Here is a 72,089-nt window from a genome sequence, read left to right on the forward strand (position 1 = left end):
CATTACAAAAGCCATCAAAGTCTTGGCTTTAAATGGAGGTTTAATGAAACAAACTGATCTATATTATCTCTAACACTCATATCTACTCATATCCACCTATCTAAGTCGAACTCATCTAATTCATCCCAAGAAATATGGTCAATCCCATAAAATCTCAAAACTACCCTATTTCCTAGGGATTTTCTGGTGACTAGTCATGTTTGACCAGCCTTGACCGGGCCTAATAAAGCTTGTTCTGGCCGAACCAAGTGGAGTTAGCTTAGTCCTAGTTCCCAAGCTATCCATCCATGCATCAAAATCGAGCCCAAGTGTCCTGTAAACATGTCATCCACGTAGCTATTACAGGAATTTCTGGTTCAGTCCAAAATTGCACTTGAAACTCAATTTTAATAAAAACTTCTAGAAATTGCAAAATTAAAATTAAACACCTGAATATGCATAAAATACATCAAAATGAGATGGATGTGATGGAAAATGGATGGAAAATATAAGAATTAGGTAGGTTTCCCTAAGCAAAAATAGACCAAAACTGAGGGCCAACAGTGACCTAGTGGAGTTGCCAGCTGGAAGGAAACCTATTGGCAGTAAATGGGTGTTCAAGAAGAAGACAAATGCAGAAGGAAAGATGGAGAAATACAAAGCTCAATTGGTAGCAAAAGGTTATTCCTAGGTGCCGGGAATTGATTTTGGTGATATTTTTTCTCCTGTTGCCAAGGTAACTTCTATTAGATTAATTTTATCTGTTGCTGCTGTAACAGTCCAAAAATAAATATCTAATTAACTTTTTTAATTAACATTAAATTTTAATCAGAATGGCACTTACTTAGCAAAATAAACATGTAATTAATAAACTAAATTCAACTATGAATAGTGCTTACCTGTGGTAGAAGTAGGCTTACCGCAACAAGGTTTTGGGGACGACTCTCCACCCAACCGTAGGCTCAATTGTGCAAGGATTTGCTACAACTGGCCACCCCCGAGCCCTCAATCAACGTACTATTGCCAGTGACTCCTAAGTCTTGGAACACCATTCTCCCAAGAGAATGAAAGATAGAATCTTGGAAAGATGGAATGCAGGAATGCCTCTCACCTTCCTCACCATCTATTAAATAGAACAACATTGGAAGGGGAACTACATGCACACACACCATGTGTCTACATGCAACTTTCTTTTTATTTTTAGCTTTCTTGTTTTATTTCTTTACTTTTCTTTTGATTTTTAGCTTTCTTGTTTTATTTTTTTCTTTTTGATAGTTTTCTTGTTTTATTTCTATTTATTCTTATTTAGAGCTTTAGTATGATTATTACTATTTTTTATTTTTATTATTTTTATTTATTTTCTGGTATATATTTTTAATATCATTTATTATTTAACATTTATGATTTATGATTTTTATTATTTATTATTAAGTGATTTATTATTATTATTTATTATTTATATTATTAATTATTATTTTTGTATTATTTATTATTTATTATTTTTATTATTTATTATTTATTATTAAGGGGAGGGATATTACATACTCTCCCACTTTAAGGAACTTCGTCTCGAAGTTAAGTTGAATTATTTATTATTTATTATTTTATTTACTTCATGTTGCCAACACCCTGTGCTGAACTAGTATAACCAGAAGGCATCGAAAGCCCCCGACACCCCGGGAAATCTCAAGGAATCTGTGTCCTTTTTCCCACTTTCGGCACCAGGCATAAGCCTGACCCGGTCTATATCCTAGTCCAAGGCTGGCCCCAAGGCTCGTGCCTGACTCAGACCTCATCTGCCCCAAGGCAGGCATCCGGTCCGGTACTCAATGACCCCGGGCATCTCGCAAGGCTGGCCCACTCCCTCCACAACTACTAAGGCGCACAGCCCAAGGCATCGAAGTCCTTTACATCCCTTCCAGACTTCGGCATCCCAATCCAATACTAGGCACCTAGCCTAGAACATCAGGCACGTGGCCTCCTCAAGATGGTCTCATAGTTCTTCTAGAGCTATCCATCAAGAGCTATACACAAGACAAAGGAACCACTGGCATATGTAGTGTTGATTGAGTTTTGTCCCCAGCCCATATGGTGTTACTTATTCTCCCTCATGCATATGGGCTCGCACGAGATCATCAAATAAACCAGCCCTCTCGACCCATTTGTGGAGTCGTGTCAATCCTCACACCTTAACATGCAACCAATGCATTAGCTATACCATCATAGTACCATAGTAATAATCCACATGCTAAGTTTTGCATGTCATTATGAGAACATTCATCATTTTAATCGCAACATTATGAATGATAACAAACTGCATGCTCATGCATGTCATAAATTGGTACGCAACTATCACATGAATTTCATCATAAGTCAGAACATCAACATATTTGCATCAATACATATCATGACTTCATATAATAACTGAACCACATGTCAATAACCTCATATTATAGCATCATAATTCCTATTCCACGTTATGCATATCATATCCATCATGAGTATTCAACATTAATTATCTATAATCACGTATTAAATGAATATAACATCATAATACCTATGCATATCACTATCATCACAAGGATACATCATCACTATAAGAACCACATGTACATCATTATCCTCTTACCATTATATCAGGAAACATCGTCAATATGAGAAACATCTCAATACTTATCAAATATAGAATAATACTCGATAAGAATTCTTATCATGATTCATCAAAAAAAATCAATTTCTTTTACTTTACAAACATTCAACTATGAACTAAGATTATTCAACATCCATCTAGGCTCTATGTTATCTCATCAGTGTTATTAGTGTTATGTTTTCATCAAGATACCAATTAGTTTTTCAATAATCATTTCCATTTCTTCAACTAGGAAGTTGACCATTTACACCATAGGTATAATCATCTAAGTACATCGTTAAATTTCACATGAGCCTCATCATCTTGAGTCTTAATCTCTTCCCTAAGGAAAATTCTGGTGAATTTCATTTAAGATATTACTAGTGATACCATCATTATTTAAATCATCTATCTCAGAATTAAAATCCATTGATTTTACATCCATTTACCCTTTGGCTTACTGATTCCAATACTGCTATATGCAATTGCATATAATTACTAGGTCATCATGATTTAATTTTATATCATGCGTAATTTACTTGCATGAGGGTTTGTTGATCCATGTTGACTTATACCTACATCATTTAACAATTATCATTTTCATCTAAAAATATTTCCTTATCTCGTCAAGTTCCTATCTCAATACCACTTGATTGCTTTATCGTAAATTCACTCTTCATCAAGTTGGACAAGAGATTCTTGCTCATTAAATAGTATATTTAATTTAGATTTTGAAACAATTGGAAATACTACTACTATCATTGTCCATGGAAAATTTAAATGTGTGGTGTTATGTGGAAACAATCCTCCTTTAACGCTTTGGGAACAAAAGTTCTTCACATTTTGAACAATGTGGATCATCACTGTGACCATTACCAATCATGTTTCTCACTATCCCTTCAATATTAAATGGATACTATTTTAAGGGCTATAATTATTTCTTCCAATTTGACTTCATTTGATGTGTACTCCTTAGGGGAGTGTACTTCTATTCTCATAGTTGTGTAAGTAATCAAGTATGGTTCTCATCCTTGCACATTTTCTGAATTCAAGTATTACTAATGTGAAAAATACCTTCATAGTTTAAGATGTATTTCCATGAATTCATCACTTGATCTTAATTTCATGGAAACGTCATCAATCTATTTCCTTTATTCTATGTTTATATCTTTGTTTTAAACCCTCATAAAAATATTAAAATCCAACTTTTACCAATTTCCAAAGTTCACAAGAATTTGAATAAGTAAGATGATTTGATTTATAGTAATTATGCTATTCTTGGAAAAATATAATTCTAATAATTTATCAATTATAAAAGTAAAATAAAAATTACATAAATATATGTGATTTGTACCTGATCCTCTCAATATTGTCCTAAACTTACTTGTTGAGATATTAAACAATATATAAACTTAGCATATAACACATCATAAATTTTATATACATTGAAAAGTCATAGTATATAATTACTCATTAAAATAATAATTATCTAATTATCAAAAATGAATTTTTAGTTTAGATATTATTTTTGTTAGTTTAATCAATATGAAATTCAGAGAGAAATGATTGAGGTCATCTTCTCTCGCTCTCTCTCTCTCACATACATATGCACACACATTTATTCATTATCCTTGCTCAGATGACTGCTGCAGCCACATTATCACGTAGATATATTAAGCTAAAGAAAACTAGACCACTGCAAAAGCAAGTCAAGATCGTAGCATCACTAATTCATGGAATCTACAATGCTAAGTTTCCAGATTCCCTCAGCTAGATTATATGTTTCTTGCTTTAAGTTGTTTATTTAAATGTTTCTTCATCTTATTGTATGTAAAGCATATTCTACATTTTGCTTTACCAAAGTTTATGATTCAATGTTCATCAGAAAAGTTGGAACTATTGCAAAATCCACATTAATGATTCAACTAGTGGACTATTTTATAAAATCACCAATTCAGATCAATGTTGAAAATAAATGGGGCTCTTAAATATTGCAGCTGGGGTCAGAAAATCAAGAAAAATCAGAACAGCTTAGTTAAAAATCAGTATGCAGGATGAACAGATTGCTGCAGCACTGCAAAGACAATGTAGGAATTAATAAAGTAAACTAAATTCAGAGTAATTCCTTCAAAATTTTCTTTCAATCTTCTGTGTTGGTGAAATGTTATTCTATTTTTCAGGCATCCCGGTGCAGAATTTGAAAAGAAATAAGGAAAGAAATAATAATTTATTCAAAAGATAGAGAGAAAGTATTACCATACCTGAAATGACATTTGAACAGCGCAGAGTCTATTTCAACGATAAAAGGAAGAGATGATCATTAATTGGGAAAAGAGATCCATGAATTCAAAAGTCAACAGAGAGTTTATTGCCCTGACATTTGTATGGAGCAAATCGTACTTCAAACTCACAACGCATAGTGCTTCACGGAACAGATTCATAATTTTATTTAAACATGTCAATCGTATTTGTCTCACAGATTCATAATTTTATTTGAACCTGGCAATCATATTTTCATTTTCAAAAAATAAAAAAAATAAACAGTGAGCTGGTAAGTCTACGTATTTAGAACACGGAACTTGAAAAAAATGTGAGGGATTCTCGTTGTCATCATTAATCCATGCTCAATTTAGCAGTGAAAAACAGAAGAAAAGTCCAAAACAAAAAACTTCTGAAAGTGCCTTGCTATTAAAACCCTTGTCTTTTTTCAATAAGTCTGTAAGTTTCCACCAGCGTTAGGACGCTAATTTGGATGCTAAGTTAATTTCAGTGCTATTATTTAGTTTTCCCGAATAGTTTGTTCAACTTGTTATTACCGTGGATAAACATGAGTGCCCCGAAAGCAAACAACCAAAAAAAAAATTATTTAACTTATAACCAATCAACCATACTGACTCTGTATCCCAACAGACCAATTGAACAAACTAGAAAACTGACCCACAATCCATTAATAAATAAATGTTTCAATTATTCCATCACCCAGAAAGTATACTCACAAAACAACTGGTCAACAAATCAGCATATTTGACCCCAGCCATCAACTAAAGACCCACCAGGTATAAATAAATTAAAATTGCAGTGATCAACTAAGAGATATATGCATTATGAGCATGCAGACCTTGAGAGCCCATCTACAAGCTACAGTCAGAACACGAGTTAGTATTATTAATTTTAATTATTATTTGTTGAATTGCTAACTGTGGTGAAACTTTGTTAAAAAAAATGATGTGCAAGTGCTTTTAATCTTTATTAATTCATATAATTAATCCCTATAACAGTAAAGAATAGATATAGCATATCAAGAAGGTGCTGCAGTGCGTGTCCACTGAACTAACTAATATGCATCTGGAGATCAAGAGAAGGATAGATACTGCTGTTGTGGATAGACATTCTTCCGATTCCGCTCCTTATACGGATTTCCCTCCCTCGGAAATTCATGCCTAATCTGCTTTCCAATATCATATGGTGAATGGTCGAAGCATAAAACATATTTTTCTATTAATTCCAGTTCCTTCTCTTTTTTATTTATCGTTTGATCGTATGAATGGGATGACATGAATGGAATGCATTCAATATAAGTGAGACTTGCGTTGCCTTTCAAGCAAAGTTTCCCGAGATTTATAGATAGGTAAATCACCGAATAGCAAAATTTCCCGATTATTCACAGATAGAGAAATCACCAAACCAAGAAACATGGACAATTCCCACGCACAACTACTCGAATGCAGCGATTACGATTATAAAAAGAAAAAAACTATGCACAGCGACTCGAATCCAAGGATTGCATTTTCTATATTAAGTTTAAAAGAAGTGGAAAGAGTAGGAGTATGTCGTTGCATAGATTTAGGCGAGTATTTAAATGAGATTCCAGTTGGCGTTAAAGAGTTCGTGAACATGACCCCTTGCATTACGGAAAAGAAATTCTGATCTCCGAGTTTCTTAAGATTATGCTCCCCACTGAACACTATGACAAGCCTTAAAGACAGCATCTAATTTTTCTGTTTATAAACCCTTTTTATAATGTTTCATGGTATTTGTTATCTTTCTGTCCATGGAAACTTCGTATACTCTTTCATGACTTTAGTTTAGTTGTTGATATTCGAGACCCGTGTGACGTGGTCATCAATTTCAAAGAGAACTTCTAAAATCGTTGCGAACGAGATCTCAAGACTGAAGAATATTGAAAAACTATGAAGTGTCTGAGAAATATTATTATAATCTAAGAGACAGCTTGTGCTGCGGAGTCGGTTGGGTTCAACGTTCTTTAATTCTGGCTTTATATTAACTTTCAGCAACTATAACTTCCAATGCACATGAAATCATCTCATATACAATGGATTTCTTCAATCCAATTTCAAGTAACAGGATTTCCCAGTAAGAGATAAACACGATTCCAAGCACAATTATTTGATTCATGCAAGTTTTAAGTGGGAAAGAAACTCGATTGCGGATCTATCCACTCTTCAACTACAAATTAAAACAAGCGAACAGAAACCATCAACCTTGTAACTTTTTGAATTAGAAGTCTAAGCATTGAATCCCTTAGACTCTCAATACATTTATAAATTTACCTACGAAAACAATGAAGCATGAGAAAGTTTCTCTGTAACCCTTGCTCATGCAGGCCTAGGAGTTTCCATTGGTAGGCACCTGGAACTAGAAGGCATTTTCAACATATATTTATTTAAGCTAAGGACTCAGTAAGCTACAGGACTGTCTGTTTGTTGTATTGTTTTTGGTTGCAATGGCGAGTGGTGGCAAACTTTCACGTTCTAACGATGCCAATCAAAATAGTGAAAGAAAGCGATGGAATCCTGGTGGTCAAAGAGAGACGATGCCAGGTTTAGATGACACAGTCTACCGCTTGCTATGCCTCGGAGACAAAATTGGAGGTGTCATAGGAAAGGGCGATGGTATTATCAAGTCCCTGAGGCAAAACTCACGAGCCAAGATTAAGGTTGTGGATGGCATTTCAGGGGTCGATGAGAGAGTTATCATCATTTTTAGTTCACCAAAAGAACGGAAGGCGGACCGGGATGATGAAGATGATGATGCTATATTAGTGGATGGTAAGAGTCCACTCTGTGCTGCTCAAGATGCGCTGTTTAGGGTGTTTAGAGCTGCATAAGGGTTTTTGGAAGAATTTTTGAGGAGGGAAGAGGATTTGATGATGAAGATGATGCATCTGCTAAACAAGCAACTGTTCGCTTACTAGTTCCGAACAATCAAATTGGTTGTCTGCTTGGAAGAGGCGGAAAGGCTATTGAGAAAATGAGGACTGATACTGGTTCACAGATTAAAATTATACCAAAGGAATAGTTGCCCTCTTGCGCCATGGTTATTGATGAGCTTGTTCTTTTTAAGTGGAGACTAGATATTACACAGGCCGGAATATCAAAGCCAAGCAGATGGGGAAAGTTGCATGTCGATTACCAAAATTAAATAAACAAACCAAAAAAAAAAAAATTGGACAAAAATGATCGCAGAAACAAATTATCTTTCAGAACCACAATATAAATAAATTTATGATAAACGAGCTTTATCTGATGCCTATCATAAAAACACACACCACTCGGTTTATGTTGTGGTAGAGCCTGCAAACAATTGTCAAAAATGGCTAACAAATTAATGAAAACAAATCAAAATTGCAAAAATCTAGAAACCTGATTCCAAAGTTCAGTTGCCGTGGAAATTACTCGTAGGAAAGTAAGCATCCTGTAACTTTCAAAAACAAGTCAAGTTAAATATCCTAAATTTTTTTATGCCCATAGATCCTAAGGGTTGAGCCCTGCTCTGATACCATATGTAATAGTCCAAAAAAAAATATCTAATTAACTTTTTTAATTAACATTAAATTTTAATCAGAGTGGCACTTACCTAGCAAAATAAACATGTAATTAATAAACTAAATTCAACTATGAATAGTGTTTACCTATGGTAGAAGTATACTTACCGCAACAAGTTTTTGGGGACGACTCTCCACCCAACCGTAGGCTCAATTGTGCAAGGATTTGCTACAATTGGCCACCCCCGAGCCCTCAATCAACGTACTACTGCCAGTGACTCCTAAGTCTTGGAACACCATTCTCCCAAGAGAATGAAAGATAGAATCTCGGCAAGATGGAATGCAAGAATGCCTCTCACCTTCCTCACCATCTATTAAATAGAACAACATTGGAAGGGGAACCACATGCACACACTCCATGTGTCTACATGCAACTTTCTTTTGATTTTTAGCTTTCTTGTTTTATTTTCTTCTTTTTGATAGTTTTCCTGTTTTATTTCTCTTTATTCTTATTTAGAACTTTAGTATGATTATTACTATTTTTATTTTTATTATTTTTATTTATTTTCTGGTATATATTTTTAATATCATTTATTATTTATGATTTATGATTTATTATGATTTATGATTTTTATTATTTATTATTAAGTGATTTATTTATTATTATTTATTATTTATATTATTAATTATTATTTTTGTATTATTTATTATTTATATTATTTATTATTATATTATTATTTTTATTATTTATTATTTATTATTTATTATTAAGGGGAGGGATATTACAGCTGCTACTTTTGATTTTGAGGTAGAACAGATGGATGTGAAGACAACATTTCTTCACGGGGATCTGGAAGAGGAAATCTACATGAAACAACCTAAAGGCTTTGCGGTGAAGGGTAAAAAAGAACTGGTATGCAAGTTAAAGAAGTCTTTGTATGGATTAAAACAGTGACCAAGGATGTGGTATCAGAAATTTGATACATTTATACGGGGACTTGGCTTCACCAGAAGCAAAGCAGATCACTGTGTGTATTTTAAATTAATTGGTGACCATGTTATTTATTTGGTCTTGTATGTCGATGATATGTTGCTGGTTGGAAATGACAAAGAAATTATCCAAGATTTGAAGACCCAATTTTCCTCCAAATTTGACATGAAATATCTTGGTGTTGTAAACTATATTTTGGGCATGGAAATTAAAAGAGATTGGGAAAAGAGGAAACTCTGGTTAAACCAGAGGAAGTATGTCGAGACAATATTGCAGAGATTTAATATGCAGGATAGTAAATCAGTGAAGGTTCCTATAGTGCCCCGCTCTAGTTGAGTGATAGTGATATGAGATTAACATTTATTTATCCCTAAGGCCCACACTTTATTATTTGAGGACCTCAGGTTGAGGATCTGGACACATGACTCTATTATTATTGGTTGTGATATTAGTGGTTGTGATGTTTATGTATGATCTCCATTGATATTATGATGAAGATAGCATTAATGGTTATGCATGTTCTCCATTGATATTATGATGATTGTGGCATAAATGGTTATGTTTGTTATCTATTTGATGTTATGATGTTGATAGCTTTGATGAATATGTATGCTTCCATTGATGTTATGATGATGATAGCCATGATGGATGTGTCCCCTATGTTACCTACTTGCATTAGTTCTGGTTCACAATGAACAATGATGTGAATGATCAGGTGATGGTAATAATGCTATTATGACAATGACTAACACTGAGAAACCTTATTACTGATTATTATTATGGCAGGAAACCACCAGAGGCACTCGCACATGACGAGTTGACAACACCTGGCACAGATTAGTTGCTTGGCCGAATGACTCACATATGGGTGATGGGGTTGTACAATTGGATGGAACTGCATGGGAGGGGTGGGACAGTGTCCCTAATCTCACCCACTAGCACTCCCACCGTGACTTGGGCTAGAAAGGTTGAAACACCTTTGCCTTGAAGATCACGATGTCATGAGGGCAGGTCCCCAAATTGGTTCGCTCATGAGGATTTTACTGGGGAACGTGCATCAAGGCGGATTCCTTGATTCCCGACACTATTAGTCTCACTATAGCAGGTAACATAAGAGATTATAGTGGTCTCCATTGTTGCACCTATACTTTCCTCCCGTAGCCACTGAATGCTTGAAGGGAAACTGGTGTAGCACGCTTGGAACTTCAAGGGAAGTTCTTGAAGGGCACGACCAAACTTGGCACCCTTGGCATCACAAATAAATTGTTAGGCATGGCACCCTTGGAACTTCAAGGGATGTTCTTGAAGGGCACGACCAAACTTCGCACCCTTGACATCACAAATAAATTGTTAGGTGTGGCACCCTTGGAACTTCAAGGGAAGTTATTGAAGGGCATGACCAAACTTGGCACCCTTGGAATCATTAAAAATAAATAAATTAATAAATATAATCAAGAAATGAAAACTAAGTAATTTACATCAAGGGTAAATGATGTTAGAAACCAAGGTAATTAAATCAAGAATAAAACTTGGGTTAAGAGGATCATAGGAAGAAATAAAATATTTTATCTTAAAAACTCTACCCTCCCCATGTTGGAAAATATTAAGTAGATTATGTAGTTTAATTAGGAAAAAGGGGAAAGAGGGACATAAATGTAAGGATAAAGATTAATCTTAAAATAGTTAAACCTAATTAAGAGAAGAGGATGGTGAATTAAAATAAGATTAATAAATTAAATTTTAGAGAAAGGTAGAGAACCTCCATGTGGCGACAACCAACATAAGAATATACATCTAAGAGATAACTTGAGTTAAATTAGGGAGTAGATAGGGGATCAAATCTTGACTCATTAATTGAATTTAGTAATGAACACAAATTAAGGAGTAAAAAGGAGGATCAAGAGGCAACTAGGAGAAGAAATAGGAATATTGTTGAGGTGAAGAGAATATTAGTTTACAATTAAAATTTAAGTAAATAATTTTGGAAACCCTTGATGAGAGAGTGACACATGGGTGGATGAATAATCAAACTGATGAATTATAAAAAAATAATTAATTATGTATGACATGTCAAGTGTCACCTATGAGGACTCCTATAAAAGAAGGGGCAAGCCATGGGAGAAGGGACCTTTTTGGGGGGACCCTATTGTTGGATGGATGAGACTATGTCAGAGTAGTGACTGCGAACTATAGTGAGTTTGGTTAGGTAGAGGACTTTAGAGAGGGGAATCCTGAGCCAAGGAGTACTCTCCTCTACCAGCTATTACATTCCTCCATTGGATAACCCCATTGCAGCTCGGGGCTCCGCGGGGAAGAAGAGTGCCCAAGGAGTAGGCTGGGAGGTTAACCGGTGGGTCATTGCATTCGAATCAAGTACATCGTCATTCACACTCGGAGGTGACCGACAACAAGGGAAGATAAGTAATGGAAAATCAAGTGGAATCTCGTTTTCTAGTGAATGGTACATATGTGTTACAATATTCTTTTGTATGATTTCTTTATAGCTTTAGTTAAATATATGTAAATTTTATGATATGCTCAGTGAAATGAAATTCAGGGATGTGTTAGATAGTGTTGAATAAATTTGAATTCCCAACATTTTTCTCTCTGGTTGTATTTTATTGTGATAAAAAAAAGGAAAAATATATATAGGATTGGTCCCTACACTTGGTATCAGAGCTAAGTTGAACCCTTGAGACCTATAGGCCCATGCATGCATGACTAGTTTTGTTAAACATGATTGTTGATTTTTCCGCTAGTTTTGTTAAACATGATTGTTGATTTTTTTTTTGCTATGAAGAATGCGTACTGATTTCCTGTTGTTTTCTTTTGGTTGGCACTAGAGTCTGAGATTTATATGTGAAGGACTTCACCTGTTCATTTGTAAGTAAGTTCTAAATAAATTAAATGTCATGGAGAAATGATTAGTAGATATTTGTGTGTTACCAGCCAGACAATACGCTGCATCCACTATTAGTATCTAAGCTAGCAACGATAGGACTTATTGTTGATTATACTATACGCTGCGTATCTAAGCATTTCTACATTTGATGGTACCACGGAATAATGTTGTACGCAAACCAAACAGTGCTTTGCATTGTAAAAAGAGCTTTCGACGAATATACAACAATTAGTAACGTTAAATATCCACAAATATTAGAATGAAAATCGACTACGTGCAGAAACTTTAACTACTCCTAAAATAAAGTGAAGTAGATTACAGGATGAAGAAAATTGAATTAACAAAAAGGATTGCAAAATAATGTCAAAACAAATACAAATATAACCAGAAGACGACATTGACCAGATCAAAATCATTGTGATAAACATAATTATATGACAGATAAACAATTAATCTTACCATCTTATCATAAATATATCTAGTAAAAAGATAACAATGGTAATGCTTCATCTACTGTTAGGTGAAGATGATCCACAGAGAATATGTGAATGTTGATCCTTAACTAAAACTGGAGACCAGTAAGTATCCATATCTTCATAAGGATATATGGATCTATCTTTCACCAGAACATCAGATCCGGGTCAGTAGCTTTTTAAAACACGTAGCTAAGACTTGAGTCAACAAAGTATCCACGTCATTAGTTAATTACACCAACTCTAGCATATCCTCATACGGCAAAGTGGATACGTCACACGTCATCTATCACACCTCATCGATTATCTGTATGAACTAAGCATCTGGTTGTTTTTCGCCCGGCCTACTATATTATGTGATATTTCGGGGTTGTTATTTCTGCCTGAATTGTATTATTCTGTGTTGGGTAGTTGTTAAATATCTATGAAAACATTTCCCATAAAAGCATTGGATTCAAACCCACTTCTGTGTATCTCTTCGTGGATTTCCATCCCCTGTTGCAGAGCTGCCATGTTGGCTCAAGCAGTAAGAACATAGCAAATGCCTAGATGTCCGGTTTCACACCTGCACGCTGCATTGCTTGAAAATTCTTCAGGGCTTCCTCATTGTGCCCATTCTGTGTGTATCTTGAGATCATGGCAGTCCAAGAAACAACATTTGGTTTTGGTATTTTTCGAAAAATCTTTAGGGCTTCGTCTACACGCCCATTCTACACATAGCCTGTAATTGTAGCATTCCATGAAACCTAATCTCTCTTGGAAATTTCCTGGAAAAGATTGAAAGCTTTATCAACAAGTCCCTTCTTTCCATACGCAGCTATCATGATGTTCCACAAGACTGTCTCATTTAGACATTCTGTCAAACAATTCTCGAGCCTTGTCTATTCTCCCACACTTTGCATACAAATCCACTAGGGCACTCTCTACAAAACCATCAATCTGGCACTGGCTTCTAACTATTTCTTGATGAATCTCGATGCCTGTTCTAGAGCTCCTAGGTTGGCACAAACTGAGAGAATGTTGGCATAAGTAAAGCGATCAAGCCAGAAAATCGATCTCTGCATCTGGTGAAAGAGTTTCAACACTTCTTCTGTAGTTCCATGGCGAGAATATGATGTGATTAGCGTATTCCTAGTGTAGACATCTCGATGAAGCATTTCGTTGAACAATTTATATGCGTCTGCCAAGCTCCCAAACTTCGCATACATGTTCATAAGGATGTTGGTCATAAATTTGATTGGCACAATTCCATTTTTATTCACATGGGCATGGATTGATTTACCTTAAAATCGTAGAGCCTCTCCCTGATTACACAGTTTTTCATGATCTCGAAAATGTCGTTAGAAGCAACGGCTCCTCTGGTCACAATGCAATTGTTTTGGTTAGCAGCTCCTCCTTGAAGCTGAAGTGATGGCAATAGCCTCGCTTTGCTCTTGCTTGCATCTTCTGATCAAATATAGAGTGAAGTGAATGGAAATGGTTGCGTTATAGCCATCGCCAGGGCCATTACAATGAGAATTGTATATATCTCATCTTTTTTTTTTTTGTAGCCACCATCAAGGGTTTGAAAGTTCGTTTTGGTTTCTACTACCCTCCATAATCTTTGTATCTACGCATTAATGAAACTTTAGTTGGAATTGAACGAGGGGCATGTCCATGTCTTCAATTACAGATCCAACTAAGAATCATTTCTTCATTTTTCAACGTGTTAACACAAGTCACAAGACAGCAAGCCTCTCCACGTGTGTCCATTTGTTATAAAAAAAATAATAAAATAAAATAAAAAATAAAAAATAAAACATAACCAATTTCACATTTAAAGGATAGAATAGAGAAAAAGAAAAATGGAGAGGAAGAATTAAGAAAATAAAATGAGAAGGGACGGGGTGAGAGAGCAATTTAGAAAAAGGTTGTGGGGAAGGTTTTTCAAATAGCAATTTAATTTGATACAAATAGATAGAAATTATGGTCACTAATTTATTGAGTAGGTATTAAGGATTTTGTATGTGGTCTTTTATTGTAAATTCTCTACCTTGTGTACCATTGGATTGTTTTGTTATTATAATTTGCTAGCCAGTAAATGTGCCATTTGGTATAGCATTTGCATTGAGACCAACTACCTTAGTTATAGACAATGAGGGGAATTGAAGACTTCAAAATCAAAGGAAAATAAACATAATTAGTAATATGTGACCTAAAACAAAATGAGGGAACAATGGAAGAAGATTTAATACCTTAATGAACTCTCAAACCTTTTTCTTCTAAAAGACACTTTAATATAGGGATTTTTAGCTACAACAGAAGATAGAGATTTGAGAATCTATTTGATTGTATTATTAAAATGGAAATGCCTTTTAGTATGAGAAATTAAAAGGCCCTTAAAGGTGAAATTTGTTTAAAATACATGTATTTTGTCAAAGTATATGTAAAAGAGAGTTAGAAATGACCACAAGGAGATCCAAATGCAGTGTAAGCTTATTACCAAACTCAAAAGATAAATTGCCCATTCGAGTTGTTCATGAAGACAAGGATGAGCAAATTTTTGATATGTAAATAATTTGAAATTGATATTTAAGATGAACAAAAATTGCATATGAATAATTCAATAGAGAAAATATATCTTTTATTTTTAAAGGTTGGAAAATTATTATGCAAAGGAATGGACATAAAAGGTACGGTGTGCAAATAGGTGTTACCTAATAAAGGTAGAGGAATCACCTTTTCCACAAGAGGGGGATGTTAGATGGAGGTTATAAATTTCAAAAAATAGTCATTTTTAATCAATGAAGAGAAAGAGGCAGAGAATGTTACCCAAAGGAAGAAAATAAATTGGCAGAGTTGGCATAAGGAGGTCAATCATTTTCTTAGAGTATACCATAGGTGTTTGAATGCTCAAGTGAAGATAACATATTTAGTATAAAGGTGAAGTCCAAATGAAAGTAGTAATGGTGGTTAATTTATTTTTCCTATGAAAAATCTTGCATGACAACCAAAAAGACCAAGACAACTTGAAATAGTTTGGTATATTATGTATCATGATGAAAGCTTTCCTTTATAAGATTATAAACAAGTCAAGTCAATCCACTAAATGAATGTGGGATAGTTTAAGAAATACAGTAAAGTGAAATAAAGTATAAAAGATAAAATAACTATGCCTAAGTCTAATATCTAATTGACCATTTTAAGCTAATATCGTAGAGTTGTCGAAGGGTTTTCAAATATAGCAAGCCCCATTACAGAGCTCCAAAGAAAGAAAAAGAAATTCATTTGGACTGAGAATATATATATATATATATATATATATATATATATATATATATATATATATATATATAAAATAAAATAAAATAATTAATTAAAAATTAAAAATTAAAATTAAAATTAAAAAATATAAATATAAATATAAATAAATAAATAAATAAAATAAAAATAAAAATAAATAAATAATAAAAACTAAAATGAAATAAAAAATAAAAAATAAAAATAAAAATGTGAAGAGCCATTCCAAAGGTTAAAGGTGTTATTAACGACAGCACCAATTTTGAAGGTGCCAAATATGGAACAAGAAATTTTTGGTTTGCATTGATGCCTCCAAGGAAGGGTTTGGTTGTGTGTCGGTGCAAGAAGGAAGAAATAGCTTGTGCATTAAGGAAACTTAAAACCCACGAAGAAAACTATGCAACCCATGATCTAGAAATGGTAGCAATTGTTTATGCACTAAAGATTTGGAGACCCTACCTTGAAGGAAGGAAGTTTGATCTTAGGACTGAGCATTGTGGGGTACAACACATATTCACTCAAGACCACTTAAATGCAAGACAAAGATGATGGTATGAGCTAATTAGTGAATATGATTTTGATATCACTTACATAAAAGGAACAGTAAATAGGGTGGTTGATGCTTCAAGTAGGAGGCCTTGGATATTTTCAGTGATTCCCTTAAAGACAAATTGAGGGAGAAATTGCTTGATTTACAATTTAAAGACCCTGGTATCAAGAGGTTAGCAAAAGTTTGAGGGGGGATGAAATGAGGGTCCCAAAATATGAAGAATACTCCCTGGATAATGATGGGCTACTACGATTTTGGGGAAGGATATATGTACCACCGAATGAAGATATACACCAGTTATTCTTGAATGAAACACATCGCACAGTATACATGGCACACCCTGGTGTTAAGAAGATGAGTGTGGACCTGAATCCACTCTTCTTTCGGGAAGGGATGAAGAAGGACATCGTAAAATTAGTAGCAAGATACTTAGAATGTCAACGATGTAAAAGTTGAACACAGACATCTAGCAGGATTATTGCAACCCCATGAGATACAAAAATCTAAATGGGAATTTATAACAATGGACTTCATTGTGGGACTACTGTTAAAATTGGCAACCAGGGTAAAACTTCATGTGGGTCATCTTATTCATGGCTGATAATATTTTTATTAGATTCCTCTCATCGAGAGGTGTAGGATTGATATAAAGATCATCCGATTCCGATAAGTATTCATGGAGATATGAATTTATTTTGATTATGGAATTATTATCAAGCCGACCTACAACTCATGTAGGCTCAGAAGCCCAACAGTCGCATCTATTCACCCACCAACGTTGTGTATAAATATAAGAGGACTTTTCCTCATTTGGACTCACTCATCTCATCACATCTCTCTCTCTCTACTGCGCAGATATGAGTCTCTTCTCTACTGCGCTGAAATGGGTCTCTCTCTCTCACACATGTGAAGCCGGAAGCTGTTGAATTTGAAGCTACAACTGTAGAAGTAAAGATTGACTTGCGTGGCCTAGAAGATCTCCTCTTTGGAACTGCACTGTAGGTTCATTTGAACCTCCTTTGAAATCCGCAACTTTTGGTGGTGGAATGAAGTCAATCCGACGAACGGTTTGCAAGATATCGACTGCCCTAGTTTGAAGCCGGAAACTGCTAAAACTGAAGCTGCAACTGCAGAAGTAAAGATTGACTTGCGTGACCTAGAAGATATCCTCTTTGGAACTGCGCTGTAGGTTCATCTGAACCTCCTTTGAAAGCCACAACTTTTGGTGGTGGAATGAAGTCAATTTGATGAACGGTTTGCAAGATATCGACTGCCCTAGTTTGAAGCCGGAAACTGCTGAAACTGAAGCTGCAACTGCAGAAGTAAAGATTGACTTGCGTGGCTTAGAAGATCTCCTCATCTAAACTGCGCTGTAGGTTCATATGAACCTCCTCTAGAAGCTGAAACTTTTGGTGGTGGAATGAAGTCAATCCGACTGTCGGTTTGTGAGATATGGTCTGGCCTAGTTTGATAATGAAGCCGCTAATGCTGATGCTACTGATCTAGGGTTTGCTACTATTGATATGAATCAGATTTATTGTACTATTTCTCTTTGCTGAATTATTGAAGATAAAAGAAGATTTGATCAAAGGGTTTCCCCACACATTGTGGGGTTTGTCCCTGGCTAGCCGCCACATCTTGTATCTCTTGTCTTGGCTTGTTTTATGTCGATCGTTTAATGTTCTATCTGCACTTTACTTTATGTACATGTGATTGCTAATCGGTGGAATATAATAAGAAAAAGAAGTAAACTGTTATAAGCATAGAACATACCATAACTTAACATGGTATCAAAGCTGAGGTGAAGACAAAGCCCGAGCAAGAGCAAGAGCAATCATTGAAGAGAAGATTGGCAAGGCTATCCTAAAAGAACTATGGGGTCCTCAACACTCTTTCCTGCCGAAGACAAGCTCCGTGAGAAAGCTGACTATCACGGATGAAAGATGTCTATCGATCTAACCCTTGAAGATCAAGGAGTGCTGGACCATGTAAGAGGCAATATTGTTGAGTCTTCATCAAATGCATCTGTTGTTGCCTGGAACAAATGGAAAAATGGAGAAGTCAAAACAAAGAAGATCATCCGGGACTCTATCGACAAGCGCTTGGTGGCCTACATCTCTGATCTAGACACCTCCAAGGAAATCTACAATAGACTGGTGAGTTTATTTAAAGTTAATGATGCAAATCAAGTTTTCTTTCTTAGAAATAAGTTAAGGGAAATCAAGAAGGGTAAAGATGAAAGTATGCAAGCATACTTCTTAAGAATCACCGAGATCAAGAACGATCTCCTATCTATTGGGGAAACTATTACTGACAGAGAAATGGCACTCACAATGGGAAAACTATGGATGAGATCATGGACATAAAGGGAAACATGAGATCATGGACATATAGGATAGCATGATGATGATGCACACTAGTTTGAGCAGCATTATGATGGATAAAATCATGGACATGGGCAGCATGATGATAATCATGATTAGAGAAGCATGGTATAGTATGTAGTGGTGCAACTCGAAATCCCTCTAATGACAATCAAAGGAATGACAAATTCAACAGCAAAGGTAAGAGGAGAGCTGGGAATCAAGGAAGAGAACAAGCATTCAAGAAGGCTAGAAATTCTAGGATGTATTAAATGCACCTGACCTCAAAAGGAACATAGTGTCCATCTTGGCAATGGAAGACAGAGGCTACAAGGTAACCTTCAGCAATGGCAAGGTATGTATATGGAAAAATAATGTTAAAGATGCCTTTACTCTTGGGTTTAGTGTTGATTCATTATATTAAGTCGATGGAAGTCCGCTAGGTGTCATGTCTTGTGACACAACTCTTCAGTCCGAACTTTGGCATTGGAGGTTTGCCCACCTTCATTATAAAGCTATACTCGATGTAAGACAAATGGTAACAGGGATGCCCGAATTCCAAGTAGAGAAAGAAGGTGTATGTTCGGGATGTGCTGAAGGAAAGCTCAAAAGGGGACCATTCCCCTCAAGCCAAAGCAAGACCTCTGATATATTACAGTTGGTTCACTTAGGCACATCTGAGGCTAGCATTAAGAGGGAGACTACTACACCACATACTCCTGAGCAGAATGGTGTGGTGGGAAAGGAAGAACCGCACAATTATGGAAGCTGTCCGGGCCATGCTACATGATCAAAGACTTCCAAAGTTTCTATGGGCTGAAGCTACAAACACTGCCGTATATGTACAAAATCGATGCCCTCATCAAGCATTGGGTTCCAAGACTCCTGAAGAAAAATTCACCGGTAAGAAACCTGTTGTTTCTCATTTTAAAATTTTTGGAAGCCCTGTATACTTTCATGTGCCAAAAGAGAAAAGAAATAAATTGGGAGCATCTGGAAAGAAGGGAATTTTCATGGGCTATGGTGAAAATACTAAAGGCTATAGAATCTATGTAGCCAGTCAAAGGAAAGTCATAATTAGTCATGATGTCACCTTTGACGAAGATATGGCTCTCAGCAAGGTGTTCAATCTTCCAACTTTGAGGAGCTCTCAAGAAGCCGACACCAGGGAACCGAAAGAAAAGGATGATGAATCAATGCCTGATGTAGAAGAACCCATGGATCCGATTGATCCTCCTCCATATGAGCCTTCCTCTTCTAGGAAGAGGCCTTCATGGCTTAAGGGGTTACTTGATGATGCTGAAGGACATGTTGCACCCTGAGGAACCTTCCATCAAAGTAAGAAACTTAATAGGTATCAAGGATACCTGACCATCATGAGCACGATCATACAAAATGAGCCTTCATCATTCTCAGATGTCGTCAAGCATCAAGTATGGAAGGATGCTATGACCGAAGAATATGAGTCTATCATAAAGAATGATGTTTGGGAAGTAGTTCCCAGACCCCAGGACAAGACTGTTGTTACTTCCAAATGGCTTTACAAGATAAAGCATGCAGCAGATGGAAGCACAGAAAAGTATAAGGCTCGTTTTGTTGCTCGAGGTTTCTCCCAAAATGAAGGTATAGACTATGATGAGATATTTGCACCTGTTGCCAGATATACGACCATCCGCTCGATCATAGCCCTTGCCACTTCACAAGGATGGAACCTACATCAGATGGATTTCAAGACTGCGTTCTTGCATGGCTCGATCAAAGACGAGGTCTACGTGGAGCAACCCGAAGGATTTGAGATTTATGATCGAAAATCTCATGTATGCAGGTTGAAGAAAGCTCTCTATGGGCTGAAGCAAGCACCCCGAGCATGGTATGAGAGGATCGATAGCTACTTGATGAAGCTGGGATTCACTAGGAGTGAAGCCGATCCTAACCTTTACTTTAAGGTTGAAGATGACAAGTCTCTCATACCGGTATTGTATGTGGATGACCTCTTTCTAACAGGTGCAAACCCTCTCATTCACAAATGTAAGAGGGAGATGGCTTTTGAATTTGAAATGAAGGACCAAGGACTTGAAGTGTGGCAGAAGCCAAGGGAAATTTTCCTATCTCAAGGAAAATATGTGGTAAATATATTGGAAAGATTCGGTATGATGGACTGCAAGCCTGTGACTACCTCGAGGATCTTAACTTTTAGAAGTTATATGCTAGTGATGTTGGACCAGACTTGGGAAATGCCTCTGAGTTTCAAAAACTCATTCGCATTGATGTTCTTGGTGAACCTCCGTCCGAACATATGTTTTGCAGTTAACATTGTGAGCTCATATTTGGTTGAGCCTCACTGGATTGATGCCAGGAATCTTCTGAGATGTCTCCAGGACACAATCTCTCATGGATTAAGATACACTGCCAGAGATGTGAGACTACTTGGATATATTGATGTTGATTGGGCAGGCAGTGTGGTGGACCGTAAGAGCACTTCCAGGTGTTGTTTCACCTTGGGATCTGCTTCGATATCCTGGATAAGCAGGAAGAAGAAGTCGGTGACTTTGAGCACCGCCGAAGCAGGATATATTGTTGCTAGCATAACCTCGTGTGAGGTAGTCTGGTTGCGAAAGCTCTTCAGTAAGCTGTTTGGATTTACATTGGATACCACTGTGATTCTCTATAACAACCAGAGGTGGGATTCGATTATTGAGGAATCCCGTATTTGTCGATTACTCCAGCAGATAGACATCATCTTGGATATGGTAAGTTGATGAGCAAGGAGGCTCCATCGCATTAAGATGATGTACAGGTTGATACACCTTGTCAAAGCCCCGAGGAAAGATCTAATCTGTGATTTTCCCAAACGACTTGGAGTCGGTAAGAAACCCTTGTACAAGGGTCCTGCATGTTGCATACTTTGAGCTCTGGGAGCTCTGAGGGCTTGCGGTTATTACTAGAGCAACATACGACCACAGGGTGACTCACCCTCCCCTGGTGGTGCACACTGGAACAAGATGATTCGCTCTCTTGTGGGACAAGATGATTCGCTCTCTTGTGGAACAGGATGATTCGCTCTCCTGTGTAGCAGGATGATTAGTTCTCCTGTGAGGCCTGGATTGATGTGTTCTCCATGGCGAATGTAGCAGGATTGGTGTGTTATCCTGTGAGGCCTGGATTGATGTGTTCTCCATGGCGGCCTGGATTGATGTGTTCTCCATGGCAATTGTAGCAGGATTGATGTGTTCTCCTGTGAGGCCTGGATTGATGTGTTCTCCATGGCAATTGTAGCAGGATTGATGTGTTCTCCTGTGAGGACAGGATTGATTAGTTCTCCTGTCGAGGCATCCTACCCATGCAGTCTGGGACTCATTGGAAGTACCTCTCATCTGATCAATGAGCAGGGAAATGAAGTTCGGGACCATAGTAGTACCGATGGACGCATCGGTGTAACTACCGTACTCCCTACGCTAGGATGACCTCCATTGATCTGGGATCAATGATACTGGTCTGGGACCAGTGGTAGGAGTTGTACCATACTATGACGCTGACTTCGGGTCGATTGAGACTAGTCTGGGATCAGTGGTACATACTCTGAGACTGACTTTGAGTCAGTGGAGGATGATATTGGTATGGGACCATTGGAGTTGTACTCACTATGATGCTGACTTTGGGTTGGTTGAGACTGGTCTGGGACCAGTGGTACATACTCTGAGACTGACTTTGAGTCAGTATGATACATCCTCGATCATTTCTTCTTCTTCATAATTCGGACAAAAGCAGAGTAGAACAGAACAATGCAAGAGCAAAGCAGAACAGAACAAAACAGTACAGATCAGTGCAGGGTAGAATAAGACAAAGTAGAATAGGCAGAGCAGAGCAGGGCAAGGGTCAGGCTGTACAGGGTAGTGCATTTGATGGATGAATAGTAACGACCGATAGACAGATTGCAGATGAAGTTCTCCATGGTTGAGAGGGAGTGTTAAAATTGGAAACCAGGGAAAAACTTCATGTGGGTCATCTTATTCATGGCTGATAATATTTTTATTAGATTCCTCTCGTCGAGAGGTGTAGGATTGATATAAAGATCATCCGATTCCGATAAGTATTCATGGAGATATGAATTTATTTTGATTATGGAATTATTATCAAGCCGACCTACAACACATGTAGGCTCAGAAGCCCAACAGTCGCACCTATTCACCCACCAACGTTGTGTATAAATATAAGAGGACTTTTCCTCATTTGGACTCGCTCATCTCATCACATCTCTCTCTCTCTACAGCGTAGATATGAGTCTCTTCTCTACTGCGCTAAAATGGGTCTCTCTCTCTCACACATGTGAAGTCGGAAGCTGTTGAATTTGAAGCTGCAACTGCAGAAGTAAAGATTGACTTGCATGGCTTAGAAGATCTCCTTTTTGGAACTGCACTGTAGGTTCATCTGAACCTCCTTTGAAAGACACAACTTTTGGTGGTGGAATGAAGTCAATCCGACGAACGGTTTGCAAGATATCGACTGCCCTAGTTTGAAGCCGGAAACTGCTGAAACTGCAGCTGCAACTGCAGAAGTAAAGATTGACTTGCGTGGCCTAGAAGATCTCCTCTTTGGAACTACGCTGTAGGCTCATCTGAACCTCCTTTGAAATACGCAACTTTTGGTGGTGGAATGAAGTCAATCCGATGAACGGTTTGCAAGATATCGACTGCCCTAGTTTGAAGCCGGAAACTGCTGAAACTGAAGCTGCAACTGCAGAAGTAAAGATTGACTTGCGTGGCCTAGAAGATCTCCTCATCTGAACTGCGCTGTAGGTTCATCTGAACCTCCTCTGGAAGCCGAAAATTTTGGTGGTGGAATGAAGTCAATCCGACTGTCGGTTTGTGAGATATGGTCTGCCCTAGTTTGATAATGAAGCCGCTAATGCTGATGCTACTGATCTAGGGTTTGCTACTGCTGATATGAATCAGATTTATTGTACTATTTCTCTCTGCTGAATTATTGAAGATAAAAGAAGATTTGATCAAAGGGTTTCCCCACACATTGTGGGGTTTGTCCCTGGCTAGCTGCCACATCTTGTGTCTCTTGTCTTGGCTTGTTTTCTGTCGTTCGTTTAATGTTCTATCTGCACTTTACTTTATGTACATGTGATTGCTAATCGGTGGAATATAATAAGAAAAAGAAGTAAACTGTTATAAGCATAGAACATACCATAACTTAACAACTACCAAGAGCGCCCATTTCATACTATTTAAGACTACATATAAGGCACTAGAAATAGGCAGAGTTTTTATTGATGAGATTATGAGACTGCATGGAGTGCCTAGGAAGATCATATTTGATAGGGGAGCAGTGTTTATAGGAAGGTTTTGGACCAGTTTCCAAGAAGCCTTGGGAACCCAGTTGAACTTCAGTACTGCTTATCACCCTGAGACAGATGGGAAAACAAAAAGGACTAATCAAATCCTCAAAGACATGCTTCGAATGTATGTGACGAACCAACAAAAGAGATGGGAGGAGTTCTTACCCCTCATGGAATTTGCTTACAATAATAGTTATCAGAGTTCCATCAAGATGGCGCCAATTGAGTTCTTATACAGAAGACCTTGCGCAACACATCCCAGTTGGGATCGACTAGAGGACCAAGTATTAATAGGACAAGAAGTAGTGCAAGATATGGAAGAACAAATGACTATGATTAGGGAGAGGCTAAAGGAAGTGCAAGATTGAAAAAAGAGCTATGTTGATGCTCATCGGGTAGAACGAAGTTATGAATTTGGAGATAGGGTGTTCTTGAGAGTAAGGCCCCAAAATAAGCTCTATAAGAATTTGGAATGGGAGAAAAATTGTCTCCGCAGTTTGTGGGACCTTTTGAAATCTTAGAAAGGAGAGGGTTGGTGGCATATAGGCTTGCCTTACCTCCATCTTTAGCACGTATGCATGATGTGTTTCATATTTATGTTTTGCGTCATTATATTTCAGATCCTTCGCATGTTATTGACTTTGGTCATTTGCAGGTTTCGGTCAAGGGAACAGTAATGGCCGAACCAGTTCGCATACTGGACCAGTGAACTTTGCAGATTAGATGATGGTTAGTGGACCAAGTTAAGGTCCAATGGGACAATTATAGTCCTAGTTTAGCTACTTGGGAGGACGTCGAGGAGATGCGTCACCATTTTCCTTACCTATTCCAAGGACTTCGAGACGAAGTCTATTATTAAGAGGGGGTGTATGTAGTGCCCGCTCTAGTTGACTGATAGTGATATGAGATTAACATTTATTTAGCCCTAAGGCCCACACTTTATTATTTGGGGACCTCAGGTTGAGGATCTGGACACATGACTCTATTATTATTGGTTGTGATATTAGTGGTCGTGATGTTCATGTATGACCTCCATTGATATTATGATGAAGATAGCATTAATGGTTATGCATGTTCTTTATTGATATTATGATGATTGTGGCATAAATGGTTATGTTTTTATCTAATTGATGTTATGATGTTGATAGCTTTGATGAATATGTATGATTCCATTGATGTTATGATGATGATAGCCATGATGGATGTGTCCCCTATGTTACCTACTTGCATTAGTTCTGGTTCACAGTGAACAATGATGTGAATGACCAGGTGATGGTAATAATGCTATTATGACAATGACTGACACTGAGAAACCTTGTTACTGATTATTATTGAGTATGGCAGGAAACCACTAGAGGAACTCGCACATGATGAGTTGACGACACCTGGCATAGATTAGTTGGTTGGCCGAATGACTCACAAATAAATTGTTAGGTGTGGCACCCTTGTAACTTCAAGGGAAGTTCTAGAAGGGCACGACCAAACTTGGCACCCCTGGAATCATTAAAAATAAATAATCAAGAAATGAAAACTAGGTAAATTTACGTCAAGGGTAAATGATGTTAGAAACCAAGGTAATTAAATCAAGAATAAAACTTGGGTTAAGAGGATCATAGGAAGAAATAAAATATTTTATCTTAAAAACTCTACCCTCCTCATGTTGGAAAATATTAAGTAGATTATGTAGTTTAATTAGGAAAAAGGGGAAAGAGGGACATAAATGTAAGGATAAATATTAATCCTAAAATAGTTAAACCTAACTAAGAGAAGAGGATGGTGAATTAAAATAAGATTAATAAATTAAATTTTAGAGAAAGGTAGAGAACCTCCATGTGGCAACAACCAACATAAGAATATCCATCTAAGAGATAACTTGAGTTAAATTAGGGAGTAGATAGGGGATCAAATCTTGACTCATTAATTGACTTTAGTAATGAACACAAATTAAGGAGTAAAAAGGGGGATCAAGAGGCAACTAGGAGAAGAAATAGGAATCTTGTTGAGGTGAGGAAAATATTAGTTTTAAATTAAAATTTAAGTAAATAATTTTGGAGACCCTTGATGAGAGAGTGACACATGGGTGGGTGAATAATCAAACTATTGAATTATAAAAAAATAATTAATTATGCATGACATGCCAAGTGTCACCTATGAGGACTCCTATAAAAGAAGGGGCAAGCCATGGGAGAAGGGACCTTTTTGGGGGGACCCTATTGTTGGATGGATGAGACTGTGTCAGAGTAGTGACTGCGAACTATAGTGAGTTTGGTGAGGTAGAGGACTTTAGAGAGGGGACTCTTGAGCCAAGGAGTGCTCTCCTCTACCAGCTATTACATTCCTCCATTGTATAACCCCATTGCAGCTCGGGGGTCCGCGGGGAAGAAGAGTACCCAAGGAGTAGGCTGGGAGGTTAACCGGTGGGTCATTGCATTTGGATCAAGTATGTCGTCATTCACACTCGGAGGTGACCGACAACAAGGGAAGACAAGTAATGGCAAATCAAGTGGAATCTTTTCTTTTGGTGAATGGTACATATGTGATACAATATTCTTTTGTATGATTTCTTTATAGCTTTAGTTAAATATATGTAAATTTTATGATATGCTCAGTGAAATGAAATTCAGGGATGTGTTAGAGAGTGTTGAATAAATTTGAATTCCCAACGTTTTTCTCTCTGGTTGTATTTTATTGCGATAAAGAAAAAAAGTAAAAATATATATAGGATTGGTCCCTACACTTGGTATCAGAGCTAAGTTGAACCCTTGAGACCTATAGGCCCATGCATGCATGACTAGTTTTGTTAAACATGATTGTTTATTTTTCCGCTAATTTTGTTAAACATGATTGTTAATTATTTTTTTGCTATGAAGAATGCGTAATGATTTCCTATTGTTTTCTTTTGGTTGGCACTAGAGTCTGAGATTTATATGTGAAGGACTTCACCTGTTCATTTGTAAGTAAATTCTAAATAAATTAAATGTCATGGAGAAATGATTAGTATATATTTGTGTGTTACCAACCAGAAAATACGCTACATCCACTGTTAGTATCTAAGCTAGCAACGATAGGACTTATTGTTGATTATACTATACATTGCGTATCTAAGCATTTCTACATTTGATGGTACCACAGAATAATGTTGTACACAAACCAAACAGTGCTTTGCGTTGTAAAAAGAGCTTTCAACCAATATACAACAATTAATAACGTTAAATATCCACAAATATTAGAATGAAAATCGACTAGTGATTATGGTTTATGCTACCAGGGAAGACCAGGATTGGACAGAGTGTTGGATATTCGTGGCTTTGTTGATGCAGACTGGACTGGAGATCTGGATCAGAGAAGATCTACAAGTGGGTATGTGTTTAACCTATTTGGAGGTGCAGTCAGTTGGATGAGTATGAAACAATCTGTAGTGGCAAAATCAACTACAGAGGCAGAATACATGGTAGCAACTCATGCAAGCAAGGAAGCAGTTTATTGCAAAGATTGTGTTCAAGTATGGTGTTAGTATAGGGAGCTATAAGGATAGACTGTAATAGCCAAAGTGCAATTTTCTTGGCAAAGAACCCTGCATATCATTCAAAGACAAAGCACATTGATGTTCAGTATCACTTTGTGAGGGATATGATAGAAGACAAAAAAGTGTTGCTGGTAAAGGTGGACACTTTGAAGAATACTGCATATGCATTGACAAAATCTGTGAGCTCTGAGAAGTTCTCTTGGTGTAGAGAAACAATGGGTGTTGCAGGGCTAGATAAATGACTAAGCTCTCTTGTGGCCCCCTGTGGAAAGAAAACAACAAGTGGGAGAATGTTGGGTTGTGTTATATTCTTTCCACGACTAGCCCACGTAGTTAACTGGGGGATTAGAGGGGGGGCGAAGCCCCCCCTTCATTCCACCAATTGTGTAGTCGGGGGGTCACAGGGGGTTTGAGGGGTGCAGGTAACCCCACTCTATGGGGTCCGGGGCAGCGCCCCGAAAAATTTTGGTTTTGGACCCTATGTTAGGTTGGGCGGACCTACATACGGTTTTGTGCATGATTTTCACACATGGTTTTGGACGCGATGGTTTTCGGTCCATGGTTTTGGACACGATAGTTTTCGGTCCATGGTATTGGATGCTTCAACATGTATAAATATGTATTGTAACATTGAAAGGAACATAATGAAAAATCAAGCTGGTAGTCCCGGTTTTGGGATCCAAGGGAAATCTCTATGTATATGTGTTTTATTTGTTATGCTCTCACATTGTTTATTTTTTGTGTTTTAGAATTCGTATGCAGGTAATTTCTGTATAGGGTTAAAACCTACACTACCTATTGTAAAGTGTTTTCTTCCCACTGATCCTGGTTCATATATTTTTCAATTTCTGGTCTCTGAGTATGCACATATGGTGTAGTCTTCTGCTCCATCCTAAGCTTTGAAATTATTTGAAATGGGTCATATGACTAGGTAAATCTTAGGGGAAATTTCATCTGTTTTAGAATTTCATATGCTTCCCGCCCTGCTATTACAAATAAAAGGCCCCACCTATGTTTTTATCTTGAATTGTGATTTTTTCTTGGCTGCAACAAAATGGATTTCATCAGAATTAATCATTTTCCTGATGTACTCCAAGGAAAAAATCCTCATGGGAAGGTATCTGGGTAGCTTATAGGGTGGAAATTCACACCCATATACTCTTATTTCAGTGTAATTTTGGTACAAGTACCAGTCACCTGTCTTTGCTTGCTCACTGAGGTGTAAGATCTTCTGGATTTCTTGACTGACCCTAGGTTCTGTCTGATTGGTCAATAAACAAGTCGTTGGATAAAAAACTGATCTATGAAGTCCTTGAAAGAATACTCTTCTGAATTTATTCTTAAAATAGAGGTCCAAAATATCACTGATTGTGGCTCCCCCTGCTCATTGAGTTTTTACACTGCAAATGGGAATTTGTCTGCTTGAAAAAATAAAAATAGGTACATTATAACATAAGCATATATAAACATTCCTTCAGTTTGGAGTTTGAGGAATTGTTCATGGATCCTATCAGCAAGAAACTGGCTAAAATCAAACATAACTAAGGGATTATCTTCAATGGAAAATATTGACAAAAAACCTAAGATGGGTTCATCTACCCATTCATCATAGTAGTAACCTGATAAGTAGGAGAGAATTATAATGATTTGTTTGGCTCTTTCTGGAAACATTGAAGAGGAATAGGGAGGGTTTTTCTTAGGCAACTATGTATCTTCAAGTAGGAAAATCTCAAAAATTCTATCCCTTCGGGAAAAACCTATCTTTTGGTATAATTCATTCAAGGCTTCTATTGAAAAGAGGTGGAGGCACTATTTTGAGGAATGTGCATCATCTGTTGAATGGATTGAGGGGTAATTGCAAACAAAATTTCACATGTGGAGGATATAATGGGATTTGGTATGTAGTCAGCTCTACATTTGAGGATGAATTTCAGGAAATAGTGTGCTTGGGGAAACATGTAGAGGGGTAGATTTGATTCCCAGAGGTCAATTTCATCACTCTAGTTAAGAAGAAGATCTTTGAGCCAATTGTGCAACTCAAAAAAATCAAATTCGCACTTTGGCTCTGAGATATTATAATCTGAGTCGACCAGGGGTAGGTGATCCAGGTCAATGGGGGGAGGGATCATAGGATTCTCAGCATTGGTGGCAATCTCACTTTTGGGAGCCATATCCAAAAATATGAGGAACAGAAAGATACGAGAATTTAGGGAATTGACCAAAAAAACCTGAAAACCAAAGGTTTCTTGTAATGACGATGATGATTTGGCTGCTAGTAATCCTCTGCTTGTATCCCGTCTAACAAATGGTTAAATTGGGAAGTTTAACATCTGCAGAGTTCAGAGACAGGGAAAGGGAAAAAAAATGCAGGAAACTCTAGTGGTTTTATCGTTGAGAGTGTTTCCGTTAAAGGCATGGGTACCATTGGAGAGATTAATGGTAATTTAAGTGGGAGAATAAATGCTCAATGGTTAGAGCATAGGGGGACAGGTGTCATGGAGGGAGTGGTAGAATAGGCGTTCGGACCGTTGGTGGGAAGGAATGGTGGTGAGGTAGTTTTTTAGGGGGGGTGTGAGTGGTATGTGATATGGTGAGGGGGGGTGTGAAAGAACGAGGGAGTGACACAGACACCCCCTCCATCGATAAAGATAGACGAGGCGGGGGGGGTGCCGAAAGGCCCTGGGAGCCATTGATTTAGTTGTCAGGGATAATCCATGGTTGGATGGGGCATGGGGTTTAACCAAATACAAAAAAACAACCCTTGTCATTTGCGACTTTATAATATAAACTCCAGACATTGGATAAACTTATATTTTGGGCCAAGCATAGGACGACCTGAAATATTAATTTTGTTTAATGTTCACCTCTTTGATCTCCATTTTCCTCTAGACTAAGGTAATTTCAACTAACGAAGGGTACATTTAGAGGGACCAATCCCTGTTTTATTTTCTTTCTTTTAAAGAGGGAAAATCATCTAATCTAACTGCAACCTACCCCTACTAATTTATTGATCCAAATTAAATTGTTGCATCAATTTATTCACCTAATCTACATAACTATTTTTAGCCAAGATTACACAATTTGGCTAATTTATTCTCTAACCCAATTAGCAGAAATTAAAACTTGTTTGATCATGATTATACTGTATGACCTAAACAATGACTCAGGGTTGTGGAATTTAAAATAAGTTGCACACAACAATAAATATATTCTAGAAAATGAAAACATTCATCTGTTAGTGGTATTTGAATTTGCATCACTTTCAATTCTACTTTTTAATGGGGTTCTTTTCATCCTTTTTTTCTTTTTCCATTCCATTATATATATATATATATATATATATATATATATATATTTGGAAATCATTTGCAATATCCAATATTATTTACAATTTGATATACTGAAAGAAAACATTCAATCATCATTTGATCCTATGAATCATAGGACCCTAACAGTGGCTCCAGCTAGGGATGGCACTCTCCTTGTGAGGTGTTAAGAATGGTAGACTAATAGCCTTGAATCCTCCTCTTCATTGTTTTACTGCATCTGATTTTTTTTTGTAGTTATGGTGTCAAACATGACTAAAAGCTTAGGGCCTTCTCCACAGGCTTCAACTTTTTGACATGAGCTACCTCAAACATAATCGTACAAGGAAAATGGTATCTACAGTGAATCTGATGAGAAGTGCTTCTACTCCTAAAAAACATAATGTTTCAACATCCTACCATTAGCAGGTCCACCGGGTAGCTCTGTTCCATCCATGTCCTTCAGAAAAAATGTGTTATTACCCCTATAAGCATGGATTATGTAAGGTCCCATCCATAAATTGTCAAATTTTCCATGCTTTCCCTTTTCTTCTCTTCTTGAGTCCCATTTCAAAACATGGTTGCCAATTTGAAAATCATCGTCCTTAGTTATTTTTTCATATATCTTCTTAATACTTTCCTGGACCAATTGAATCTTATTGTGAACTTCCTCTCTTGGTTGTTGCAGTTGAATTGTTTGATTTATTCTTAATTTGTAGGTCATTTGGTTCAACCTGCAATTCTTGCATCATTTTCAAAACAGGAATTCCCAATGAAGTTGGAAAAATAGCATCCATATCATAAACTAATTGGTATGGAGACATTCCAATTGATCTCTTGGTAGTAATTATGTTTGCTTATAATGTGTTTACTAGCTTATTGTGCCGTGATTTCTTGTTATCTTGCAACATTTTTTTTATAATATTAACCAGACTTTTGTTGGAAGACACTACTAGTCCATTTCCCTGAGGGTAATAGGTTATAGAATGTCCCAAAGTTATTTGATATTTTTTGCAAAATTCCACCATCCTCTTTGATTTGAATGTTACAGCATTATCTGTAATGATTTTCCTAGGACATCCAAATCTTGAAAGAATATTATTCTCTAGGAATTTAATGATTACTGCAGCATAGGCTTGCCTAGTAGGTATAGCTTCAATCCATTTCATAAAATAATCGGTGGCTGTAAGAATACACTTATGTTAGGCGGAGGATGAAGGATGAATTTCTCCTATGAAATCCAAACCCCATTGTTGAAAAGGAGTTTCAGCTGATATGGGCTTTAAGGGTAAAGACACTAGTTTCCTTTTGCCTTCAAATATCTGGCATTTGTGACATGAGGTGACTTTCTTTTGGACATCAGCAAATAAGATTGGACAATAGAAACCAGCTCTTAGAATCTTGTTAGCAGTGGTATTCCAGTATAGGTGTCCACCACGGTCTCCTTCATGAAATTCTTGCATCACTTTATCTACTTCATCTTTCAACAAGAAATTTAGTAAAACTCCACCAATATCTTTCCAATACAAATTATTTTCTAAAATACAAAATTTCATTGCTTTGAGTTTAAGAAATCTAGCTTTCATTTTGGTTAGATCAGGAGGAGCTTGTAAATGATGGAGAACAAAAATAAGGTCTGCATACCAGGGAGAGGTAGCAAAAGCCTCTACTACTTGTGGAGTCGATTGCTCTTCTGATTCATTCAGTACCAGAGGCCGATTTCATCACTCTAGTTAAGATGAAGATCTTTGAGCCAATTATGCAACTCAAAAACATCAAATTCGCACTTTGGTTCTGAGATATTATAATCTTAGTTGACCAGGGGAAGGTGATCCAGGTCAACGTGGGGAGGGATCATGGGATTCACAGCATTGGTGGTAGTCTCACTTTTGGGAGCCATATCCAGAAATGTGAGGAACAGAAACATAGGAGAATTTAGGGAATTAACCAAAAAAACCTGAAAACCAAAGGTTGCTTGTAATGACAATGATGATTTGGCCGTTGGTAATCCTCTGCTCGTATCCCGTATGACAAATGGGTAAATTGGGAAGTTTAACACCTACAGAGTTCAAAGACAGCGAAAGGGGAAAAAATGCAGGAAACTCTGGTGCTTTTATGGTTGAGACTATGTCCATTAAAGGCATGGGGACCATTGGAGAGATAAATGGTAAATTAAGCAGGATAATAAATGCTCAACGGTTAGAGCATAGGATGACAGGTGTCATGGAGGGAGTGGCAGAATATGCGTTACGACCGTTGGTGGGAAGGAATGGTGGTGAGACAGTTTTTCATGGGAGGGTGTGAGTGGTATGCGGTATGGTGGGGGGGGGGGGGGGGGGGGGTGTGAAAGAACAAGGGAGTGACACAGACCCCCCCCTCGGCCAATAAAGATAGACGAGGCGGGGGGCGTTGAAAGGCCATGGGAGCCATTGATTGAGTCATCGGGGACAATCCATGGTTGGATGGGGCACGGGGTTTAACCAAATACAAAAAAACAACCCTTGTCATTTGCAACTTTATAATATAAACTCCAAACATTGGATAAACTTATATTTTGGGCCAAGCATAGGACGACCCAAAATATTAATTTTGTTTACTATTCACCTCTTTGATCTCCATTTTCCTCTAGACTACGGTAATTTCAACTAAAAAAGGGTACATTTAGAGGGACCAACCCTTGTTTTATTTTCTTTCTTTTAAAAAGGCAAACTCATCTAATCTAACTGCAACCTACCCCTACTAATTGATTGATCCAGATTAAATTTTTTCATCAATTTATTCACCTAATCTACCTAACTATTTTTAGCCAAGATTACATAGTTTGGCTAATTTATTCTCTAACCTAATTAGCAGAAATTGAAACTTGTTTGATCATGATTACACTATATGACCTAAACAATGACTAAGGGTTATGGCATTTTAAATAAGTTGCACACAATAATCAATTTATTCTAGAAAATGAAAACATTCATCTAGTAGTGGCATTTGAATTTGCATCACTTTCAATTCTACTTTTTTATGGGGTTCTTTTCATCCTTTTCTTTCTTTTTCTATACCATTTTTTATATATATACCCTCTTTTCATTTATTTATTTTATATATATATATTGGAAATCATTTGCAATATACAATATTATTCACAATTTGATATACTGATAAAAAACATTGAATCATCATTTGATCCTATGAATCATAGGACCGTAACAGTGGCTCAAGCTAGGGATGGCACTCTCCTTGTGAGGTGTCAAGAATGGTAGACTAGTAGCCTTGAATCCTCCTCTTCTGTGTTTTACTGCATCTGATTTTTTTTTTTTTAGTTATGGTGGCAAACATGACTAAAAGCTTAGGGCCTTCTCCATGGGCTTCGACTTTCTGACACGAGCTACCTCAAATATAATAGTACAAGGAAAATGGTATATACAATAAATCTGATGAGAAGTGCTTCTACTCCTAAAAAACATAATGTTTCAACATCCTACCATTAACAGGTCCACCGGGTATCTTTGTTCCATCCATGTCCTTTAGAAAAAAATGTGTTATTACTCTGGTAAGCATGGATTATGTAAGGTCCCATCCATAAATTGTCAAATTTTCCATGCTTGCCCTTTTCTTCTCTTCTTGAATCCCATTTCAAAACATGGTTGCCTATCTGAAAATCATCGTCCTTGGTTCTTTTGTCATATATCTTCTTAATACTTTCCTGGACCAATTGAGTCCTATTGTGAACTTCCTCTCTTGGCTGTTGCAGTTGAATTGTTTGATTTATTCTTCTTTGTAGGTCATTTGGGTCAACTTGCAATTCTTGCATCATTCTAAAAATAGGAATTCCCAATGAAGTTGGAAAAATAGCATCCATATCATAAACTAATTGGTATGGAGACATTGCAATTGATTTCTTAGTAGTAATTCTATCTGCCCATAATGCGTTTACTAGCTTATTGTGCCATGATTTCTTGTTGGAAGACACTGCTAGCCCATTTCCCTGAGGGTAATAGGCTATAGAATGTCCCAAAGTTATTTCATATTTTTTGTAAAATTCCACCATCCTCTTTGATATGAATGTTTCAGCATTATCTATAATGATTTTGCTAGGACATCCAAATATTGAAAGAATATTATTTTCTAGGAATTTAACGATTACTGCATCAGAGGCTTTCCTAGCAGGTATAGCTTCAATCCGTTTGGTAAAATAATCGGTGGCTGTAAGAATCCACTTATGTTGGGTGGAGGATGAAGGATGAATTTCTCCTATGAAATACAGACCCCATTGTTGAAAAGGAGTTTCAGCTGATATGGGCTTTAAGGATAAAGACAATAGTTTCCTTTTGCCTTCAAATATCTGGCATTTGTGACATGAGGTGACTTTCTTTTGGACATTAGCAAATAAGATTAGACAATAGAAACCTACTCTTAGGATCTTGTTGGCAATGGTCTTCTAGTATAGGTGTCCACCACAGTCTCCTTCATGCAATTCCTGCATCACTTTATCTGCTTCATCTTTCAACAAGCAATTTAGTAAAACTCCACCAGTATCTTTCTAATAAAAATCATTTTCTAAAATACAAAATTTCATGGCTTTGAGTTTAAGAAATCTAGCTTTCGTTTTGGTTAGATCAGGAGGAGCTTGTAAATGATGTAGAACAAAAATAAGGTCTACATACCAGGGAGAGGTAGCAAAATCCTCTGCTACTTGTGGAGTCGACTGCTCTTCTGATTCGTTGAGTCCCAGAGGCTGATTTCATCACTCTAGTTAAGATGAAGATCTTTGGCCAATTATGCAACTCAAAAAAATCAAATTCACACTTTGGTTCTGAGATCTTATAATTTCAGTCAACCAAGGGAAGGTGATCCAGGTCAACGGGGGGAGGGATCATGGGATTCTCAGCATTGGTGGCAGTCTCACTTTTGGGATCCATATCCAGAAATGTGAGGAATAGAAAGATAGGAGAATTTAGGGAATTGACCAAAAAACCTGAAAACCAAAGGTTGCTTGTAATGATGATGATGATTTGGCTGTTGGTAATCCTTTGCTCGTATCCCGTCTGACAAATGGGTAAATTGGGAAGTTTAACACCTGCAAAGTTTAGAGACAGTGAAAGGGAAAAAAAATGTAGGAAACTCTGGTGTTTTTATGGTTGAGAGTGTGTCTGTTAAAGGCATGGGGACCATTGGAGAGATTAATGGTAATTTAAGCGGGAGAATAAATGCTCAACGGTTAGAGCATAGGGGGATAGGTGTCATGGAGGGAGTGGTAGAATAGGCATTGGGACCGTTGGTGGGAAGGAATGGTGGTCAGGCGGTTTTTCAGGGGGGATGTGAGTGGTAGGCATTATGGTGGGGGGGGTGCGAAAGAACGATGGAGTGACATGGACCCTCCCCCTCCGCTGATAAAGATAAACGAGGCGGACGGGGGGCTAAAATGCCCTGGGAGCCATTGATTTAGTCATCGGGGACAATCCATGGTTGGATGGGGCACAAGGTTTAACCAAATACGAAAAACAACCCTTGTCATTTGCAACTTTATAATATAAACTCTAGACCTTGGATAAACTTATATTTTGGGCCAAGCATAAGACGACCCGAAATATTAATTATAAAATTAATTAAAATTATAAAATTAAAATTAATTAAAATTATAAAAATTAAAATTAATTAAAATTATAAAATAATTAATGAAATTAATAAAATTAATTAAACAAATTAATGATTAATTAAAATTATAAAAATTATGACAGCCGACAGTTTGTCATTTTAATTGTTTTTCCTCATCACTATTTATCAATTCTTTGTTGCTCTTCTGCTCATCATCATTCTCATATCCTGATGATGGATCCCATTTGGGATTCGAAACGTTGATACAAAAATCTTAAAACTGTGGATTCTCCGGTCATGAATTCAAAAGATTCAACCCACAGATCTCTAAAATCCATATTAATTTTGTTTAATGTTCACCTCTTTGATCTCCATTTTCCTCTAGACTAAGGTAATTTCAACTAACGAAGGGTACATTTAGAGGGCCCAACTCTTGTTTTATTTTCTTTCTTTTAAAAAGGGAACTCATCTAATCTAACTGCAACCTACCCCTACTAATTGATTGATCCAGATTAAATTGTTGCATCAATTTATTCACCTAATCTACCTAACTATTTTAGCCAAGATTACACATTTTGGATAATTTATTCTCTAACCTAATTAGCAGAAATTGAAACTTGTTTAATCATGATTATACTGTATGACCTAAACAATGACTCAATATTGTGGCATTTTAAACAAGTTTCACACAACAGTCAATTTATTCTATAAAATGAAAACATTCATCTAGTAGTGGCATTTGAATTTGCATCACTTTCAATTCTACTTTTTTATGGGGTTCTTTTCATCCTTTTTTTTCTTTTTCCATTCCATTTTTTATATATATACCCTCTTTTCATTTTTATTATTTTTCATATATTTTTTTTGGAAATAATTTGCAATATGCAATATTATTTACAATTTGATATACTGAAAGAAAACATTCAATCATCATTTGATCCTATGAATCATAGGACTCTAACAGTGGCTCCAGCTGGGGATGGCACTCTCCTTGTGAGGTGTCAAGAATGGTATACTAGTAGCCTTGAATCCTCCTCTTTAGTGTTTTACTACATCTTTCTTTTTTTTGTAGTTATGGTGGCAAACATGACTAAAAGCTTAGGGCCTTCTCCACGGGCTTCAACTTTCTGACATGAGCTACCTCAAACATAATAGTACAAGGAAAATGGTATATACAATGAATCTGATGAGAAGTGCTTCTACTCCTAAAAAACATAATGTTTCAACATCCTACCATTAACAGGTCCAACGGGTAGCTCTGTTCCATCCATGTCCTTCAGAAAAATTGTGTTATTACCCCTGTAAGCATGGATTATGTAAGGTCTCTTCCATAAATTGTCAAATTTTCCATGCTTGCCCTTTTCTTCTCTTCTTGAATCCAATTTCAAAACATGGTTGCCTATCTGAAAATCATCGTCCTTAGTTCTTTTTTCATATATCTTCTTAATACTTTCCTAGACCAATTGAGTCCTATCGTGAACTTCCTCTCTTGGCTGTTGCAGTTGAATTGTTTGATTTATTCTTCTTTGTAGGTCATTTTGTTCAACCTGCAATTCTTGCATCTTTTTCAAAACAGGAATTCCCAATGAAGTTGGAAAAATAGCATCCATATCATAAACTAATTGGTATGGAGACACTCCAATTGATTTCTTATTAGTAATTCTGTCTGCCCATAATGCGTTTACTAGCTTATTGTGCCATGATTTCTTGTTATCTTGCAACAATTTTTTGATAATATTAACCAGACTTTTGTTGGAAGACACTGCTAGTCCATTTCCTTGAGGGTAATAGGTTGTAGAATGTCCCAAAGTTATTTGATATTTTTTGCAAAATTCCACCATCCTCTTTGATTTGAATGTTGCAGCATTATCTGTAATGATTTTCCCAGGACATCAAAATCTTGAAAGAATATTATTCTCTATGAATTTAACAATTACTGCAAGAGAGGCTTGCCTAGTAGGTATAGCTTCAATCTGTTTGGTAAAATAATCGGTGCCTGTAAGAATCCACTTATGTTGGGTGGAGGATGAAGGATGAATTTCTCCTATGAAATCCAAATCCCATTGCTAAAAAGGAGTTTCAGTTGATATGGGCTTTAAGGGTAAAGACAATAGTATCCCTTTGCCTTCAAATATCTGGCATTTGTGACATGAGGTGACTTTCTTTTGGACATCAGCAAATAAGATTGGACAATAGAAACCTGCTCTTAGGATCTTGTTGGCAGTGGTCTTCCAGTATAGGTGTCCACCACAGTCTCCTTCATGAAATTCCTGCATCACTTTATCTGCTTCATCTTTCAACAAGCAATTTAGTAAAACTCCACCAGTATCTTTCCAATACAAATTATTGTCTAAAATACAAAATTTCATGGCTTTGAGTTTAAGAAATCTAGCTTTCATTTTGGTCAGACCAAGAGGAGCTTGTAAATGATGTAGAACAAAAATAAGGTCTGCATACCAGGGAGAGGTAGCAAAAGCCTCTGCTACTTGTGGAGTCGATTTCTCTTCTGATTCGTTGAGTATAGCTAGAAAATTTATATCCAAAGCATGTAAATTAGATTCAGCCATCAATTTAGCTAACCCCTGGCCTTTAATGAGTTGGTAGCTTTGATTTCAATGTCATATTCTAAGAGAATGGCAATCCATTTACCTCTTTTCCCATTAGGATCATTTTTTGTTAGTATGTCTTTTACCATAGCATTTGGAACAAAGGCAATTATATGTGAGTGGAGGATATAAACTCTAAAATATTTTATTGCTTTTACCAAAGCAAAAGCTTGTGTTTCAATGATATTGTACTTTAATGCAGCGTCTCTCAAGACTTTACTAATTAAATCAATAAGTTGTCCATGTCCTTCATTATTTTTATGTAAGAGAACTGCGGCAATAGTATGCTCAGAAGCAAATGAGAAAATCAGAAAATCTTCCTAAACTCAAAGAGGGATCTCTCTGTCAAATTTAACTTTGCTGTATTTGTAATTTTGGGCTAGTTATGAGAGTTCAGAGTTTGATTTTAAAATTGGTTTGGTTGATTAAATGCCTGAAACTTCTATTGGGATATGGAGTCTACAAACTTAACGTGGATATGTCTCAGATTTTCAAAGGATTTTCACAGGGAAAGGTAGTTGAACTAACTGGGTCTTTTAGATTTAAACTGGGTAGTTGAACTAACTGGGTCTTTTAGATTTAAATGATATGTAAAGGAAGAAGAGAAAAAAGTTCAATTAAGCAAAAGAGAAATTAATAAATTCTTTAACTTAATATCAAAGGAAAACATTTAAATTATCCATAGCCAGAATTAGAGTGTATCTTTCAACAAATTATGTTCATCAACTTTATGTAAAATAATTCAGATTTAAGAACACATAAGTATGGAAACAAAGAAATAAACACATAGACAGTGGGAGAAGCACTTCACCAAATAGTCCAACACATGAATCCTGTGAAGAATGTCCTTTTTATTATTGATCATCCCATCAAATGAAAAAGTACAATATCTTTCTAGAATGAAAAAATCAACCCTTAATACTTCAAAAAGAGAAGTATTTATAAGTTTATCTACAAAATATTGTGTCAAACCTGATCAGGATGTATTTTAGGGATTTCTAAAACCAATTTTATCTATTTGTTACAAAATATAGGAAAATTAAAACTGCTTAGATTAGTGACCCTAGCTTTGTGGAACTGCTGAATATCTTGCCCTCGAATTTATGTTGCGCTATTGGGCCTATGTTGGAAAAAAAAAAAAAAAATCATCTTCTCACTCCAGTAACTGGCACAATTTACCCCAATGTTGTTCACTAGGGATATTCATCTTGAGTAACTTTCTGTAGACCTCGTCCACTTCAGTATATTTGGCAAAAGTGGGCTTAGAAATAAAGATGTGCTTAGTTTCATACTTGATGTCTAAATCATATGCTAGTGCTTCTAAACATGCTTTCGCTATTATGTTGCCTTTCCTTCCTGCAAACCTAGTATCATCTTTAGCGATGGTCATCAGTTTCTGGCTATAATCTGGCCATGTACTGAGATTTTCATTTATCACTAGTAAACTGGGAAGTCCCTTTTTGTAGAGGAGTTCCAATTGCTAAAGAATCTTTGTACACCTATGTCCATAACATGACATTTTTCTTTCAGCTATCTGACTAAGTTTATTTTGGTTAGCACCTTCCTTACCTCTAGTATTGTCTCAGTCCTATCCTCGATCTCTAGTTCTTCTAGCTCCTACTTGTTTTTGGAATTGAGCAACTTAATGAGATCTGTAGCATCACTTGGTTTATCACCCAGCTTTTCTTTGATCTATTCAATAGCTTCACTAGATTTCTCAATTAATTCCTTCTGCTCAAATACGTTCTATACAGATGGCCAGATTTCTATCATGGCTTCATTTATCCTTTTCCAGATGTTCTCATTAACCTAGGCTAGAGTATTACCTATGGAAGTTTCCTTCTCCATTTGTTGCATTCTTTGGGTAATCCTTTGGGATTTCTGCAGCTCTGTTAGGAGATAATTTTCATACCTAGTGTTTTGTTCTTGTAGGACCTTTACATCCTCTCGCATCTTTTTGATTTCTTCTCCTTGTATTGACATATTTTCTATGGATTGGGCTAGTTTGATAGAATCACCTGTAGTTGAAGTAGAGGATGTTTTATAGGTTGATGCTCCTGATGTTGTAGCTGATGTAGAAATGTCTATTTGAAGTATTGATGCAAGAGGCATTGCAGCAAGAGGTACCAAAGTGAGCTGAGAATTCTACTCTTTATCCTTGACGAGTTTGTCCATTTCTACTTCCATTTTTTTTATCTGAGCATTCTACTCCATGATGAGCATGAGCATATTTTCCTTATGGCTTTCCAATTCTCCCATCTCCTTAGCTTGAGGATCTTCAGTAGCTGAAAGTTTTAATTATTTTCTAAGAGAATTAATGTCAACAATTTTCCTTCTTATGATTTCTTCCACTGCCTTTATGTTACTAGGATCATACCCTGCTTTAATAACTAAATCTTCTAAGGATTTTATTTTATTATCCTTAGCCAAAGAAGAAATATTCCCAAGATTTAGTTGTGATTGAATGTTATTTAAAGATACCTGCAATTTCGAAGCAGTTATTCTATTATGTGTGAGTGTGGAGTAAATCATCTCTCTAGTTTGCTTATGCATGTCCATCTGATCAAAAGGATGGACATCCTTTGCCTAAAACTCAAAATGTGCTTTTCTTGTAATCTGCCACTAATTGTGGATGGGGGATCTGTGCTTATAAGAATGCCATCTGCATTCTCCCTTTTTCTGTGTCGAATGTTGACATGAGCCTATGCTGAGTGGTGGAAGTTTTCTTCCAAAACTGTGTGTAGGTGTTTTGCTTGAGGGCTTCATTTCTTTACTTGATCTCTTTGTACTTCTCAAAAATATTTAATTATTTCTGCTTTTCGACAATTTCTGACGCTAGAGTGTTTTCTGGATTGTCTTGTGAAAATTATGAATTTGGGGACCTTGTAGAAATATCTTGTGAATGTGTCTGAAAAAGTAGACCTCTCATAAGTATTGTAGTTGGTCCTTGTTCTTCTTCTTGTTCTACAAACCATGTTTTAGGATTCTTCCTGGCTTCCTTTGTGTAAATCTTGAACTCCTTAACGGATACCTCTGTGACTAAAGGTGAGTCCTCCTCTTTGTTATGCAACCAGCTCAAAAAATATAAGAAAAGATAGATCAAGGACTTCGAAATAAGCCTCTTCGAGGGGGAAACCTCCTTTACATTACACAAATGAACAATTATTGGATGATACAAATGACAATACCTCCTTTCTATGTATAGGAGTCTAAGGGGTCCCAATACAATCAGAACCTACATAAAAATAATATTGTAGGGGCACAACAATAACAATGGTGGGCTTCTATGGGGCACAATAATAACAACATGGGGACTATATGGGCACAATAATACAATAAGAGTGTTGCACTAATAACAATAAGGAGTTACACTAGTAGTATAGGGACCTAACATGCCCCTCTCCTTCGAAAAGTGTTGTCCTCAACGCTTGAGTAGTTTTGGATGCTTATGTATAAAATTCTCATCCTCCCATGTGAAATCTTTAGCGAGTAAGTTCTTCCACTTGATGAGATACTCTGAAATTGATCGATTTTGTAGCTATCGATTTCTTGTTTCTGTGACTGCTTCAGGTTCCAATATGATTTTTCCTTCCTCGTGAAGTTCTAGTAATATTATTTGACTTGGGATCTTCTACAACTTTTGAATGAGTGGCCACACTTCTTCGTAATTCTTCCATTCATCCCTTTGCTTCGTTTATCCAATCTAGTTGGATAATAGAAATGGAACAAAACAATGCTTCCACATCCTCATCCTTTCTTGAGAGTGCATCTGCAACAACATTTTGCTTCCCTTTTTGTAGATGATTTCAAAGTCATAACCAAACATCTTTGTGACCCATTTTTGTTGTTCTTTTGAAGATAATCTTTGTTCTAAAAAGTATTTAAGGCTATCATGATCTGTTTTTACCTTGAAGTGTCTTCCCATTAAATAAGGTCGTCGTTTCTTAAGGGCATGTAATATTGCCAACATTTCCTTCTCATAAATAGCTTTGTGTAAATACTTTCCTTTGATTTGATGACTTTTGAAAGAAATGGGTCTTTCTTCTTTGCATTAAAACAACACCAATTCCATTTCCTAAGGTATCACATTCCACAATAAAGGTTTTTGTGAATTCTGGCATAGATAAGACTAGTGCTTGGCACATTGCCTCTTTAATATGTTCAAAGGCCTTTGTTGCTTCTGGAGTCCATGAAAATTCATCTTTCTTCAATAATGTTGTTAGAGGTGTTGTTATTCTCCCATAATTCTTAAAAAAAATTCATAATGACCCTCATGAGTTCTAAATGTTGTTTTTGGAATGTTTTCAGTCTTCATTCTAATTTGATGATATCTTGAACGAAGATCCAACTTGGTGAAGTAAATAGCTCCATGTAATTCATCTAATAATTCATCAATGACAGGAATGGGAAATTTATCTTTAATAGTAAGCTTGTTGAGCTCCCTATAATCCGGACACATGTGCCATGATCCATTCTTCTTGTGTACCAATACCACTGGAGCAGAGAAAGAACTTTGACTAGGTTGAATTATACCAACCTCTAGCATTTCTGCAACCATACATTCAATTTCAATCTTTTGGGCATATGGATATCTGCAAGGCCTGATGTTTGGGGAAACACTTCCTGGAATCAAATGAATAGCATGATCATGATCACGAATAGGTGGGAGGCCTTTGGAAGTCTTAAATACTTTGCAATGACTGTCCAAAAGGTTTTGGAGATCTGGAGAAATAGATGATTTCGATGCGGGAACCTCTAGTGAACATAATTGTGCAATTACGCCCTATTGTTCTTTATTTAGAAGCTTTTTCATGTTGTTAGAGGTGATTATCTTTCCCGATTTTCCTGTGATACCCCTTAGTTCAACTACCTTTCCTTCCCAAAAAAAATACAAGAAAAGTTGTTGAAAATTAAAAGCTATCGTACCCAAAGATTGTAGGCATTGGACTTCTAGTACAACATCAACACCACCCATTGGAATGGAAAGCATTAGACTATTCAAGACATATTATTCCATGGATAGCTTGATATTATGGAACTTTCCAGAGAAATTTATGGTTCCTCCATTTGCAACCATTACTTGACACTATGGTGCTGGATATAGGAAACAATTCAATTCCTTAGCTATCTTACAATGAATAAAATTATGGGTACTACCCGAATCAATCAACAATATTACCTTTTCCTTCTTGATATGCCCTTCTATATTGAGAGTTTGAGGAGTGGTAATTCCTATCAATACATTACAAGATATGGTCATATTCATTTCTTCTTTCTCTGGGATTGGTTCCTGGTGTATATCCTCTTCTTTTGATGTTTCTTGTTTGTTTTCTTGCTCCTCTTCCCCATCTATGTAAATTCTTTTTTTCTCAGCACACTTATGACCTTTAGTGTATTTTATATCACAATTGTAACAAAGCCCTTTTGCTCTTTTTTCTTCCAATTGTTGTGGTGTCAACCTTGTAGGTGGTGAAAGGCTAGGAGCAACAACACTTCCATCTTTATAGTTATGAGTGGTAGGCTTCCTTGTTTCCATAATTTTGCTTTCAATTTTTCTTGCCAACTTGTATACCTTCTCCAATGAATCAGGTTCCCAAAGGAGAAACTCATGTTGGATGTTATCACTTAAATTCCCTATGAAGACTTCAATCCTATGCTTCTCTGGAATATCATTTACCCTTATATTCAATTTTTGGAAGTCCTCAATGTGCTCTACCATTGAACCCTTTTGTTTTAGATTTATCAATTGTCTAAAGAAGGTGTTTCTCTTTGTATCCGCATAATGTGTTATCATGTCCTCCGTGAAAATTGACCAGGTAACAAGTGGTTTACAAGAACAAATCCCTCTATACCATACAAGTTGATTCAGTTCTAAATATAAAGATGCAATACGTACCTTTTGTGGCGATTGCACATCATGTAGATAAAAATATTGCTCCATCTGTAGTTGTGAGAAAATCCAAGCCCTAGCTCTAAGATAAAACTTTGGCATAGTATCCCCAAGGCTAGTGCCTCATAGGATCAATTTGACACCTTTGAGCGAATATTCTTTTTTTTATCCTTTCCCCCACCTTGTCTAGGTTAAGAACATCATTGGTTGCTAAACTCTTACCTTGTAACCTAGGCTAGGTCCACTTGGTCTTGTGTGGTCTTGTTCCTTTGAAAAGACAATTCTTCAAGAATCATCTGGGATTCCAATTTCAATAAGGATTTTAGGGATTGGGAAACTCTTTCATGAATCATATGCCATAAACCTAACCCTTAAATCCTCTCATCCCTCCCCTAGAATACATTGCATCTTGCTTAGAAAGCAAGCAAACTTTATCCTTCAACCTCTTCTAGAAATGGATCATTTGGGTCACTCCACATCTGCTCATTGATTTATCCGTCATTAGTGACTCCATAATATATTGGGTCTCCTCCCATCTGTGAAATTCCATAAATAGTAGGGAGCCTCAGTTGAGGTGAGAGTGGGCTAAGTCTCCATATGTTGCCCTTGGTCTATCATTTGACCCTTAGGAATCTCCTCTAGGTCCCCTGTTAGTTTTAGTGGTAACAGGACCTACATAACAATAATAATGTAAGGACTCAACAATAACAATAGTGGGATTCTATGGGGCACAACAATAACAATATTGGGGCTACACTAGTATTATAGGGACCTAACATGCCCCTCTCCGTCAAAAAAGTGGTGTATTCAACGTTTGATTAGTTATGGATGCTTCTGTGTAAAATTCTTATCCTCCCATGTATAATCTTCAATGGGTAAGTTCTTCCACTTAATGAGATACTCTGAAATTGATCGATTATGTAGCTGTCAGGTTCTTGTTTTTGTGATTTCTTCAAGCTTCAATATGATTTTTCCTTCCTCGACAAGTTCTGGAAATATAGTTTTAACTAGGAGTTTGTCACTTATAACCTTCTTTAAGCATGAAACATGGAAAACTGGGTGTACTCGAGAAGATGCAGTAAGCTCTAATTTGTATGTTATAGTACCAATCTTTTGCAACACCTTGTAAGGACCATAGTACTTGGGTGATAATTTATTATTCTTTTTAGCTTGTTTAAGGGACATTTGTTTGTATGGTTGTAGCTATAAATATATCCAATCACCTACATCAAAACTTATTTCACTATGATGTTGAATTTCCTGTTGTTTCATTCTATTTTGTGTCAGAATCAAGTTATCATTTAAGAGTGTGAGTACTTGTTTTTGATGATCGATGTGATCTTCCATTGCTTCAACCTTATAATTTTCTCTTAAAGACAATGTGATGGACGGTGGATGATATCCATAAAGTTCCATAAATGGAGTCATTTTTGTTGCAGCATGGAAGGAAGAGTTATACTACCATTCTGTCAGAGGTAACCACTTGACCCATTGTGTTTGTTTATCAGATACAAAGCAATGAATATATCCTTCCAAATTTTTGTTCACTATCTCATTTTTCCCATCAGATTGAGGATGATAAGATGAGCTATGAGCTGATTGAGTACCAAGACAAGAAAATAATTTTGTCCAAAAAATCTGAGGGAAAACGGGATCTTTGTAATTTACAATAATCTTTGGGTTTCCATGAAGCTTTTGAACTGTTTGATAAATGTAGTAACAATTGTACTGGATTTGAAAGGATGAGATAGTGCACAAAAGTGTGCATACTTGGTAAGTCTATCAACTACCACCATGATGACATTCTTCCCTTCGGACTTGGGTAAACTTGTGATAACATCCATAGAGACCTCCTCCCAACATAAACTTGGAATGGCTAATGGTTGTAACAAACCCGGGATCTTAATTGTCTAAACTTCATTTTGTTGGCAAACCAAACATTTTTCCACAAACTTTTGAATATCGAATTTAAGGCCATCCCATAAAAAATCTTACTTGACCCTATGGTAAGTTTTTAAAAATCATGAGTTCCCTCCTAAAGGAGAGGTGTGCAATTCCAAAAGAATATTTTGTTTGAGTTGGGAGTTATTACATAGATATAAGTGATATTTGTACCATAATGAATCATTTTTCCAAATAAATGTATCAAATGTATTGGGATCGTGTTGCAAATTTTGAATGAGTGTCCACACTTCATCATTCTTCCATTCATCCCTTGCTTCAATTATCCAATCAGGTTGGATAATAGAAATGGCATGGAGCAATGCTTCCACGTCCTCATCCCTTCTTGAGAGTGCATCTGCAACAATATTTAACTTCCATTTTTTTAGATGATTTCGGAGTCATACCCCAACATCTTTGTGTCCCATTTTTGTTGTTCTTCTAAAGATAATCTTTGTTCCAAAAAGTATTTAAGACTATTATGATTTATTTTTACCTTGAAGTGTCTTCCCATTAGGTAAGGGCATCATTGCTTCAGGGCATGTAGTATTGCCAACATTTCATTCTGATAAATAGGTTTATGTAAATACTTTCCCTTGATCTAGCGACTTTCAAAAGCAATGGGTCTTCCTTCTTCCATTAAAACAGCACCAATTCCATTTCTCAAGGCATCACATTCCATAATAAAGTTCTTGTGAAGTCTGGTGTAGCTAAGACTGAATATTGGCACATTTCCTTTTTAAGATGTTCAAAGACCTTAGTTTCTTCTGGAGTCCAAAAAAATGCATCTTTCTTCAATAATTTTGTTAGAGGTGTTGTTATTTTCCCATAATTCTTAACAAACTTGAGATAATACCCTGTTAACCCAAGAAATTATTGAAGATAATTTATGGTTGTGGGGAATTTTCATTCCTTGATAGATTTAATTTTGTTAGCGTCTACCTTAACACCCTCATGAGACACAATATGACCCAAATATTCCACCTCTGATATCCCAAAAAAACATTTGGAGGGTTTTACATACAATTTTTTCTCCTCGAATAGTTTAAGCACCCTGTCAACATGTTGAACATGATCTTTCCAAGACTTGTCGAGGATTAGTATATCATCAAAAAATACTAACAAAAATTTTCTAAGAAAGGCTTTGAAAGTGGAAATCATCAAACCTTGAAATGTGGAAGGTGCATTGGTAAGGCCAAAAGGCATGACCAAAAATACACAATGACCTTCATGAGTTTTGAATGTTGTTTTTGGAATGTCTTATGTGTCCATTCTAATTTCAAGATATCCAGAATGAATATCCAACTTGGTGAAGTAAATTACTCCATGGAATTCATCCAACAATTCATCAATGACAAGAATGGGAAATTTATCTTTAATAGTGAGCTTATTGATCTCTCTATAATTTGGACACATATGCCGAAGACCTTAGGAACTACAGATTGGATCGTTGGATCGGAAGTGAAATCGGTTCATTAGGCCTTACCTTGTTCATACAACCCACCTACCATCAATACATAGTTACTTAACCTATACCATTAGGGCTTTGGAGGGAATCTAGAAGACCTTTATAAGTGTCGGATCGGACTCGCTTATTCCCCGTTATCTGTATCCTTCCCTGTCCTTCCTGTGAATAGCAGCCCAAGAGCAACACGAGGGAAGCATCGATTGTAGGTTGACAGAGCTGCCTTGCATGTCTTCAACGGGTGAGACAAGTGCTGCCATGATTCATCATTCTTGTGCACCAATACTACTAGAGAAGAGAAAGAAATTTGGTTAGGTTGAATTATACCTACCTCTATAGAATTTTTGCAACCATACGTTCAATTTCACTCTTTTGGGCACAGGGATATCTGTTAGGCCTGATGTTTGAAGTAACACTTCTTAGAATCAAATGAATAGCATGATCATGATCACAAATAGGTGTGAAACATTTGGGAGTCTCAAATACCTTAGAATGATTGTCCAAGGCTCTTTAGAGATCTAGAGAAATGGATGATTTCAATGTTTAAACATCTAGTGAGCATAATTGTGCAATTACGCCTCGGTGTTCTTTCTTCAAAAGCCTTGTCATGCCATTAGAGCTTATTATCTTCCCCGGTTTTCATGTGATTCCCATTAATTCAATTTCCTTCCCTTCCCAAAAAAAAATTCAAGAGAAGTTCTTGAAAATTAAAAGATGTCTTCCCCAAAGATTGCAAACATTGGACTCCTAATACAACATTAGAAACACCCATTATTTGACCATTCAATACATATTTTTCCATGGTTAGATTGATATTATGGCACTTCCTTAAGAAATTTATAGTTCCTCCATTTTCAATCATTACATGACACTCTGGTGCTGGATATATAAAGAAATTCAATTCATTGGTTATCTTACAATGAATAAAATTATTGGTACTACCCGAATCAATCAACACTATTACATTTTTCTTCTTGATATATCCTTCTATCTTGAGAGTTTGAGTGGTAACTCCCGCCAATGCATTACAAAATATGGTCGAATTCATTTCTTATTTCTCTTGGGTTGGTTCCTAGTGTATACTCTATTCTTTGATGTTTATTTTTCCTTTTATTCCTCCTCTTCACAATCTATGTAAAATAATTTATTCTCAACACACTTATGACCTTTATTGTATTTGTTATCACAACTGTAACAAAACCTTTTTTCTCTTTTTTCGTTTAGTTGTTGTGGTGTCAACCTTGTAGGTTGTGGGAGGTTAGGAGCAACAACACTTCCATCTTTATAATTGTGAATGGTAGACTTCATTGTTTCCATAAATTTGTTGTCAACTCTTCTTGCCACCTTAAATGCACTCTCGAATAACTTAGGTTCTCAAAGGAAAACTTCATTTTTGGATGTTATATTTTAAATTCCCTATGAAGATATCAATCATATCCTCCTTTGGAATATCAATTACCTTGATATTCAATATTTGGAAGTCCTCAATGTGCTCTATCATTGACACTTTTGTTTCAGATTTATCAATTGTCTAAAGAAGGTATTGTTTTTTGTATCCTCATAATGTGCCACCAATTCCTCCATAAAAATTGTCCAAGTGACAATTGATTTACGAGAGCAAATCCATCAATACCACACAAATTGATTGGGCTCTAAATATAAAGATACAATGCATACCTTTTGTGTGTGTGGCACATCATGTAGATCAAAGAACTGTTCCATCTTTAGTATCCATGTTATCAGGTCATTGCCATCAAACTTCCTCATATCTATATTTGGAATGTCGTGGGTCTTAAACCCAATGTTTGAGTATCTAAATTTCCTTTTGTTCTCATCATGATTTTCATGGAGTACATTGTCACTACTAGGAAGCATTTCTTGTAGCAACTTTGTCAAACCTTCCTTCAAATCTTCCAGGTCTTGTTTCAATTTTGTTTTTAAACCATCCACCAAACCTTCCATGTCTTCTTTTAAACCCTTCTTCAAACCATCCATCTTAGCTTCCAATTCAATTTTTTTTTACTCTTTACAAGAGCAAAATTTGTTGCACTTGGTGTCATAATTTTTATATCTCATGTTTCATTTCTTCCTCTTTCTTACTAGGTGTATCCATTTTTTTGTTTCGGGGAATTTTTGAACCAAACAATGATATCTATGCTTCAGTATGCCCTTTGAATCACTTCAAAGTGACTTCTCAAACAAAAATACATATTTTTTATTTCTTTTAGGAGCTTGATATTGAAATTGTTGTATCTCTGTAATTTCGACCTCCCAGACTCTGAAATTTCATCATGTGGTAGCCCTATGTGTCCTCTTTCCAACACTACCAGTTAGACCAAGATTGAATTCTTAAAGCTAAAGTTAGATGAAATCTTCCAAGATGACATGTTTATGGACTAGTTCAATAGAGTGAATTTGTATGGAATGTCACGTGTCACTGTTTCAGCCTTCAACCCTGAAAATGGTACCCAAGAAACTACAATTTGTGCACTTTCAGCCATTTTTTACAAAATTCAATTTGGATGCTTGAAATGAAAGTTATGAAAAATTTTCCCCAGACACCTGTTGAAGAGAGAATTCTAGAGCATAAAAAACCCTAACTTCCTTGAATCATATCTCTGAGAATATAGCGAACCAAGCTCTAAAATTTTTACATGAATTTCACCAAGATTTCGGCTCCATGTAGAAATTTCAGCTTCTGAAACCTCAAAAAAAATATATATATATATAGTGAAATTTCCAAGATGCCCTATTTAAAGCAGTGAAGTTCTAAGATCTAAATCTCTAAAACCAAATGTTATATAATCAAATCACAAAACAAAACAAAAGATAGATCAGCGACTTGAAAATAAGCCTCTTCGATGGGGAAACCTCCTTTTTATATCACATAATTGAACAATTCTTGGGTGATACAAATGACAAGACCTCCTTGGTATATAGGGGTCTAAAGGGTCACAATATAATCAGGACCTACATAACAATAATAATGTAAGGGTTCAACAATAACAATAGTGGGCTTCTATGGGGCACAACAATAACAATATGGGGGCTCCATGAGGCACAAAAATAACAATATGGGGGCTACACTAGTATTATAGGGACCTAACCAAATGACACATGAAATGGATAACATCTCAAGTCCTCGACAGAAGGGTTGCAGTCTCCTTTGGTTGATAATTATGATTGAAGAAGCCTTCTATTCAAAGGGATTAGATTGAGTACAACGGTCTGATATGATGATGAGAGCAATATGTATGAGAAATAGTAGTAGGATCTCAAATAAAGAAGGCTATGATGAGATCCTAACACTTGTTGTTGAATGCTTTATTATGATATGTTTGTAAAGTTGGCTTCCTCCACGGTGTCTATAAGGAAGGAGCGTACCTAGATCTACCTCAAGGCTTTGAGGCACATGAAAATAAGATCCATGATTACAGATGGAAGAAAGCCCCATATGGACTCAAGCAAGCCCTCTGTTTTTGGCATGCTTGGATTAATGGTCAATTGACACAGACACCAACCTATCTTCAAGGTTGTAGGTATGTCTCTGATATTTGATTATATATGCTGAAAATTTATTTATGACAGGATCAGATCATCTCCTTGTTTAGTCCTAGAGGGAGCTTCCCCCTGATTCCAGATGATCAATACCTTGAATTTGAAAGTGCAATAAAGATATGATGAGGACATACAAGTCATGAGAAGTGTATTAACATAACTACATTGGAGCAGTTGAGAGAAACTCTTCTTCAAATATAATTTTGCTGGTATCCCATGATGAGCCGACAGCTATATGGATTCTTGATTTGTAGCATGTTCTTTGAGCCATACAGAGCTTGGAAATGCATATTGGAATGTTGCATAGATGGTATCAGGATACCTAGTCAATATAGGCATTCATGAACATAGAGACACTTCCAAATACTTGAGACTATATGGATACGTTGATGATGAAAATGATGTTGAGCACACCTGAGTGTTGCTTTAAGTCTGCCTTGGTTTCCTAGATGATTTATTAGCACATAAATGTGTTGTGTTGAGAAGTAGTGTGCATTGTTGTTGGCATGAGTGGTTGCGAAAAAAGTATGATTGAGAAAGTTATTTGGAGATTTGTTTGAGCATAAGTTGGGCATGACTATATTGTGACATATTGTGGTATTTTTCATGTAGAGAATCATTTGTTTTATGACAGGTCCATGCACATTGAAATCAAATATCATTATATCTAGGATATGGTGCAGAACAGAGAAATGAGACTTCACATTTTGATTAATGAGCAGGAAGACGATTGGATCCTTGTGTTGCAGCAAGTGAGCTTGTGGTTGACCCAATATTCTCTAGGTGTCATGCATTATGGCGAGGACTAACAATCATAAGCCTAGTGAAGGCATTGATGAAAGGAAGGGGTCTCGGGTTGATCAAGAACAATGAGCGTGCTCTCCCCAAACCCCCCCCCCCCCCCCCCCCCCCCTTTGTTGATCTCCCAATGTGAGGAATGGAGCAGTAAGGGCTCTTGGGGTTGAGGGAACTCTAGACAATAGGATAGTTGTGATCCTTACCTCACGGTAAGTAGTATCCAGCCTATTGTCTGGCAATAGGATAGCTGAGATTTTTACCACATGGTAAGTAGCATCTTACTTATTGTCATCTTTGGGACTTGACCAAGTATACCTCAGTTGGCATCCTTCCCACAAGCTAGGCCTATTGGGACTCTTCCTCCCCATCTGGCAAATGGGTTGAGAGGTGACTTGAGATAGTTTTGATCCTTACCATTTATGGTAAGTAGTATCCTACCCAAGTGAGAGGATGTAGATGTTCTACCACTTAATCTTGAGGGTCAAGTTGGGAAGATGAGCAGACAATAGGATAGTTGTGATCCTCACCTCATAGTGGGTAGTATCCTTCCTATTGCCCCAATGATAGGATAGTTGTGATCCTTACCTTCCATGGTAATTCATATCCTGCCTATTGTCCTTGGATAGAGGGTGGTAGCTTGAGCTCCCCTGTGAAGTAGAAGTGAGCATAGGAGAAATAAGATATATGTTGGCATGATGTAGCTGCAGATGGACTTTAGCTTATCAATTGAGAGTTCCTCCCTAACTGAGAGGGAGATGAAAGGAGATAGGGTTTGGTTGTCCAGTGAGAACCTTCCCTATTATTGATCAACCTATTCAAAATAGGATGGCATTATCCTATATGATGAGATAAGATAGTGATCTTGCAGCCACTTTGATTATTGAGGAGAGTAATCCTTGATATGGATGTAGTGACTTGTTACAAAACTCCTTGTTTGACAATGTCATGACTTACATCAATCACCTTGGTACATGGGACTATGATGGCTTGGCATATCTAGACAAGATTGACAATGATGCATGACAGAATCAGTAATTTGAATGACAACATTGACTTTTCAATAATTTATAAGAACAACATGACTTACTAGTTGCAATCCTTGATAAGGACCCTACTGCGGTATTTATGATATAAAGAGAATGGACAGTGAAATAAGACTAGCCAGGGATTTTATGTGACATTTGTGATGGTCTTATGTACAAAGCTTATGTTGCACCTATGAAGAGATTTGGTCACCGGGGTTGTCACTTGGAATTTCTCCCTAGCTAAGAAAGAGTGTTAAATTTGGAAACAAGGGAGAAATCCCCTAGCTCTCCTTTTTATTTGATCAGCTAAAGAAATTCCTAGGACATTTAATTAAGCAAAAGGAACAATGGATATATATATAATAAAAGGGGATTAATTATTATCACTCTCCAAGTCAACTTCAAACCTTAGAGGGAAAATCATTTAATAAAAATTCAATTATTTTAGTAAAATTGGCCACACCTATCCATGCTAGCCTTCCCCTTCAATGGCACCTATTCGGACCCATCAAACTACTATAAATTTACATCTAAATTCATTAGTTTTCAAAAGAGAAACATTTCAGTTGTCTTTTATGTGGAAGGTTCTGAGGCTAAGTGCGAAATTTATGAAGAAGAATGCAAGCATTTTCTCGATTTAATCTTGAGTATTAGTATTGGAGCAAGCTTATCCAAACAATTCACACTAATTCCTCAAGACAATCATCTGAATCGACTCAACCTCCTAAGGAAGTATAAGCTGAAGATCTGAAGCTTATTAAAAGGTTTTTTTCATTGGGAATTAAGTGACGATTTATGGGTTTTGTTTTATCGTTGTGATATGTGACTATTCCTTTGCCTACATAATGCGGATATGTGTATTGGAAATCATCTATTTTTCTTTGTGGTTCGATCTAATATAGCAGTGACTTGTCTATACCTCATGTTGGATTGTTCTATGAGCTCACACTTACAATTGAACCATGATCTCGTTGAGGCTTGGTCTCACTCATATAATTGATTCATGATTTATGTTACATACCTAGGGGGCATAATATGGGGTACAAAGGGAGGTACCCAAGGTAATAATGTAATAATGGAATGGGCCATATTAATAAATAAGGTGGTTAACCCATATCATGTAAGGAACCACAAATAGTTAGTAATAATGTAAGGGGCCCATGGTATTAGTTCGATGGTATGAGGGAATCATGGTAATGATCCATGGTATTGTATGTATGAGGCCTATATAGAGGCTAGAGACTCCACATGGATAGGTGTCAAGAATTATTGTATGAATAGGCATATGGCTTGTGGAGTGTTCTCCTTCCTTAAGGAGTGAATGTATGGTGTTGCCCTACCTTAAGGTTTTTGATATTAATAAAGAATCATTTCTATATTCAGATCTTGTTCTTTCTTGGGTTATTTTTTGGGTTTATTCCTATTTCTCATATATTTTCAGACCAAATCTATAACAAGTGGTATTAGAGCACTTTCTTTGGCAAAAGTGGAGAATTTTTTTTTTTTGCAGGAACTTTTTGGGGCGGCGAGTTTGCAGATTAGATCTGTACATTTAGGGGGAAAATATGCAAAATATAATTGTAGATCTGGATTCTTTGTGAAAAAATACCTGATTTCAAAGAAAAAATCGGCCGAATCGGAGTCCGGATGAAGACGATATCGCTGATCTAAAAATCAGTGGTGTTGCAGCTATTTTTCGGGGCAGCAAGTTTGCGGCGTAGATCTGTATATTTTGGGGCAAAATCTGCAAAATCTAATTGCAGATCTGAATTCTTTGTAAAAAAATATCCAATTTCAAAAAAAAAAATCAGTCGAATCGGAGTCCGGATGAGGAAGATATCGCTGATTTAAAATCAGCGCTTTTTTTCAAAAAATTTGGTGACGGCGGGAGAGTTGTAGCGCAGATCTGAAATTCTAGTGCCTGGATCAAGATTTCTATCACATGGGCAGATGCAAAATGGTTGTTCCATTTCCAAAAACAGGTCATAATAGGGATTCTGAGCAATATTGACGGAATTGTGGCAATTTCAAATTTTCGCCAAAATTTTTGTGATGGCGGGCCTAGATCAGAGGAACGTGTATAAATTTGATGGCTCTCATCCAGCCAGATGGCTAGCACAAATGGAGAAATATTTCATATTGAATTACGTCATGGATGATGAAACTCAATTGAGTGTGGGAAAAATGTACTTGGACAATGAAAGATGGCAATGTTGGCAAGGGCATCAACGTTGCTATGGAAGGCCCTTGACTTGGGACACATTCAAAAAAGCTCTTATGGATCACTTTGACCATAAATCTAATCTTGTGGATAAGCTCACACAGACAGACACACAGCCTAGTAGAGATTTTATTTTTATAGGAAAGAAGGAAATCAAGAAACCTAAAGGGTTATTTTCTGCTGATATCTCCCTATTGCAGGTTCATGGATTGATTCAGAAGGAGAAGATCATTGTTTCTATATATCCTAGTTGCAAACATAATTTTATCAATGTTAATTTGGCAAAAAAATTGCAAGTTCCAGCAAAACACATTGAACACACACAGGTGGATGATAAGGATGTTCAAGTGTATAAGGATTTGAAGATTTCTATGGATAAGTATGTGTTGCATAGTGATTTTTATACTTTAGAGATGGATAATATGGATGTTGTTTTGGGATATCCTTGGATGGAATCAGTGGATACTATCAATATTAATGTGCAGAAGAAATTCCTGAAGCTCTAATATAAAAAGAAGAAAATTACATTACAGGATATTTCCATCAATGAACAGGTAGAGTCCACAGAGGTTGACGCAGAAGATGTTCCAGGGACTGACATATCAGATGATGAGCAGTCGATGGTCGACAATCAAACACAAACAGAGGCTGAAGCCGAAAAGGTTACGGGTGCTGACACATCTAATGAGAGTTCAGTGGTTGAAGTAATATTAGAAAATAAGACACCATAGTAGGCACCACAACATGCACCAGATAACAGTCAGGCTCCAATAAGGGGTGAATTAAAGAAAAAGACACTGTGGGTTAAAACTTCAACATATCATCACCCACATCACCCCGCAAGACAACAACCAACAAGATGGCAACCAATTAGCCACAAGGACAACAACCCCCACATGACAGATAGAGCGGAGCGAAGATCCACCTACTACACATCAACACAGAAGAGTTGCCACAGTCAACTTCCATCTCAAGCGAGCGAGGCACCAGCGAGATCGAGGGTTGGCTAGATGCACGTGCATGGTACCAGTGGACTACTCTTTTGAGTAGATCTTATTATTTGTGTTCTTCCCATGTTTCGGGGACGAAACATGCTAAGGGGGGTGGAATGTTATATACCTAGGGGGGATAATATGGGGTACAAAGGGAGGTACCCAAGGTAATAATGTAATAATGGGATGGGCCATAGTAATAAATAAGGTGGTTAACCCATATCATGTAAGGGACCACAAGTAGTTAGTAATAATGTAATGGGCCCATGGTATTAGTTCGATGGTATGAGGGAACCATGGTAATGACCCATGGTATTGTATGTATGAGGCCTATATAGAGGCTAGAGACTCCACATGGAGAGATGTCAAGGAATATTGTATGAACAGGCATATGGCTTGTGGAGTGTTCTCCTTCCTTAAGGAGTGAATGTATGGTGTTGCCCTACCTTAAGGGTTTGATATCAATAAAGAAGCATTTCTATATATTTTTATCTTGTTATTCTTGGGTATATTTATATTTTTGGTATCAGATCTATAACAATTTCATTGAGAATCACATTACACTACTATCTGGTTCATATATTCCGAAGATCACATAAAAAAAAAATTTCACGACTATGACGTTTTGGGTTGCATTCACTTAGTTACTCTCTCCAAAGTCAGTGGCATAAGCAGCTCCTTTCATACTGATAGCTCACATTTGATATCTCATATGGCACAGTGATATATGAGTTGTAATAAATAGTTTATGGCTTTGATGATTGTAACCCTGCAACAGAAACTTTGATGTCAATTATAGTATTATCTAATAGCGGCATTTGATGTATCCCGATTTGGAAGAAAAGTGTGACAGTGACATATTGACACTTCATGATGATGAATAATGCATAATAGTAATCTTGATGTTACAGTAACCATTCCCTAGTATTCAGTGCATTGTCTGAAGTCTTCCTCCCATGATGATAGTTGGAATATGTCTGTAATGATCATGATATGATGTCAGTTGTTTTGTATAAACAGAGACATGATATGATCAGTTGATATGAGAAAGTGATTACAATTATATGATGGTAGACTGTAGTGGTTGAGATATGACAGCCATTGTAAAGGTTGTCATATCTCTATTTCAAATAATGAATCTAAGATGACAGAGACTGAAAGTCAAGTACCTATGCTCTAAGCCTTGTGTTGAAGGCTTTGTTTCCTTCATGTATATATTGTTGCTATTGGCCTTGGTGGCCTGATGTGTTGTACTGTGTATCTATTTTTTGAATATTTGATGACAATCTAATAGAAGAACTTGGAAAGGATTTCCCCCCTTGTTGGGTTTTTCCTTGGTCTTTGACCAAATAACGGTGTCTCTATTGTGTAGGCTTTTCTTCTATGAATCCATATTGTTCTACAACATTATTGGCTAATGTTATTTCTACATTGTTGCTAATAATGTTATGCGGTAAATGCAATATGAACATGTCGGATAATGTGGAAAATTCAACATAGAACTCTAGCCTTTAGAAAAATTAACAGTAAAGATCATTGTCATGTCAAGTAGATCATTGTCACTTCCATGAAAGGTTATTGCCACTCAAGATTAATGTTAAACATATTGTCCCTTATTATGAACATATATATATATATATATATATATATATATACATAGCGAGAGAGAGAGAGAGAGAGAGAGAGAGAGAGAGAATTCAGATATATATCACAGTTATGCATCAAGGTCACTAGAGTATACATATAAGCATGCATCACATATAGATCACATTCTTCACATCACATAGATCAAAGTCTTTATGTCATATAGATCAGAGCCTTCACGTCATATAAATCATTGTCTTTATATCTCTAAAATCATAGTCATATAGATCACATAGCAGACCACAGAGACATAGTTGTGAACCATCAAGATTAATGTGGGCCACTATAATGTATGTGCACTTCAGAGAACAGAATGTGAGCCAAAGTATAGTTTGAGTCACAGGCATGATACAAGCCATAGAGAAACGTGGGCCACAAAGAATTTAGTGCAATAATAAAGTATGTGAACCATAGATAATCCAACACAAAACACAGATAGATGTGAGCCAAGAAAGTGTGAGCCATGAGTAACAACCATAGGTAAATTTCTAGCTACAGAGAATTATGATCCACAAATCATTACGATCCACTGAGATACATAATGCAAGTCTCAGATATGAACCATAGAATAAAATGAGCCACAATAAAGAAGAGTGAGCCATTATAACTATATGAACCACAGAAGATGTGAGTCACTGTGTACATATATGAGCCTGAGTCATTATATGCGAGCCACAATGAAGAATTCGGGCCACAAAAATAGTGAGCCATAAATTGATACGAGCTAGAGAGATAGCATATGAGCCATAGAAGGTTATGAGTCACAGTAATACTTAATTCGGGCCACCAAGAGAATACCATGTGAGCCTCATTGAAAACATGTACACCACGAGTCACAAATAATTGTGAGTCAATAGATGCGAGCCAATAGAACGTTTGGACCGAAGAGACATGTATGCGAAACTTGTGTGAACAAATGAGGCACAATGATAGGTTTTTTTAGTTATTTAAATGTGTGAAGGGATGCATCCTTTGGGGCATACAACCCAACCAAATATGGCGTCGACTTGAATTCTTGGAGAGATATAAATTTTGAATTTAAATATATTTTCTTTAACAATTACTTGTCCAAATTGTGTCTCACATTAAATAATATTTCTTTATCCAATTTGAATTTTCCTTTGTGAAAGGTGGGATCCTCTTGGGGTTATTGCATTCCTATGGGGAAATTTGTCCCATAGTTGCCCCAATTTTCAACAAAACCTCAGAAATACTCCTCTTTATCTCGCACGTGTGAATAGAAGAATAGTAAATGTAATGATGATCTGAATTGCCCAAATGTTGGAGGTCAAATTGGTATTTATAGTGGTCAAAAAGAGGTGAGTTTTGACCAAGGGTCACGCCCATTTACATGGTGGAGATGACTTGACCTTTTAAAGCCTACATGATCTCATCAATAATAGTTTTTCTTTCTTTTAATTTTCTTTTATGGGCCGACTTGTGTAGCTGGGGAATACCCCCTGCGGGTACCCAAAAGTCAAGACTCCCTCTTAGCTAGGGAGGTATTCACCTTGACCTCCTCATATGTCCACTTCGCTAAAAACTTCTCCAACCCAAGAAAACATTGAATGAGCCTACTATGTTAATGTATCCATCCACTTCATGTTTTATTCTAGAACCATGTGGAAAGCATCCTACATCGACATCATGCAAATGATCTAGTCACCCACCAGCCAGATACCCTTTGGCGTATGGTCAGGTACCCCCTAACCAGGGTAAAAACAAAATCAGTCATGTGTCACCAACTAACCAAGTCGTCACTTGGAACCAGGTCAATTCTCCTTGACCAATGGTGAAACCCTAGGCCCATTTACCATTATTCCATGTCGTCACATGGCACTTGAATGGTAAAAGTACTTGCTTGATGCTTTGAGGCACTCACTATACCCACTAGCCAAGTAACCCTTAGCAATATGGTCAGAACCTTCTGACCTGGGGAGCACTCCATAACCTAATGTTATTTGGGTCATTCTCCCTAGCCAAATTGTACATCACCTAGTCAATACCCTTTACCTAGGGATAATGTCTACATCAACACTCCTTCTCAACGAGGGAGGCATTCTCAACCACTTCAAGCTTATCCTTGAAGTATACAAACTTCATCCGGGACAAAGGCTTTGTATAATGTCAGCAACCTACTCAACCGTAGAAATGTATTGGAGTCTTACTACTCCCTTTTATATAATGTCTCTAGATCGAATCCCTATAAGGATGGATAGGTAAGATTGAAATAAGTACGTATAAATTTTTATTATTTGCAACCTATGATGCTAGTTTCTAAGTCATGAGGATATTACATAAGAATAAGCTAATGATCTTATGTTCTTTTGAAAGAAAGTAGCATGTTATAAATGGATTTGAATAGATATATTAGAGATCATTGATATAGCATTTGAAGTCTCTCCTTGGAAATGAAGACTAGGTTCTTGTGATCAATAACTAAAATTAACTCCATATCATAGAAGGTTTTTCAATATAATATGTAGGGATTTTTAACTAACTCATTAGTATGCTTGTATAATTTCCAATTCTTAAACGGAAGGCCTTGAAGACTTTAAAGCATCTACGGTTTGTAAACTGTTGATTTTAGGCAACAATGGTATGTTCTATGCTTTAGAGCAATTTTACTTCAATTTCTTTATTAGCTCAGTATCAATATTCAGATTAGCAATCACATCAACATGATAGTAAAATGTAGATAGAACATAGACATAAATAGTAGAAGACAAGCCAAGACAAGATGACACAAGATATGGCACCAGTCGGGGACAAACCCGAATGTGGGGAAACCCTTTATCAAATCTTCTTTTAGTCTTCAATAGTTCAAGAGAGAGAGATAGTACAATTTAAAAATCTGATAATTTATAACAGAAGCAAAAGAGCCCTAACCAGAAAAGTAAACGTTGGTCAATAGGGCAGATTTGACCCTCAGCAAATTGATCAACTTCAGTAAATTTTGGCCTCCAAACAGCGAGATAAAACAGCGCTCAAAATAGTCAAATTCATCCTAGTCAAAGTCTGGTCAAACAGCCCACCTGCGGTCAGCCCTAGCTGAATTCAACGTTGGTCAACAGTAAACATTTAGCCTCGATTTTTGTGCCCATAAATGCGGTCTACCCAAACGGAGATAGCCCTCACAAAAACGCAGTCAAAGGGGGTCAACGCATGATGGTCAACGCTTGGTCAAACTATCTAGAAATTCGGTCTCCTGAAATTTCAACCTCCTCAAATTTCGCTCTCCTAAAATTTCGGCCTCCTGAAATTTCAGGCATGCGGAGAGAGAGAGACCTAGAAATCTGCACCAACAATGAGGAGAGAGAGAGAGAAGTGTGAAGATGAGTGTGTCAAAATGAGGCTAAGTCACCTTCTATTTATATGCAACTTTGAGGGTGAATAGACATGATTGTTGGGCTTCTGAGCCTACATAAGTTTGTTGGCCGACCTTGACAATTTGACCATAATCAAAATAAATTCATAACTTCATTTGTACATGTCATAATCTGATGATATTTAGATCAATCCTACACCACTCGGAGAGAGGAATCCAAGAAAAATATTAGTTGTCATAAATAAGATGACCCATGTGGAGTTTGGCCCTAGTTTCCAATTTTAACACTCCCTCTCAACTAGGGAGAACTCCATCTGCCAATATGTACTATCTCTTCCATCAATGCACTTCTCTACACTTCTCTGCTCTGCTCTGTTGAACTATGAAGAAGAAGAAGAAGTGATCGAGAATGTATCATATCATTCTCTATTGACCTGAAGTCAGTCCCAATCAAAGGAGAGTGTGTCATACCACTCTTACTGACCCGAAGTCAATTCAAATCAAAAGAGAGTGTCTCATACCACTCGTACTAACTCGAAGTCAGTTCCAATCAAAAGAGAGTGTCTCATACCAATCTTACTGACCCAAAGTCAGTTCCAATCAAACAAGAATGTCTCATACCACTCTTACTGACCCGAAGTCAGTTCCAATTGATCTCAGGCCAATATCAATCATCCTAGCATAGAGAGTATGGTAGTACATGATGCATCCATCAGAAGTACTATGGTCCCTATCCTCATTTCCCTACTCATTGGCCAGATGAGAGGTACTTCCCATGAGTCCCAGACTGCATGGGTAGGATGTCTCAGCAGGAGAAGGATGAACCACTCATCCTGCCTACATGTCGCCAAGGGGTATCACAGGGGAAGGTTGAACCACTCACCCTGTACACAAAAAACCACTAGGGGAAGGTTGAACCACTCACCCTATGGTTTCTCATTGCTCCAAGAAGTACCCCAAGCCCCACGAAGCTCCCAGAGCTCAATGTCCATCTCATACAAGACCCTCATAAGAGGGTCTCTCCATGAATCCAAGTCATTCTCGGAAGGCCAAGAACTTGACCTTCCCCAGGGGCTTTGTCAGAATATCGGTGACCTGCTCATCAGTCCCAATGTGATGGAGCCTTATTTCTCCTCGTTGTACCATATCCCAAATAAAGTGGTACTTGATATCTATATGCTTGGAGCGATCATGAAACACCGGATTCTCTGATAATTGGATCCCACTCTAGTTGTCGCAGAGGATCACGGTGGTATCCAACACATGTCCAAACAGTGCACTGAAGAGCTTCCTCAACCAGAAAGATTCATAGGATTCCATACTAGAAGCTATATATTCGGCCTTGGCAGTGCTCAAGGCACTGGATTTCTGCTTCCTTCTCATCCAGGATATAGAAGCAGAACAGAAAGAAAAACAGCATCCAAAAGTGCTCTTGCGATCCACCACACTATCAGCCCAATAAACATCAGAATAACCATGCAGCCTCACATCTTCGGTAGTGTATCTCAATCCATGATTGATTATGTCCCAAATTTATCTCGGAAGATTCTTGGCACCAATCCAACATATATGATAAGGTTCAACCATATATTGGCTCAATGTGTTAACTACAAAACATATGTCCAGACAGGAGTTCACCAAGAACATCGGTGCTCCTATGAGTTGACGATACTTAGAAGCATTTCCCAATTCAGGTCCAACAACACTACCACATAACTTCTTAAAGTTAAGTTCCATCGAAGTAGTCACAAGCTTGCAGTCCACCATCCAAAATTTTTCTAATATCTTCACAACCTATTTTCCTTGAGAGGGGAAAATTTTACCTGGATTTTTCCAGACCTCCAACCCTAGGAAATAATGCATCGGTCCTAGGTCCTTCATCTCAAATTCAGAAGCCAACTCCCTCTTACATTTGTGAATGAGAAGGTTTCCACATCCATCAGCTCCATGCTTGATTTTGTAGAGCCACTTAGAGGTGACAACTGATTCGTCTTGGAATCTAGGGACCAAATCCCAGACATCATTCTTCATAATTGACTCGTATTCTTCATACGTAGCATTCTTCCATACTTGATGCTTCACCGCTTCTTCAAATGATGAAGGCTCATTTTGAATGATAGTGCTCATGGCGGTCAAATATCCTTGATACATGTTTGGCTTCTTGCTTTCACGGAAAGCCCCCCTTGGTGCAATGTGTCTCTTGGAATCTTCGAGAGTCTCCCTAAGCCATGAGGGTCTCATTTTGGAGGAGGAGGGCTCATGAGGAGGAGGATCAAAAGGATCCATAGGTTCATCAACATCAGGCATTGTTTCGTCTTCTTTTGCACCCAGATTTCCGGTGTCAACTTATTTGTCCTTCCTTAGGATAGGAAGGTTGTTGATCTTCCTGAGGGCCATATCTTCGTCGAAGGTGACATCATGACTTATCTCAAATTCCTTTTGACTAGCCACATAAATTCTATATCCCTTAGAATTTTCACTATAGCACACAAAGATTCATTTCTTCCTAGATGCACCCAATTTTCTTCTTTTCTCTTTTAGCACATGAAAATATACGGGGCTTCCAAAAATTCTAAAATGAGAGACATCGGGTTTCTTACTAGTGAACATTTCTTCAGGAGTCTTGGAGTCCAATGCTTGAAGAGGGCGTCAGTTTTGAACATACACAACAGTGTTTGCATCTTCAACCCATAGGAACTTCGGAAGGCCTTGATCATGAAGCATGGCATGAACTGCTTCTACAATAGAGTGATTCTTCCTTTCAGCCATACCACTCTGCTCAGGAGTGTATGGCGTTGTAGTCTCCCTCTTAATTCTAGCTTCTCTGAAATAATCCTGGAATTCATTGGATTTGTAATGGTCCCATTATCAATCCTCAATATCTTGATTTTCTTCTCGAATTGGTTTTCAATCAAGGCTTTGAAGTGTCAAAACCAGGTGAACACTTCATCCTTCTTCTTCAAGAAGTAGATCCAGGTCTTGTAAGAACAATCATTTGTAAAGGTGAGATAATATAAGTATCCTCCCAAAGAGTTTACGGGCATCATACCAGATATGTCGGAGTGGATCAATTGCAATATATATGAGGTGTTGCTATTACTTGAGGGGAATGGTCCCCTTGAAAGCTTTCCTTAGGCACATCCCAGACATACACCTTCATGCTCTACTTTGAACTCAGTCATACATGTCACCATCTCTCTCACATCGGATAGGACCTTATAATGAAGATGGGAAAACCTCTGGTGCCATAGTTCATATTGTAGAGATGTGTCGCAAGAAATGGCTCCCAATGTACTTCCTCCAACTTGATACAAAGTTTCAACCATAAACCCAAGAGTAAAATCATCTTTAAAATTTATTTTCCAAACACCTACCTTTCCATCGATGAATGCCACCTTGAATCCTTTGTCCTCCATGGCTAAAATGGACACCAGGTTCTTCTTGAGATTAGGTACATATATTACTTCTTGCAAATGAATAGTGTTACCTTGATTCAATTGAAGGGTAACATTTCCTACTCCCTTCACGGGATAGGTGGCATTGTCTACAAGGACTATCTCAAATTTTGTCTCCTTTTCTATCAGATTAGAGAGGGCTTCCTTGTATCCGGTGAAGTGCCTTGAGGCACCACTATCAATCAACCAATTTCCCAAATTGTCCAGAGGAGAGGAAGTGGAGAGGGCCAATATAAGATAGTACTCTTTTTTCTTATTGTTAACAACATTTTATTCTTCATACCTGGAGTTCCTTGATTTCTTGGAGGGTCGACCATTTCCTTGATGTCCTGCATCCCTTTTTCCTTTTCCATTGGACCTGTCATCCCTTTGATCATTGGTGTTGAAGTTTCCCTTGGAATGATTGTGATCATCATCATGCGATGTGTCCCTTCTATTTGGACACTCCCTTTCATAGTGGCCAAACTTATTGCAAACAAAGCACCTACCCTTCCTTCCTCCCTTAGATCCAGGCTTTCCATGGAAATGACCTTTAGACCTTGCATTATTTCTCCTTTTGGCATGAGCGAAGAATGCAGTGGGGTTACTTCTATTAGAAGGAATTTCTTGCTCCATCATTCTTGTTTCTTATTGAATGCATCTTGACATCAATTCTTCAAACCCTGAAATTCGATCATTGTTGAGGACGATGGTTCTAAATACATACCACTCAGATGGAAGTCCTCCAAGGGTGGTGAGAGTAAGTTCCCTGTCAAGAATGACTTCTCCAATCGAGAGTAGATCATTCTTTATCTCAGTAATTGTCAAGAAATAGCATTGAATATCCTCGTCCTTGCCCTTCTTAATAACCTTCAAATTATTCTTGAGAAATAGAATTTGATTAGCATTACCAACCTTGAACATGCCGACCAACTTGTCATAGATCTCCTTGGAGGTATTCAATTCAAAGATGTAGGCTACCAGATGCTTGTCAATGGAATCCCTGATAATATTCTTTGCTTTTGACTTTAGCCCTATTTTACTTGGTCTTCACGGCAGCCGGTGCATTTGAAGGAGTTTCAAGGATTTTACCCTACACATAGTCCATCACTTCTTTTTCTTCCAAGGTCAAATCAAGAGACATATTCCATCCATGATAGTCAAATTTATCATGGAGCTTGTCTTCAACTGGGAAGTAGGATGAGGTGTTGAAAAATGTGCAGCAAGAAATGCTTGTTGAGAATGCAACAAGATGATGGAGCTTAGTAGAAAGGAGTCGCCTTCACTAAGTGGGCCCGCAGGCAAATTATGGCGTAAAGTCTATTTTTGGATCACAGCAGGAGTGATCACAGTAGGAGTGATCACAGCAGGAGTGACCACAGCAGGAGTGATCATAGCAGGAGTGATCAAAGTCTATTTTTAGACTACTAGTCAAAATAGAAAAGTCAAATATTATTGTCTCATAATAATATTTAGACTATAAACTTTATCTTATCCTCTTGGAGCACTTCAGTTTGAGCTACAGATGTGGCACATGTAGCTGTCAGAAGGAAATACATTTTCTTATGATTCAGTTGAGCTATTGCATGCAGGACATCAGTTAGAACTCATGTGGTTGAGTTCTATGGAATTGGATGAGCAGTTAATGGAGTTGTGTTCAGTTTGACTTAGTTGAACTAGTTGTATTTAGTCTAACTAATCAATAGACTAAGTGATGAGTTGTGTGAATTAGTTATTAATTAATTCACTAATTATTAACTAATAATGCAACTGAAGAATACATCAGTTAACTCAGTGCATGTACAGTTCAGTGGAGACAGGTGTTAGAGGTTGAGATTGCTATCAGTTGTGCATGAGATTGTGCACATGCATGGGATTGAGTTATGCCAATGATCTCTGCGTAGTGTGGGCCAATACCAAGTGAAATATAGCTTGTGCTCATGTGATTTACAGTGTGGGTGATTTTCACAAGGTAAATAGGAGTTTGGATCAGCCATTCTCATTCATTCTCAGCAGGTATTGTGCAGTGGAGGCAGGCAAGCAACGGAGGAGATTTGGAGATCAGATCTAAGCAGTATTGTGTGTAACAGGTGGAGATAGTGCCGGATACTTGTGAGGAGTATTGTACTATGTTTGTTACATGTTCTCAATCAATATAATATACAGATAGTTGGGTTTTTTAGCGAGATTCTTTCCCCGGGAAAACACTGTGTTGATATGTGTGATTGATGCTTCTATGTGCGCATGTTATTGTTTCTGCTTCTGTAAATTGATGATCAACGTAGAGGAGGTTATGTATTATGCATGTATTCCACAATAGTGTATAATCGGGATAATCTCTGTGAATATGTGTCATATTATTCAAAATTTCTACATGGTATCGGAGAGAGCTGATTTGTAGAAGAAGTTCTACATGATATCAGTGTTGTATTGATCATCAGATCTATTATTCAGAAAGTGTTTACATTTTATTCCTTCAGGTAGAGTCTGTGATCGGGCCAGGTAGCCTCTGGATTCATCCTTCTTTTGGAAGGTGAGATATCCAGTGAATGCCCATACAGTGATCTCTGTACAAGAAATACTTTGTTCTCACGAATTTTAGATCAGAAGCGATTGAGTTTTGAGCTGGTGGAATGGCGCTCAAGGATAAACTCAGAAACATTAAGTGTGAGAATGGAGACAGTATGCCCCAGTATCTCACAAAGTTCACCCAATGTCGGGATGCGATGGGAAGTGTGGGGGTAACTGTTGAGGATGAGGATATGGTGAGTCTAGCACTCCTTGGCCTTCCTAAGAGTTGGCATAGCTATCAGGACTCGGTGAATGGAAGGGAGAAATTGCCAAGATGGGAGAGACTTTGGTCGGATCTTGTGCAAGAGGAGATTAGATGGCACACCAGAGACAGTTCTTCATCTATGCATGATGAGGAGAACTGTGCCTTAGCGAGTAAGGCGAAGAAGGGGAAGGGGAAGGTTTCTCTTTCCGAATCCAGTTCTTCCAATGATGGGAAGAAGGTTGACAAGTCGAAGGTGCGATGCTTTCATTGTCATGAGTTGGGCCATTATGCTACTAATTGCCCAAAGAAGAAGTCCAAGACGGGATCGGGGAAGGATCTGAAGGTGAGGCAGCCTCACTTGCTTCACAGTTTGAGTTGGATTTCACACTCTTCGCATGCATGGTTTCATCCATGGTGGGAAGTGGTTGGTTTCTTGACAGTGGAGCTTCTTTCCACATGACCGGTGACAAAAGTTTGTTCAGTAGTTTGGAGGAGAAAGATCTTCAGATACTCATAGGGATGGGTAATGATGAGAAGTATAGTGTCTCAGGTGTAGGCACGGTTATTTTTCAGAGGGAGCATGGAGCTCGCCTTACCTTGACCGATGTCAAGTATGTACCAGGACTGAAGAGAAACTTGGTGTCGATCGCAATGCTGGAAGACAGAGGATATGATGTTGTCTTCAGTAAGGGAAAGGTTTTCCTTAGACACATCATCACTAGACAGGTGAAGCAGACTGGTTCACGGGTCAAGACCCTGTATGCTCTTGAGGTTCAAGATGCATGCAAAGCCTTGAGCAGCGAGGCAACTGATGGAGACTTGGTGGTTGAGAGGGAGTGTATATTACCTCTCGACATGCAGAGCCAGAAGAAGTCTCAGACGATTGTGGAGGAGCCACGATTGGTGCAGCAACTTCAAGAGGTTGTGGAGCATCCACAATAAGGGAAGCTGAGAGGAGATCGAGTAGAGACATCTACTCATGCAGAGACCTCGAGTAGGGGGAAACTTCGAGCCAGGTGGGCAGAGGGATCGCATGCAGCCATACCTCCAGGTAGGAGGTGGGGTGATGTGGATTGATCGTCCCAAGGAGGAGGGGCAAGATCCTTGAGGTACCCAACCTCTTGGATGAGACCTTGCTACGGGAGCCCCAATGTGTAGTAGAAGGAACTGACTGATTGGGTAGAGACAAATGTGGATGGAGCGGCAGAGAGAGCGATAGTGTAGGGAATCCCAGGACAGCACATAGCATGCAGGCTGCAGCAATGCGCGAGGCACAAGTGTTTTGCATAGTGCTAGGTGGCACAGAGAGGTGTGCAATGGTGCGAGATGCATGGAGATGTTGCATTAGCACAGATGTCAGAGAGGGAGCACTTGTCAGCAGCAGGTAGAGCTTCAGCATCAGAGTATGTTCCTAGCCCAACAGTGTGGTCAGTTGGGAGTGTTTTTGTTCCAAGTGTTGTTGGAGCAAAGTGGACCGGGCAGATGTGTTGCATGTAGAACATTCCAGAGTTACAGGATCGGGTTTGAGAGGAAGCCTTTCTTGTTGAGAGGGAGAGTTGAAAAATGTGCAACAAGAAATGCTTGTTGAGAATGCAACAAGATGATGGAGCTTAGTGGAAAGGAGTCGCCTTCACTAAGTGGGCCCGCAGGAAAATTATGGCGCAAAGTCTATTTTTGGATCACAGCAGGAGTGATCACAGCAGGAGTGACCACAGCAGGAGTGATCACAGCAGGAGTGATCAAAGTCTATTTTTAGACTGCTAGTCAAAAATAGAAAAGTCAAATATTATTGTCTCATAATAATATTTAGACTATAAACTTTATCTTATCCTCTTGGAGCACTTCAATTTGAGCTACAGATGTGGCACATGTAGCTGTCAGAAGGAAATACATTTGCTTATGAGTCAGTTGAGCTATTGCATGCAGGACATCAGTTAGAACTCATGTGGTTGATTTCTGTGGAATTGGATGAGCAGTTAATGGAGTTGTGTTCAGTTTGACTTAGTTGAACTAGTTGTATTTAGTCTAACTAATCAATAGACTAAGTGATGAGTTGTGTGAATTAATTATTAATTAATTCACTAATTATTAACTGATAATGCAACTGAAGAATACATCAGTTAACTCAGTTCATGTACAGTTCAGTGGAGACAGGTGTTAGAGGTTGAGATTGCTATCAGTTGTGCATGAGATTGTGCACATACATGGGATTGAGTTATGCCAATGATCTCTGCGTAGTGTGGGCCAATACCAAGTGAAATATAGCTTGTGCTCACGTGATTTACAGTGTGGGTGATTTTCACAAGGTAAATAGGAGTTTGGATCAGCCATTCTCATTCATTCTCAGCAGGTATTGTGCAGTGGAGGCAGGCAAGCGGCGGAGGAGATTTGGAGATCATATCTGAGTTGTATTGTGTGTAACAGGTGGAGATAGTGCTAGATACTTGTGAGGAGTATTGTACTATGTTTGTTACATGTTCTCAATCAATATAATATACAGATAGTTGGGTTTTTTAGAGAGATGCTTTCCCTGGGAAAACACTGTGTTGATATGTGTGATTGATGCTTCTATGTGCGCATGTTATTGTTTCTGCTTCTGTAAATTGATGATCAACGTAGAGGAGGTTACGTATTATGCACGTATTCCGCAATAGTGTATAATCGGGATAATCTCTGTGAATATGTGTCATATTATTCATAATTTCTACATGAGGAACCCATTGAACCTTTTTTCCTTGTCCAACTGTCTTTGTTGATTGCTCTTTCACTCTTGATTGGGCTTTTTCTTCACCTCAGCTCCGATACCATGTTAATTTTAGGCAACAATGGTATGTTCTATGCTTTAGAGCAATTTTACTTCAATTTCTTTATTAGCCCAGTATCAATATTCAGATTAGAAATCACATAAACATGATATTAAAATGCAAATAGAACATAAACATAAATATTAGAAGACAATCCAAGACAAGAGGACACAAGATATGGCACTAGCCAGGGACAAACCCCAATGTGGGGAAACCCTTTGATCAAATCTTCTTTTAGTCTTCAATAGTTCAGTAGAGAGAGATAGTACAATTTACAAATATGATAATTTATAACAGCAGCAAAAGAGCCCTTACCAAAAAAGTCAACGCTGGTCAACAGGGAAGATTTGACCCTCAGCAAATCAGTCAACTTCAGTCAACTTCGACCTCCAAACAGCAAGATAAAACAACCCTCAAAACAGTCAAATTCAACCCAGTCAAAGTTTGGTCAAACAACCCACTTGCGGTCAGCCCTAGCTGTAGCCAACGCTGGTCAACAGTCAACGTTTAGCCTCGATTTATGTGCCCAGAAATGCGGCCTGCCCAAATAGAGATAGCTCTCACAAAAACGCAGTCAAAGAGGGTCAACGCTTGATCAAACTGTCCAGAAATTCAGCCTCCTGAAATTTCGGCCTCCTGACATTTTGCTCTCCTGAAATTTCGCTCTCTTGAAATCAATGTTGCATTAATCATTATCAGGATAATATCGACGCGAGGAAAAATCGAAAAAAAATCGTAATTATCGGGAATTAATCGGAAATAATCGGGAAATAATTGTTTGGTACAAAAATATTCTTTTTTTTCATTTTTTTTAAATTTTTTAATATCTAAACCATCTACAACATAAAATAAATACATTGACACATAAATATGATAAAAGAACTAATAT

This window comes from Pinus tabuliformis, chromosome 6 (assembly GCF_031772625.1).
Source record: "Pinus tabuliformis cultivar Carrire ecotype Pingquan chromosome 6, CPIR1, whole genome shotgun sequence".
NCBI classification, from domain to species: Eukaryota; Viridiplantae; Streptophyta; class Pinopsida; order Pinales; family Pinaceae; genus Pinus; species Pinus tabuliformis.